The sequence below is a fragment of the Telmatherina bonti genome, assembly GCF_933228915.1.
Source record: "Telmatherina bonti genome assembly, chromosome: 3".
Lineage (NCBI taxonomy): Eukaryota > Metazoa > Chordata > Actinopteri > Atheriniformes > Telmatherinidae > Telmatherina > Telmatherina bonti.
The window spans coordinates 40,140,621-40,203,251 of NC_136621.1; the positions used below are offsets into that span (position 1 = coordinate 40,140,621).

General features: G+C 43.6%; 2 protein-coding genes across 3 annotated transcripts in view; both read right to left on the minus strand.

Moving 5' to 3' along the window:
* The window catches only part of ttbk1a (tau tubulin kinase 1a), a gene marked incomplete at its 3' end in the record, with an annotated part of 54,636 nt that extends 41,451 nt beyond the window's left edge, over window positions 1–13,185 (minus strand). Inside the window, exons 1-5 of the mRNA XM_079261369.1 lie at window positions 13,063–13,185; window positions 11,273–11,420; window positions 7,890–7,963; window positions 6,273–6,413; window positions 3,412–3,516 (exon numbers count right to left, since the gene is read on the minus strand). Of these exons, the coding sequence (XP_079117495.1) occupies window positions 3,412–3,516; window positions 6,273–6,413; window positions 7,890–7,963; window positions 11,273–11,420; window positions 13,063–13,170 (576 nt within the window). The 5' untranslated portion in view covers window positions 13,171–13,185. The remainder of the gene's footprint in view (window positions 1–3,411; window positions 3,517–6,272; window positions 6,414–7,889; window positions 7,964–11,272; window positions 11,421–13,062) is intronic.
* A 17,246-nt stretch (window positions 13,186–30,431) lies between these two features.
* On the minus strand, window positions 30,432–58,239 carry tpcn3 (two pore segment channel 3). Of its 2 annotated transcripts, XM_079264538.1 has the most exons (19): window positions 57,975–58,239; window positions 57,053–57,135; window positions 56,835–56,949; window positions 54,435–54,563; window positions 53,235–53,351; window positions 52,113–52,231; window positions 46,572–46,673; window positions 43,851–43,977; window positions 43,552–43,759; window positions 40,469–40,613; window positions 40,202–40,387; window positions 37,684–37,748; window positions 37,416–37,503; window positions 36,400–36,469; window positions 34,311–34,521; window positions 33,061–33,151; window positions 32,354–32,467; window positions 30,976–31,091; window positions 30,432–30,816 (listed from the first exon to the last, which is right to left on the minus strand). In XM_079264538.1, the coding sequence occupies exons 1-19, from the start codon at window positions 58,176–58,178 to the stop codon at window positions 30,683–30,685; spliced, it is 2,424 nt and encodes an 807-aa protein (XP_079120664.1). In that variant the 5' UTR covers window positions 58,179–58,239; the 3' UTR covers window positions 30,432–30,682. The 2 variants fall into 2 exon arrangements, with proteins under 2 accessions (XP_079120664.1, XP_079120665.1); XM_079264539.1 differs by lacking the exons at window positions 56,835–56,949; window positions 57,053–57,135.
* Window positions 58,240–62,631: the final 4,392 nt, after the last annotated feature.

Consider the following 62,631-nt stretch of genomic DNA (forward strand, 5'->3'; position numbering starts at 1 on the left):
CTGGAATCTGGTCTGGACCCTGGTCTGGAATCTGGTCTGGACCCTGGTCTGGAATCTGGTTTGGAATCTGGTCTGGACCCTGGTCTGGAATCTGGTCTGGACCCTGGTCTGGAATCTGGTCTGGACCCTGGTCTGGACCCTGGTCTGGAATCTGGTCTGGACCCTGGTATGGACCCTGGTCTGGAATCTGGTCTGGACCCTGGTCTGGAATCTGGTCTGGACCCTGGTATGGAATCTGGTCTGGACCCTGGTATGGAATCTGGTCTGGACCCTGGTATGGACCCTGGTCTGGAATCTGGTCTGGACCCTGGTCTGGAATCTGGTCTGGACCCTGGTATGGACCCTGGTCTGGAATCTGGTCTGGACCCTGGTCTGGAATCTGGTCTGGACCCTGGTATGGACCCTGGTCTGGAATCTGGTCTGGACCCTGGTCTGGAATCTGGTCTGGACCCTGGTATGGACCCTGGTCTGGAATCTGGTCTGGACCCTGGTCTGGAATCTGGTCTGGACCCTGGTCTGGAATCTGGTCTGGACCCTGGTATGGACCCTGGTCTGGTTTCTGGTCCGAACCTTGGTCTGGACTCTGGTCTGGACTAGCTGGCTGTGTCCTGCCAGGTCCAGATCCACATGGCCGATGTGGAACACCATGAGGACGTGACCAGCGGCGTCCTAAACGCGTCTCTAAGCAGCGTTTGAGCTGGTCCTTGTTGCCGCGGCGATCAGCTGGTAGAACGCTGCAGACGTTCCACATGAAGCTCGGAGGAGAACCCGTTTGATCCGAGCCGATGTGTGAGAGACGATGGAGGGATGAGAGAGGAGGAGGGGCGGAACCAGAGGAAGACAACGCTGACAGATGATTGGGCCAAAGCTGACTCAGCCGTCCAGGACGAGGAGGGGGAGACGGCGCCATGAGGCATGCTGGGAGGAGGGGAGTGAGAGAGAGCAGGAGCGGTAGGTCTCTCGCCCAGTGACGCATGCTAAAGCATCAAATATTCATCTCACTGCTACAACAGAAGCAACACTGCAGGAGGAGAGGAGGGGGAGGGGAGGACCACGATGAGAATGCAGAGAGGAGGAAACACAATGAAGAGGAGGGTAAAGTAAATGGAAGCAGCTCACGTCCTGACTCATCTAAAAATAGCTCCGAGTTGAGTCTGACGGAGGAACGCGAGGCTGAATGTACGGCGTCCAGCAGACCTCACAGCAGGTTTAAACCTTTTCTGTCCGTCTCTGCAACGAGGCATCCATCCGGCCCCATCGATCCCCGAGACGCGTCTGGGATCGACACGGGATGCGAGGCGTCCAACAGAACACATCACCATGATGCGATGATGTGCTGCAGTGCAGCAAACATCCTCCTGAACCCTTACGCAGCTTGAAGCAGGAAAACAACGGAGGAAAAGTTTTTTAAAAAGCGTGTCGGAAAAATCAGTAAAATATAAAAATGGATCACTGGAAGAGCCGTCGTGATCCATGGCTCTTTGATCGAATTGCTTTTCTGTCGGAATCTGGTCTGAACTTTCTGGTTTGGTCTCATTTCCTGTTTTATTTTGTAGAGTTTAATCCCTTGTACATCCTGTTTGTTTTACTTCTGCTCCCAGACATTAGTCCTCGACCACAGACTGTATATAAAAGATGGGCGGAGCCTCCGTGACGTCACCCGTAGATTTCTGAAGAGCTGAATTGAAGCTTGGTGGGCGGTTCCTACCATCACCATCTTGGCAGGGGCATGCGTGTCGACTCTCCCGGAAAATACAAATATGGGCAAAGAGGTGGAGCTGAGAGGGGGGCTGTGAGAGTCATGGTGGATGATTGACATCGAGCGAACTCTGTAGCTAAGATCGACAGACGGATCGGTGCTGCGTCTGCAGTAATGCGGACTCTGCGCCGGTCTGTCGTGGTGAAGAAGGAGCTGAGCCAGAAGGCGAAGCTCTCGATTTATCAGTCGATCTACGTTCCTACCCTCACCTATGGTCATGAGCTGTGGGTCGTGACCGAAAGAAGGAGATCTCGTATACAGGCGGCTGAAATGAGTTTCCTCCGCAGGGTGGCCGGGCTCTCCCTTAGAGATAGGGTGAGGAGCTCGGTCATCCGGGAGGAGATCAGAGTAGAGCCGCTGCTCCTCCGCATCGAGAGGAACCAGTTGAGGTGGCTCGGGCATCTGGTCAGGATGCCTCCTGGACCTCCCTGGTGAGGTGTTCCAGGCACGTCCCTCTGGGAGGAGACCCCGGGGAAGACCCAGGACACGCTGGAGGGATTATATCTCTCGGCTGGTCTGGGAACGCCTCGGGATCCCCCCCGCAGAGTTGGCAAATGTGGCTGGGGAGAGGGAAGTCTGGGCTTCCCTGCTTAGGCTGCTGCCCCTGCAACCCGACCCCGGATAACAAGATGAATGGATGGATGGATAGTTTGTTTGTTTTCAGGGGGAAAAATGGTGGAACGCAAAGCTTGCCAGACTTAGAAACAGTAACCATGGGGGGCGGGGCTTAGCTGTGTGTAAACTGTCAGACCTGATTCTTGTTTGTGATTGGTCCCTCTGTATTTAGTGTCTCATTTATCCTTATTTATCAGCCGTTCTCATGCGCAGATTTACCATTTTGTGCTTAAATGGAAGACGAGCCGTTTCCTCCTGAGGATCTCGAGGCACAACGAGGAAGCAGCATTATTCTAACACGTGTCACAGTATCCAGAAAATATGTAAACAGACTTTTAGCTGAATTTGATTTAGAATACGTAAAAACATCTCAGACATACACGTTAGAAGTAACCATCATTGATCTGATGTTTTAAAATAATAATTCAAACTGCTGTGAGGTCATCAGACGATCAGCTGATGACATGTAAAGAGATCTTGTTATGTTTCCGTGGTGATCTGAGGTTTGTGTTGTGAAGTTATATGAACTATCGCGGTGAAACTCCATGTGGTTTTGGACCTGAGACAAGTTGGACGTCTCCTGTCCATCACTGAGCTGCTTTACACCATCCGTGCTGGATGCATCTTTTCCCAAAACAAAACACATTTAATCCTCTTGAACAACTTAAAGTCCGATCAAATGAGGTCAATTCACTGTTCCATCTTTCATGAAAAAAGGTTTGCTGTTAATCCATTTTAATATTGTAATAAAAATGAGCATCTCCTTCCTGTTAATGAATAAATAAAAAGCTGATGAAGTATTCAGACAAATCTTACAGATGGTGTGATCACACCTTTTAGGCTGAGGACTTCATTTAATTTATAATAACCTTCCCGACGTTAAATGTGCTACGTCTGGTTACTGGAAGGGATGTTTTTGTCGGTCTTGTGGTCATTTTGCCGGCATGGTGTGATGTTTCCAGTGAGGCAGATTCATTCCCGGTGTTGTTTTTCAGCCTGCGGTCTGGTTCAGAGTAACGACTTGATAGCTGTCTTACCGGTCGGACCTCTCCAGTGGTGTTGGTGTACTGACGTGCCAGGCCGAAATCCAGCATGTAGCACTTCCTGTAGGTGGAGGGAAGCCGACCCATCGCAAAGTTTGACTGGAGAAACAAAACACAAGTCATCAGGTCGCTGCTCAAAGGGAATTTTCCTGCGTCTTTTTCCCTTTTAACTCAACTTCACTGCATTTTACAATGAAATACATTTTTTCTGAGTTTCCCAGTATGATACTGGGAAACTCAGCGAGGAGCTTCGGTCTTTGAAATCAGACCAGAAGCATTCCAGAGCCACACTTTGTCCCAAACATGAGATTAAAATATAATTATCAATGGAATCTAGCGGTATGTAACGCCTCTTTTCCATCAGTACCAGCTCATCTCAACTCGCCTCGACTCGTCTCAGCTTGGTCCGGTTTCTTTTCCATCACAGTTTAGTACCAGGTCTAAAAGGGGCGGGGTTTGTGTGACATCACAGTGTTATAACGACGAGCTCTATAAGAACACAGGACCTAGAGCCAATCTGCTACTTGGTCTGCGGCTCACCGGTCGCCGACCATAAATCGTCTCCGTCTGTTGGAACCACTTCCAGTCTGTTTGATCCACTACAACCATCGTGGTCCTTGACCTGCCGATAGTCACTTTGGAGCTTTTTCAGCTTCTCTCGACGCTGCTGGAAACTCCGTTGCTAGCCGTAGACATTGAGTCAGAAAGCTCCTGATAAATTTTTTCATTTCGCGTGTTGGACCACGGAACAGACTTTTGTTGCACCATTGCTTGTTGTAATGTAAACAACTTGGAGTCGCTCTTCCAGTGATGTCACTCCCTGGTCTCTGATTGGCCGCGCCCCTGACCAATAGCGGCATGCAGTCTGGCGACGTCACACACAACCCGACTCGGCTCACTTATAATGCAGAGTGAAAAACCCTCCAAACCGAGCCGAGGCGAGTTAAGTCCAGACAAGCTGGTACTGATGGAAAAGGGCCGTTAGAGTCCATCAGGCACAAGTTGCGCTACTGTCCCAAACGTTTAGAAAATAATAAAACATAGTGTCAAAACTTCTGTAACTTAATAACAACAATATTGTTTTTTTTGCAACATAAATAATAAATATAGACTGAAAAAAGTCGAATTAAAATGATGTATTAATCTTTCTAGCATGACTTCAGAACTTGAGTTCCTACTTCATTCTTTCAGCACTTTAACAAGCGGCGCTCCTGATCCAGCCAGAGAGCCTGATGATAAACACACCTCGCGTAGGCAGACAATCTGCTGGCTTTTCATTTCCAATCTGACCTTCCTGGCCCTCCACACTAATCAGCGTCTGCCTTCCAGCTTTTGTTCCTGCTCCTCTCGTTATCATGCAAATGTATTCAGCACAATCCTCTAAAATCTACTTTTTATGTTCTTCTGTTCTCTCTGCTATCAGCTCATTTCGCTGTTTATGACAGCGCAAAAAGCAGAAACTTTATTGGAGACTTTGCTGCAATGCAACGTTTGTGGAAACAGGATGAGTACAGTTCCCACAGCTTAACGTCAGGTTTCTTTCCAGCTTAAAGTTAACAAGAAAATGAGCACACAGAAGAAATTCCTTATTTTAATGAAATGAAATGAATGAAATGAAAAATACTTTATTAATCCCCAAAGGGAAATTATAATAATACCACCTTAATAATATAAGGTAATATAATACCACCTTAAAGCTACAGCGTAAAACTAATCTAGCTTCTTATCAGCAAAAATCAAGTATTGCTTTCATATTTACGTATTTTACCAAAGTCTAATCACATTGCATCCTGATGAAAGTGTCTCGTATCTCAGAATGAGTTCTTCATGACCACATAGGTGGCGGCGCACCCAGCAGGAGGCGGCCATGTTGCATCGCCATCTCTGAATACGGTTTTGTCTCTGAAACATGTTAGCCTTATGCGTTTTAGCCATGAATCCCTGCGTGTTGTTGGATGAAGAGGAACAAGCAAAGACGACCGTGGATTTCTCAACCCGCCGTTTTCTATTGAAGTGGAGGATCATCCAGACTCTTCGCTCCGCGAGACGGAGGAAAATTAGCCAAGAAATGAAAAAGAAATAATAACAGGAAGAAGAGGAGGGTATAGATCAGGGCTGCTCAATTAGATCTTGGTGGGCCAGATTTTCAAATATAAAAATGCTCAGAGCCAGTAAATAAAGTAAGGGAAAATACATCCGTAAAAATAAACTAATAAATAAATAAATAATACATTTAGATTTTAAAATATAAGTAGTTTATTAATTTTTCTACTTTAAATTCTGCACCACATGACAAGGGGAAAATTCCGGTCAGAGCCTATTTTTCTCCTAACTTCTAACATAAAAATGTCATATCAAACTAAACTTCTCCATGTGGCGCCTCCTCACGTTATAATCGTTACACACCGCCACTCATTGCATATGTACCTCATCACCTGACGGGACACTCTAACTTGTGCAAGATGTTGACATTTTCACATTTTTGACTCTGCAGCTTCGGTAGTGGTTAAACGGCGAGGCGCCAGAGAGCACTACTCGATGTTTGCAGTCAATTCAGTTAGCGACCTGTTAGATGGGAGGAATTCTCACACACTGGAGCTTTAATGTCGAAGAAGAAATTTTACAGCCACCAGTCATGAACAACTTTAGCATTGCCCTGCCTGAAAGGTGTGGCAAGTACTTTTACCTCAAAGGTAATGGAAACTTATTTGTTATCTAAATATTATTAATCAGATAAAAAGCTTTTAAAGTGGCAACGTCACCTCAGATCGGGTGCAAATGAGATCCTTCAACAACACTTTCCATTTAGAAACAACAAACTGCAAAGGAAAACAACTTTTTCTTTTTTATCGTACCGGTTTTATGTCGCGATGCAGGAAACCCACTGAGTGGATGGCTTCGATGGACTCCAGGATCTGCTTGCCGAGTCTCAGAGTGGTGCTCATGGTGAAGGTTCCTCTGGGCTGACTCCGCCGCAGGTCCGCCAGGTTACGACCCTGGGACAACACAGACATCACGACATGTTGGAAAGATCGGACTGACAGAAAAAACACAGGTGCAAAAACACGTGTGACATCTGAAGAAATGGTTTTGCGCATGTGACCAAATTAAAATAGAGACATTAAAATAACACATGATGTAACTGGAACAAAGGGGGAACCTGCTTTCCACATGGGAAAAGTGATTTTGCAATAAGTCCATGATAACAGCATGTGAAACGTGGAACCCGTTTACAATTCCTTATGAAACAGAAGGATGCAGGAATCAGACTGCATATAAAAGATGCAGTCATGACGTCACCCAGAGGTTTCTGAAGAACTGAAGTGAAGCTCACTGGGTGGGTCCTATGTCGCCGGCTTGGCAGCAACACAGAAAATACAAAAATGTGCAAAGAGGTGGAGCTGAGAGGGGGCTGTGAGCGTGGGGGTAGATGATTGACATCTAGTGAGCTCTGGCCTGTCTGTAGCTAAGAGCTAACCAAGCTAACCCAAAGCTAACAAGAGCTAACCAGCTAACGGAGGTAAGCGGGCTAAAACAGTCATGTTGTTGTTCTACACTTCTCCTTCTCACAGAAGGATGTCAGGTACCTGTCAATCAAAAGGACACGCCCCTAAATACGCTGAATTTAGAGATCAAATTACTGCCGGAAGTTGCCGCTTGTACAGAACCCATGAAATCACACATATTACTATGTCAATCACATGTTTCTAGGTCATGACGTGTTACAGATGCACTGATATGAAAATTTTGCCTGATATTTGCCGATTTTAATGTTGTTGTTATGACCGATAACCAATATTTATCAAGATATATTTCTTCTAAAGCTGTTGATGATACAAACCGGATGATCAAAATTCTGTTCAAAATTAAACTTAGCTTTAGCAGCGTTAGCTGCGTTGGCAGCATTAGCACTAGTAGCGTTAGCAGTGTTAGCTTCCTACCTCTGTTTGTGAACTTCTTGATGGTGATTTTTCGGATGACCTGAAATTGTTGGTGTTAAATGATTTGAAGCAGCATCCTCCTTGTATTACTACAACTTTCCTAAGTACTGCATTCTGCTTTCCGAGTAGCTTCTTTTGCCACCGTGAAAGAAAACCACACACTGCTTCTTCAGTTAAACTCTCCACAATGCTGTGCTGCATTACTATCATGTCACATGTCCAAACACCGCATGGCCCTCCACCTCCTGACACGCATTCACACACAGCTGGAAGAAAATCCAAATTAAATATCGGTTGTTAATTTTGTCCCAGTTGAGGCACTTTACAGTCCTGATATACGAGACCTGCTCTGGGTTATCTCAGTGCTAATGACTGGTCTGCCCAGGCAAGGCTGGGTAGAAATGTCTGAAGACAAGCAGGCTGCATTGGTACTGGGACGTAAATCTCAAGAAGAGCCAGAAAGCCCCATGATAACAACCGCTCAGCAGACAAGTGTCTTTTACCACACAAAGTCTTTCCTCGGTGACTCACCTGAAGCTGCATGACGACGTAGTTGAACTTGTCATTTCTCCCACAGCCTATGAACTTGCAGACATGGTTTTTACCTTAAAGAAAAAGAAAACAGTGGTTATGTCTTATCTGATGAATATGTTCTGGTTTACCTGAGCACTTCCACATGTAATGATAACAGCGTCAGTCATCCGTCTAGCACAGGGGTGTCCAAAGTCGGTCCTCGAGGGCCGCTGTCCTGCAGGTTTCCCATGTATTCCTGTTCCAACACATCTAGCTTCCACTAAATGGATCAAACAGCCAATGACGTGCACAACTGATTAAGCTCTACTACTAATTAATTTGAATCAGGTGTGTCTGAGCAGGGATACATAGAAAACCTGCAGGATTCTGGCCCTCGAGGACCGGAGCTGGACACCTCTGGTCTAGCAGCAAGAAGCATATGACGATAACGGCACACGAAGCAGCTAAAGAGTAACGTTCATTACGATGACTTCAGATAAATACGTACGTCCATGTTTTAAACAGTTTCTGCTGTACAGTCAGGTTGTGTCTGGTTTTATATTTTATCACCACCTCGATCAGATGTTTAGTAGGGGTGGGAAAATCAATTCGAAAAATAAAAAAAATCGGATATTTAGATTTTTTGCTTCACTATTTTAAAATCACTTTTTGTAAAAAAATGTATTTATTTTTTTCAAATAAATTAAAACAATCCATTATAAATGTTTTGGTGATTTTCATTATTTTTATTGATCTTTTTACTTGTCTTCTTGGGCGATATGGCAGCAGAATGACGGTCTGGCAACTGGGGTGTTTTTCCTCAATGAAATCAACAAAAATGACGAAAAAAAAAAAGTTGTATACATTTTTTTTGTTTTTAATCTATAAAAATCAGCAATATTGGAGAATTTTGAGAATCGCAATTTAAATAGAATCAGCAAACAAAAAAATGGAATCAAACTGAATCGGGACAAAAGCATGTGGTCACAGCTCAACTGTTTAGTATCAACTATTTGTTCGACTTCACATCAGTAAAAATGTAGAAATGACAACTTTGTCTTGAAACATCCCTCCCTCGTTATATGTGCAGATACTGTCCATTAAAATAGAAGAGGTACTGTATCTTTCGGGCCAAAAGGTGGACTGGATTATAAGGCGTAATATCACTGATCTTTTAATATCACATCTATTGTGATACTTAAAAAGCACCAGGCGCATCATGGTCAGTGGTAATTATAATTAGCGATGCATCGATCCACTTTTTGGGCATTCCGATCCGATACTGATATCTGAAATGTGAATATCTGCCGATACCAGACCTGTTTATGTGAACATTATTGTGACTATGGTTATTACTGCTGTTATAACTGTATAAGATTTCATCAGGTTGTAATAAATGACCCATCCTTTCTGAAGTTACCTCACCAATACAAATATAATAACATTACAGATTGAACAATTTCAACAAGTTTTATTCTGATCTAACACATTTTACCTAAATACAACTATAAATGTTGGTTATGAAACAAAGATCTCACTTTTAGTGGAACAAAAAATGTCACATTTTCACATGCAAGGCATTTATTTCTTTTAAAACACGTCCGAAGCGTGTCATCGAACACATCTGCGCTGGCTTGACTAGTGTGGTATCAGTTGTAGTATCGGTACATTTTTATTAATACCAAGTAGGAGGACACACACTTGGTATTGAGCCGATCTGCATCTGTATCGGTGCATCCCTAATTATAATGCCAGTTGCTGTGCATTGTTTTTGTAATGCACGCACACGTAGTTCGGCAAATTAAACCACCTTTATATCACTCGGTTGCAGGCGTCACCATAGCAACAGGTTAATCAGCTGGTTCAGATCAGCTGGCTTTTGACAGGTGAAAAAGGAGGCGCACTGTAGCTTGACAACGGTTGTTTAGCATAAAACCTACGTCGAGACCAACAGACAATAGTTCCTATACTTCAGCATATTTAGTAAAAAAGAAAGAAACAAGCTATAAAATGTCTACTGTGGCACCATGGTGGTCCAAGCGGGTTAAACAACTCGACCCGTGCATTAAATATATGCATTAACACTGCTCCACGTTGTGGTGGTCTGTACTCTAAATGCATTAAAACCCAGCCGGTAAAGCACGGGTCCAAGTTTTAAATGCACTGATTCTATAGTCCCACACAGTAAACTGTTATGTTGAAGCCGAAGCACAGCACGTATTACTCCGCGAGGCTGCTGACAGCTGTAATGCCCCGAAGTGGTGCGGCTTCGTAGCTTACCAGAGTCGTACTAAAACATTTTACAGCTTTTTGAGCGCCATGCTCCACATTAAATCAGTTTGAGGTCAATAAGCACGACCAGAATGAATTAATACTGTTAATTTTTGAGAGAATTTAAGTGCACCTTACGGTCCGGGAGAAACCGTATATCTCTATTTTGACATATATCATCTGGTTTTCTTCATTGTTTTTGGTTTCATTTAACATATCCTTGTTAAAACCAAAGTTCAGCAGTTTTATGTTTGTTCCCTTACTGGACCATCAAAGTACCGAATTATCCCCTTAAAAACACGGTACGAACCGGATCGTGACTTTGGTGTACCGTAACATTCCTAACAATCACTGGCAAAAAAATAAAAAGCCAATCTGTATGTGAAGATAACATACAGCCGAGCTTCCATGGCTGAAAACATAAAGATGCTTCCTCATCCTAACCAGCCGGGTGGTAATTCCTAACCCTAACCACGTTGTTCTTTAAATGTCCCCTAAAATCTGAAAACAAGGTAAAGGTGAAGCACTGCAGTATGAAAGTCTGGTTAATGAGATCAATATGACAGTTTTATAATCGTTTCACAAAAAGTATTGATCTCTGCAACTCTTTATTTTACAAACATGGAAAAATTGTAATATTAACTATATTAAAGTTCATGACAGCTTCATTATTTCTGTAAGACTGTGTTATTGTGACTTGTGCTGTTTTATCAGGGTACAACTAGCAGAATGGGATTTATTGGATCAATCAAAATGATCAGATTCAGAGACATTTTGCTGGTTATTCATCTGAAAGCTGCATTCTCCACCGACATCAACAACAAAGGCTGATGGAGCGCTGCACTCGCTAAAATAAAAACCATGTTTAGTCACTAGACTTTAAATGATTCATGCAGAGGTTATTATCTGGAAGCTTCAGGAGGTTCGGCGTCTCCATCAGTCGGTCGTTAGTTAGCCGGAAGTTAAAGCTACTCCAAACATCAGCAGACCAACCAGCCGTGTCGTCCTGACGTACGGTACAAGCATGTGACGCCGCCACTGCTTCGCTCAGCGGTGACATAATGCTGTTACGCAATCATCATCGCTACTCATCTAAGCTTTGAATGTAAGCGAACGAGTCCAGCTCTCACCCTGCAGCTTCTTCAGCACTGCCACCTCCATCTTTAGCACTTGCTTGGGCTGCTGGGCCGACTCCACCTTCAGCGCCACGTTCTCCCGCGTCAGCAGGTCCAAGGCCTCGTAGATCTCCCCGAACCCGCCACCACCAATCTTCTTCAGCTGGAGCACAGAACAAGAGTAGAGAGAACCGTTTCTGTTTGTTACGAGACAGCAAAGCTCGAGAAGTCGGTTTCCATCCACATTCCTCCTGAAAGCAACCGTTTGTTGTAAAACCAAGAGAGGTTGAGCCGTTTAATCAACTCATTTTGGCCATTTTTATTCATTTATCTCCTTTCGTTCATTGAATCACTCTTCTATCCTTTATTCTGTTTCCTCCACTCAGCTCATTTCATCATTCTTTTCTGTTTTCAGTTTGCGTCAGATTTCACCGGTTCAGTAGAGACACGAGCATGATCGATGACATTCACACGCCTGCAAGCGACACACTGCAACCTGACGGGCTGAGACAGGAGCTGCATTATGTAAGCAAACAGAATTATAACAACAGCAGAGGGGTTTATGTTTTAGCTCTTTAACTCCAGAGCACATCTTCAGGAAGGACTCAAAAGCTGATGCTCATCCTTGTGTCTTTAGACATCATAAATATCAGAGAATTTTCTCCTCTACCAGAAAGAAAGTTTAGATTTTTCCTCTAACAGCATGTCATCTGTGAAAACTTACAAATACACACACACGTGTATAGTTCTAAACTGGTCAATTATGCAAATCCATGAATACTAAATACAAATAAATACCTTGAAGAAAGCAGAAAGTTTATGGGGGGTGTAACTATTTAATCAATGCATTGTGATGTAACGCGCCGATTCAATCACGAATAATAAATGTTCAAAAATGATTCTTGTTTTATAACACTTAAATGACAGAAACACAGCTGTAAATGCAGCAGGAAGCTAAAAGTCACACTGCTGGAGACGGACCGGTCCGTCCCGAAGAGTCCAGTAAACAGTAAACAGCAGAGCTAGCAGGAAGCTAGCAGCTAGCCTCGCAGCTACTGAGCGTGAGATTTCCTCGTCGGCTCTGAAAGCAGCGTTTGGAAACATTCTGGGTTTCATGGACATGACAACAGACGAGACTTCCTGCATATGGAAGCTGTTTAACACCAAAATAAAATCTGATAGTAAAACTACAAACATGTGACAGCGGCTCCGTTCAGACCAGTTAGAGGAGATTCTGGTTTCAAACTGGTGCTGAAACATTTTTCCTGAAGAGTCATGGAAAACATGTTTGATATGTGTCAATTTTTTTTTTTTTTTTTTATAGTTCCACATAATGAAAGATGGTGGAGATAAATTTGACCCCTCTTCTCCCCCAGTGATTGCTGGAATAGACTCCAGCTTCCCCCTAACCTGAACTGGACTAAATGGTTTAGGGGATGGATGGATGGATGAGTAAATGGATGGATGGATAAGTGAGTGGATGGATGGATGGATGGATGATGGATGTGGATGGATGGATGGATGGATGGATGGATGGATGGATGGATGATGGATGGATGGATGGATGGGTGGATGGATGGATGGATGGATGGATGGATGGGTGGATGGATGATGGATGGATGGATGGATGGATGGGTGGATGGATGAGTAAATGGATGGATGGATGAGTGAGTGGATGGATGGATGGATGGGTGGATGGATGGATGGATGGATGGATAAATAGATGGATGGATGATTTCACACCTTTAACAGTCAACATGAACAAAGTGCAGGGTGAAGCGAGGTGGGGAGGGATTCTGACTCACCACTTTCCATCGGTCCTTGACCATGCAGTTTGGCGGCAGGATGTCGGCCTGCTCGGACGTCCCGTTCATGTTGGCGTTGTCCTGGAGGCCGGGGACTAGGCACTGCATCTGCCAGCCAGACAGAACACGAGCAGCTCCCAGCTTAAAAGAGCCATTTATCTGTGTGTGTGTGTGGGGGGGGATCAGGTGAGGAGGGGATGTGAGAACAAGGAAGGACGGAGAAGCGAGACGGATCAGTTCATGGCATTGGTACTGGGAGTCTAACCACAGCTAGTCGCCGCAGTCTGGTAAAACAGGCATTAAATACGGCTGACTGCCAGTAGAAGCCATTCTTCAGCTAGATCAGGCTACAGGCTGGTAAGGAGGGTTGCAGTTGCTGTTAAGGTGTGGGGGGGGGGGAGGGCATGTGATGGTATTTGCAGTAACTGGAGCAAATATCATGTCTGCAGAGGAAGCAGCTGGACGCTCTGCCATCATCCTGCAGGCCGAATGCTGCAACAGCGCGGCAGCCATCAAGTCGAGCGGATCATTGGAGATCAGAACAGCACATGGTCACATCCCAACATGGTCCTGGGGAGGGATTTAACATTTAACTAAGGCAAATGCAGTTCTGTACTTCTTAGCTTTCTGGCTGAGAGTCAGTCTCATCTCTAGCCGGTAAGCATAGCTTAGCATCATAGCTTAGCATAAAGACTGGAAACAGGGGGGGGCGGGGGGTACAGGAAGGGTGGATCTGTGCAAAAACACTCTTTGTGAAGAACACAAACATGTTAAATCAAATAAAAAGTAGAACATTTAGTGGCTCATGAGGAAAAGTTGTCAGAAAGGAAATAAACAAACTAATTATTCGACTTAAAACATGTATTTTCTTCCTTATAGCATCACTGTTTCCAGTCTTTATTCTACTCCTCTTCAAAAAGATGCATTTCAGCAGAATTCATGTAAGTAGGGAAAAACTAACACTGATAAGGACTAAATAATAAACCTAATAGAGTGTCGCGTACCAGACTGTAAAACACGGTAAGCTATGATCACGTTTCTGCCTGTTTATTTGTTGTTTGTTTGGAAACAGATTTAGGAAAAGAAATCCATCATGCAGTAACAAATAACTGTTTGTTATTTGGGTCCAGGGGCTTTGTTTAGGCAAAGAAACGAACCGTGAAGTTGAGTTCAGGCGCTGGATTTAGCTCGGTGGGTGCAGAAGTGTGCACACTCCCGACAGCCTCCATTAGCAAGCGCTTGGATGGTTCGTTTGCAGTTGGAGTTGGAGGTTAGAGAGACTTTCCTGAGAGCAGGAGGAGACTGTTGGGAGCAAGCTGTGCCTGACAAGACAACTTCAGGGCAAACAAAGCCCTGGAGAAGGTACATGTGTGGTGAATAACCATGTTGTACTTGTTCCAAACTTGACAACGCCACTCAGAAATGATGGAAACTGTTAAAAACGTTGATCCTAAACATAACAATTCCCGCTAACACCAGCTGACCTGAAACAAAGGAGGCACGAAGACCAGCTGGTCTGCATCACTTTTAGGAAAACCTGCAGGTTTTTCTCTCATTCAACACATCGGCCATGAATGGTTATTAGAATTCAGTGAATTTGTGGAGGGGGAGGGTCTTAAATTTCAAAGTGATGCATGTCAGTCCCCAAACCATGCTTGTTCTGCATGCAATGCCACGGGCTGTCATCCGTACATGCAGAGCTCAGGCGGACTGCACACAATCATGGAGTTTCCACTGTTTCTCCAGTCAGACCAGCTCTGACGGAGGACTGGACGGACTGCGGAGTAAGGCAGGAGGCCTCTCTGCATCTTCAGTGGTACAGCTCGGTTCCACAGCGGCACCGTCATCATCATCAGATATGCAGAGAGCAGCACCCTGGAGTCACTGTAACACTGGAGATGTAGCGATACCTGCAGCAGACCTCGACGCGCTGCTGAGACTCCGATCACTGCAGACGGCGGGACCAGTCAGAGGAAGTGCTGTTGTTCTTCGGTACATCGTATCTCATGTATTATTATTGTATGTATTGTATTGTTATTATTGTCCATTCCATTAAGCTTTTCAGGAAAGGGTGGCATGAATGTATATATTTATTAGAGGTGGGAAAATCGAATCGAAAAATCAAAAATCTGGATTTTTTTTCTTCACAATTTTAAAATCAATATTTTGTTTAAAAAAATCTATTTTTTTCAAATAAATAAAAATAATCCCTCATAACTTTTTTTTGTCATTTTTATTGTTTTCATTGATCTTTTTACTTGTCTTCTTGGGTATTGTAGCAGCAGAATGATGGTCTGGCTACTGGGTTTTTTCCTCATTGAAATAAAAAAAAATGATGTGGAAAAAAAAAAAGTTTTATACATTTTTTTGTTTTTAATCTACAAAAATCAGCATTATCGATGAATTGTGAGAATCCCAATTTAAATCAAATCGGGACAAACGCATATTGTCACAGTCCTAATTTTTATAGACCATTCTCAGCATGTTGGGAGGCTAAAAGCTAGCTGCTGTTATGGAGTATTGTTGTTTCTCATACAGCATGGTGCTAGCAAACATCACACTCCAAACCAGTTCAATTATTATGTCTTCAGGTCAGACTACGATTATTTTAAATGTGCTTGTTGGTGCTTAAGACCTCCAAAATCCTGGTTTTCAAACCACCAAAACTGCCACCTGACGGTATCTCGCTAGCAGATATAGCTTCCCAGCACATTTACAATGAGCTGCCGAACTAAAAGCTTCTGGTTGGAGATTTATTAAAGTCTGCTGGCAGGATTGGAATGAGGGACGTCTCCATTTTATTTAGTGATTAACGTTACTGTGAGGAAATGTTGATATTTTACAACGTTTATTGACAGCATGGAGGAAAAAAAGTCTGTAACTTTTCATTTACTCTGAAACTCTCGTCTCCATATCTGCATTTCCAACACAGTGAAGTTTGTATCCGACCATCTTATTGCTTATTGCTGCATAACAGCAACCAAGTACTGCTAACACAGCTGAGAAGTTTCCAGGTATCAGCTCTGATGCAGCAACACATTTATCCCATCGTTCAGGGTCAGCAACTGGTCTGGAACATGAAATCCAGCACCGGGAACCGACTGGTACATCCAGAGACACAGGAGAAGCTAGCTAGATGCTAGCTAGTTATAGCAGCCAAGCAGCTAGCAGCTAGCCAGCTGTAGTAGCCGAGCTGCTAGCAGCTAGCTAGCTGTAGCAGCCAAGCAGCTAGCCAGTTGTAGCAGCCAAGCCTCTAGCAGCTATCCACTTGTAGCAGCCAAGCTTCTAGCAGCTAGCCAGTTGTAGCAGCCAGGTCGCAAGCAGCTCACTAGTTGTAGAAACCTAGTTGCTAGCAGCTCGCTAGTTGTAGCAGCCAAGCCACTAGCAGCTAGCTAGTGGTAGCAGCCAAGTCGCTAGCAGCTCACTAGTTGTAACAGCCAAGTCGCTAGCAGGTAGCGAGTTGTAGCAGCCAAGCTGCTAGCAGGTCGCTAGTTGTAGCAGCCGAGCCACTATCAGCTCGTTAGTTGTAGCAGCCAAGCCACTAGTAGCTAGCCAGTTGTAGCAGCCAAGCTGCTAGCAGCTCGCTAGTTATAGCAGCCGAGCAGCTACCAGCTAACCAGTTGTAGCAGCAAAGCTTCTAGCAGCTAGCCAGTTGTAGCAGCCAAGCTTCTGGCAGCTAGCCAGTTGTAGCAGCCAAATCACTCGCAGCTCACTAGTTGTAGCAGCCTAATCGCTTGCAGCTCGCTAGTTGTAGCAGCCAAGCCACTAGCAGCTAGCCAGTTGTAGCAGCCAAGTCGCTAGAAGCTCACTAGTTGTAGCAGCCAAGTCACTAGCAGCTTGCTAGTTGTAGCAGCCAAGCTTCTAGCAGCCTGCTAGTTGTAGCAGCCGAGCCACTATCAGCTGGCTAGTTGTAGCAGCAAAGTCGCTACCAGCTCACTAGTTGTAACAGCCAAGTCGCTAGCAGCTAGCCAGTTGTAGCAGCCAAGCAGCTAGCAGCTCGCTAGTTGTAGCAGCCGAGCCACTATCAGCTCACTAGTTGTAGCAGCCAAGCCACTAGTAGCTAGCCAGTTGTAGCAACCAAGCTGCTAGCAGCTAGCCAGCTGTAGTAGCCGAGCTGCTAGCAGCTAGCTAGCTGTAGCAGCCAAGCAGCTAGCCAGTTGTAGCAGCCAAGCCTCTAGCAGCTATCCACTTGTAGCAGCCAAGCTTCTAGCAGCTAGCCAGTTGTAGCAGCCAGGTCGCAAGCAGCTCACTAGTTGTAGAAACCTAGTTGCTAGCAGCTCGCTAGTTGTAGCAGCCAAGCCACTAGCAGCTAGCTAGTGGTAGCAGCCAAGTCGCTAGCAGCTCACTAGTTGTAACAGCCAAGTCGCTAGCAGGTCGCGAGTTGTAGCAGCCAAGCTGCTAGCAGGTCGCTAGTTGTAGCAGCCGAGCCACTATCAGCTCGTTAGTTGTAGCAGCCAAGCCCTTAGTAGCTAGCCAGTTGTAGCAGCCAAGCTGCTAGCAGCTCGCTAGTTATAGCAGCCGAGCAGCTACCAGCTAACCAGTTGTAGCAGCAAAGCTTCTAGCAGCTAGCCAGTTGTAGCAGCAAAGCTTCTGGCAGCTAGCCAGTTGTAGCAGCCAAATCACTAGCAGCTCACTAGTTGTAGCAGCCTAGTCGCTTGCAGCTCGCTAGTTGTAGCAGCCAAGCCACTAGCAGCTAGCCAGTTGTAGCAGCCAAGTCGCTAGAAGCTCACTAGTTGTAGCAGCCGAGTCACTAGCAGCTTGCTAGTTGTAGCAGCCAAGCTTCTAGCAGCCTGCTAGTTGTAGCAGCCGAGCCACTATCAGCTCGCTAGTTGTAGCAGCAAAGTCGCTACCAGCTCACTAGTTGTAACAGCCAAGTCGCTAGCAGCTAGCCAGTTGTAGCAGCCAAGCAGCTAGCAGCTCGCTAGTTGTAGCAGCCGAGCCACTATCAGCTCACTAGTTGTAGCAGCCAAGCCACTAGTAGCTAGCCAGTTGTAGCAACCAAGCTGCTAGCAGCTCACTAGTTGTAGCAGCCAAGCCACTAGCAGCTAGCCAGTTGTAGCAACCAAGCTGCTATTAGCTCGCTAGCTGTAGTAGCCAAGCCACTAGTAGCTAGCCAGTTGTAGCAGCCAAACTGCTAGCAGCTAGCCAGTTGTAGCAGCCAAGCCACTAGTAGCTAGCCAGTTGTAGCAGCCAAACTGCTAGCAGCTAGCCAGTTGTAGCAGCCAAGCTGCTAGCAGGAGCCTGTTTTCCAGTGATGAAAGCTGAGAATGGTCTCTATGGAAGCATTGTTTCTACGTCGCTACAGTTTATACTGATGTGTAGTGTTTAGCGATGCTCCTTGTACTTTGCGCTGCGTCGTTTTCCGTCTAATCGCATCATCACTGCAAACCGTCTGCAGTATCACATCCCTGCAGAGTTTACCCACTTCTGTTTATCTCAAGTGTTACATGCTTCAACGCGCCTGGCTGAAGTAAAAAACCTGCTGGTTTGAATCAGCTGTGTTGGAGCAGGGAAACCTCTATGATGTTTAATGTGAGGGGTGAAAGATGCGGGGGGCTCTGTGGTCCCGCAGAAGAGCGTCGTGGTTTGTGAGCGGGTCTCAGCAGCAGCAGATCAGAGTGAAACATCCTGACACACCTGTGCTACCATCAACACTCAGCCTCACCTTCGTCTTCGCTTCTTCATCTATAAATCTGCTAATCTATCACCAGGTGGGGGGAGGGGAGAGGGGTGCTCTGCCAGTAGCTGGGTTTGCATCATTCCGGTTGTTTTATCTGACGAAGTCAGTCAGAGCTCACCATAGTTCTGAGCTCCTGGAAAACCTGACGGCTTACAACAAATCCTGAGCGGGACAAAACCCTTCCTGTTCCTGTGTTAGCCTACAAGCCAGAACAGAGGGCACAGTTAACCAACAGCAGAGCAGAGGAGGAGGAGGAGGAGGTGGAAGACAGCGGTGACGGAGCACCGCAGTCGTCTGTCCTGACAGAGGACATGAAGGGACAAGACTTCATACACCATGTTTATGGAGCTCACAGCAAAAACAGCCAACAGTAAAGATGTTAGAATAACCTTTGGGTTAACATTTCCATGTGACGCCAGATTCACCAAAACACTCAGACGTGACCTTCGCAGAACTAACGCTCACATATGGATCCATGATCTATGATAGATCTGCATCGTTCCAAAGGAGACATCTTCATCCTGAGTCTTCTTTTTTTAGGCAAGCCTGAAACCTTTTTCATTGTGCTGAGCTTCATTTTCATTTATTCCTCCCCATGTTTATTTGTTCCTCTCCATGTTTATTTATTCCTCCCCATGTTTATTTGTTCCTCCCCATGTTTATTTGTTCCTCTCCATGTTTATTTGTTCCTCCCCATGTTTACATCACGTTTCCTTTACTATGACTGCATAAGTATTCACATAGACGCTGTGCTAGCAGAGATATATCCTGGATTAACCCTTTCATAGTGGCGCTGTAGTGGACACGTATTTACAAGCTTTTTTCTTGTATAAATATGAATGAAGACGATATTTCTGTAAATAAACCACGTCAGTGTTAGTGAGTCATCCAATATGTTTCCACTCACTAGAGAATAAATAAATATATGACATAATTGAACATAATGCAATTAGATTAGCTTGCCTTTGTGATAAATAGAAAAAAGAAAATGATACAGTGATATTTTATAGAAGATTTGCATAATTATGATTATATATTATTTTATGAATATTTTATAGAATACATTAAAATAAGCAATAAATTATGATAAACTCTACATATAACTAATAAACAAAAAAGTATCATTGCATAAATCTGTAGAGGTAAAATACTGTATTTAAAAAAAAACGTTGCCTTGTTTTTTATTCATTTATGCATGAAAAGGTTAAATAATGATAAGCAAGGCCTCTACGTGTCTCTTCTACATCCATCTGAGAAAACGTGTGAACTGAGTGGAACAGATCTAAACTACCGGTTATCTTCCAAATATCCCAACTATTGTTTCCACCACTCTGAAACCGCGGAAAACACTAATATTGTCATAAAAACATATCAGATAATAAGTCTCTACGCTCTCATGAGGAGCTTCTCCAGATGTTTTCATGTGGAGGTACGTCGCATTTTCTGCATTTACACGTCACCAGACCCGACGTAGGGGGTCACGTGACCAGCTCATTTAGGTACAGATGCCAGTGTGTGTGTGTGTGTGTGTGTCTGTGTGTGTAGACAGAGGAGAGGGAGAGAAAAATATAACCTCCTTTTTTAACACAAATAACAGCAACATGCAGAGTTTTACAAGCACTAGAAACAGAAATGAAGAGGGGAAAATGTCAAAATAAAAAAAAACAAAAAGAAAATCTGGATTTTTTGATTCACAATTTTAAAAAAAATCAAATAAAAAAAATTCATTATGAAATTTTTATCGTTTTTCTTGATCTTTTTGTCTTCTTGGGCGTTATAGCAGCAGAATGATGGTCTGGCTGCTGAGTTTTTTCCTCGTGGAAAACAAGGAAAATGATGAGAAAAAAAAGTTTTTTTACTGTTTTTATTATTATTTTTTTTTTAATCTAAAAAAAATCAGCAATATTGAAGAATTGTGAGAATCGCAATACAATCGAATCGGGACAAAAGTCCTAGAAATGAAGAAGAAGGGTTGGGAAAGCCGTGGAAATCCTCCCCGTCCTGCAGAGGAGACGCCAAACACATCACAAAAAATATCTTGCTGAAATTTTAGAGCTTTTATTTGGTGAAAACCTGGGATGGAGACGCAGCTACTGGGATGTACCATCATATACATACCAGTACATTTGCTCCGTGTAAAACCAGTGTGAGACCAGAGTCACCCTCTGATGAGGTCTGATTCACCGATGGAAGCTGAACGTCGTACGACTTCCCTGCAACATGAATTTGCTTCTAACCGCACATTTCAGAGCTTCTGGTGAGCATGGAGGACAACAGGAGGCTTCCTGCTGGCGAAGTTCCTGAGGAGACGATCTTCCACCTTTATTCCCTGCAGGACTTTTCTCCCAGCGTCGGCCTCCGTCCAGGATGGAAGCAGACGCTTCACAAGCTGGAGAACATTTTGCCGCTCTCACCTCCTGCTTTCAGCTAAACTCACACAGATGTGGTGAATCTGGCATCACATGGAGAGTTTTGTGACGTGTTTCCCTGAACAAACGCTGCTGCTGAACATGAGCGTGACACTCCAGGAGGGTGAAAATATGACACGTTTAACGTCACATCACAGAGCACACATCCTCATCTTTCCTTCTGAAGAAGCTTTTTATATGTTGATATGTTTTTTTCTCTCAGTGTTATTAAGCAAGAAATGATTGTTTTATTATCAACCCAAAACACATGTAATGTGATTTTTCTCCCAAACTGACCGGCTACATCCACAAATACACTTTAAATATGGAAAAATCTTTAAAACCCTACCTTTAATAACCAGAATTATTGACTAAAATTGGCACCAGTTGCCTCATAATGACTTATTGTCTGTAATTGTGCAAAAAATGTCCACTAAAAATCTGAGTTTATCACATAACAATATGGTTCAGTTGATGACATTAGATTTTATTTTAATTGTTATTATTTTATTCTCCACATAGCTGAGTTGATAAAATAAAAAAATGTTAATATCTTTATTGATTCGGGGTTAAAAGCAACAAATGTGACAACAGATGCAAGTTTAATCAGTTCAAAAAAGAAAGCGGATTAATTCTTCTTTTCTGACATCTGATAGTAAAGCAGAGTGCGAATTATTATTATTATTTTTTTGATAACTCAGACACAAGTTAATGTGCAATATAAGAAACATGGCTGTACTTTTACTATTGTAACATATGAAATAAAGGGAAGAATTGTGAATAATTCGAGCAATACATCAAAAAAATAAATAAATGAAAAGTGCAGAAATGAGGCAAAACATTTCTTCAGTCTGAGACAACGCAGTCTAAAGGAATATCGTGTAAATAGGATTGTTTGAGCTTTAGGATTTTTCATACAATTCAAAGACTTTACATATAATTTGTGTTTAAGATCAAATTATGGGAGCATTTCTGAACTTTACATTTGTGAATAAAAAATTAGGCTAAACATAAAAGAGGTTTCTACAGAGTTCTTCTTTCTTGTATTTAATCAGCAAACTAAATATGATTCCATGTCTATTTATAGATATTAGAGACAATGGAAAAATACCATTTAACCAGTTTTGTCATTTGGACCAGAAGGATTGTTCTACAGCACAAAAGAAAAAAAGACGATCAGTACTTTTAATATCTTTTTCACTAAATGAACAGAGATTTTCTTGAATTTTAAATAGTAACAGTAGTAGTTTCTTTGGACGGATAAATAAAGTTGATTATTTTCTGGACAGATATTATATATCGTTTATTTTCTAATGTGTCTCCTTTACTTTAGGAGCGACAGGAAAAGACAGGTACGTTGTTCTAAGCTTTCTTATCTCCTTTTTGTCAGATTTATGAATAATATTATTTTATTTCCAAGCCAGGGAACAATTAGCAGGTAAAACATTTTCTGATATTTTCTGTCTGTAATTGAAGCTCCTTGTATTGATGCGGCAATAAAAAGTTTTTAGAGATAAAAATGAAGCAGAGTTCAGATTATATAAACCTAACATGCACTTCCTGTCTCGTGCACCCCCCACCCCCCATCCTCTGCATCACTCTTATTGAATCTTTCCTCTCTGCAGTGCACAGTCATGGGTTCTCTGCGCGCATGCGCAGAATCGCATCCCGCTAATCAATAAATCTGGCCCGGATTGACCCACGTTATGAATCAAGGATCATTACGCTGTCCACCTAATAAAACCTCCAAAAACACGTCCACGGCACGCGCTGCTGCAGGACACACACACACACACACACACACACACCCACTAAATGGTCTCTTTAACCCGAGACAGAGCTGGTCCGGATCAGGCCTACCTGGCGCACCGTCCGCTCCTTTTCCGCCTTTTGGGAATCTTCATCTGGGACTTTACTGGGGCACAAAACGTTCTGGTCCAGAAAACCCACCGTTCCTCTGGAGGGGGGCCGGGGTTTGGGCCGCAGACTCCCGCAGGTCTAAACCACCATTTATCCGTCCTCTTCGGTCCCAGGTGGGCTCCCGATCCGGTCCGGTCGCTCCTCACACGGACAGGTCCGCGCGAAGCAGACCCGCTGCAAGACCCGGTCCAGAAGGGGAAGGAAGACCAAGTTGAGAGGTGCTCATCGCAACCTGTCCTGGTCCAGGTCCTCCTCCAGGTCTCCGATGCTGCAGCGGAGGAGGAGGAGGAGGGAGGGAGGGAGGGATGCGGACTGGTCCACCCTCCCTCCTGCTGGACCGGATTCCTGAATGAGACGCAGGACTTGGATGCAGAGACGGTGGAGGAGACCCGGCTGTCAGCAGCGGTGTGTGGGAGTCGGAACCTCCGGCCCAGCCTGTTTGTCCGCACTGCAGCTCTGCCTCCCCCAGCGTCAAGCACCGTCAGCATCCACAGCCTACATCCGGCCAGCTTTCAAATTAAAAGTCAGGTTCTGCGCTTTACAGCCAACATCCGGCCAGCTTTCAAATTAAAAGTCAGGTTCTGCGCTTTACAGCCAACATCCGGCCAGCTTTCAAATTAAAAGTCAGGTTCTGCGCTTTACAGCCAACATCCGGCCAGCTTTCAAATTAAAAGTCAGGTTCTGCGCTTTACAGCCAACATCCGGCCAGCTTTCAAATTAAAAGTCAGGTTCTGCGCTTTACAGCCAACATCCGGCCAGCTTTCAAATTAAAAGTCAGGTTCTGCGCTTTACAGCCAACATCCGGCCAGCTCTTTCAAATTAAAAGTCAGGTTCTGCGCTTTACAGCCACACATCCGGCCCGCTTTCAAATTAAAAGTCAGGTTCTGACTCGCTTTACAGCCAACATCCAGCCTGCTCTTTCAAATTAAAAGTCAGGTTCTGACTTGTTTTACAGCCAACATCCGGCCTGCTCTTTCAAATTAAAAGTCAGGTTCTGACTCGTTTTACAGCTGCACATCCGGCCTGCTCTTTCAAACTAAAAGTCAGGTTCTGCGCTTTACAGCCAACATCCGGCCCCGCTTTCAAATTAAAAGTCAGGTTCTGCGCTTTACAGCCAACATCCGGCCAGCTTTCAAATTAAAAGTCAGGTTCTGCGCTTTACAGCCAACATCCGGCCAGCTTTCAAATTAAAAGTCAGGTTCTGCGCTTTACAGCCACACATCCGGCCCGCTTTCAAATTAAAAGTCAGGTTCTGACTCGCTTTACAGCCAACATCCAGCCTGCTCTTTCAAATTAAAAGTCAGGTTCTGACTTGTTTTACAGCCAACATCCGGCCTGCTCTTTCAAATTAAAAGTCAGGTTCTGACTCGTTTTACAGCTGCTCATCCGGCCTGCTCTTTCAAACTAAAAGTCAGGTTCTGCGCTTTACAGCCATCATCCGGCCCCGCTTTCAAATTAAAAGTCAGGTTCTGACTCGCTTTACAGCCACACATCCAGCCCTCTCTTTCAAATTAAAGGTCAGGTTCTGACTCGTTTTACAGCTGCACATCCGGCCTGCTCTTTCAAATTAAAAGTCAGGTTCTGCGCTTTACAGCCAACATCCGGCCCCGCTTTCAAATTAAAAGTCAGGTTCTGACTCGCTTTACAGCCACACATCCAGCCCTCTCTTTCAAATTAAAGGTCAGGTTCTGACTCGTTTTACAGCCAACATCCGGCCTGCTCTTTCAAATTAAAAGTCAGGATCTCACTCGTTTCACAGCCGCACATCCGGCCCGCTCTTTCAAATTAAAAGTCAGGTTGCCACTTCTGACTCGTTTTACAGCCGCCTACTAATGCAGGACCAACAAAACTTGAAACACTGACATGACAAATCAGGTAGCTAAAGCCATAACATGTTTTAATAAAGCTAACAGCTAAACTAGAAGAGAGTTAAGAAGGAATCCATTTTACTCGTATAGACTGTATATAAAAGATGGGTGGAGGCTCAGTGTTTCCGAAGAGCTACATAGAAGCTTATTGGGCGATTCCTACCATCACCATCTTTGCAGCGCAATGCCTGTCACCAGAAAATACAAAACTGGGCAAAGAGGTGGAGCTGAGAGGGGGGCTGTGGGCATCATGGTGGATGATGGCAAGCGAGCTGCCTGTAGCTAAGAGCTAACCAGCTAACTCGAAGCTAACAGCAGCTAACAAAGGTAAGTTGACTAAAGCTAAGTCACGTTGTTAACCAGTTAAAAACTGTGGTTGTTCTACGTTTGTCTCACTTGAAGTGGGATACCAGGTACCTGTCAATCAAAAGGACACGGCAGGTAGTTCCAGCCGCTGCATCAACTCAGAGAAAAGTTGTGAGCATCGATAATACCGCCGTCTGAAACTAAAGAATCCCAACCAGCTGTAGAAATGTTCACGTGATGTGAGCTGATACGGGTAGTAATGTTTAAAATAAACTACACATTCTGAACTACTCACAAGTTTTCATGGAGAAATGTTCTGCCCTATAAACCACAATATAGTTTCAATTTTAAAAAAAAAAAGTATCATTTATCGGACTGTTTATTCAATCCACTGTTTCTTCACAAGCACAGATGAAGCGTTATCTGATCCGCTCTCGTGTTCATTGATCACAGCTTGCAGCTTCGCTTTCAGACAGCAGACTTGTGTTTCCTTCCAGTAAACAAATTCCAGACGTCCAACCTATTATACTGATTTCCAGGTCATACCTGCGCCTCCTCTTCCTCCCTCTGATGCTCAGTCAGACAACAGCAACACCAGACACTTTCTCATCACACAGACTGTATAATGTTGTACTTTGATCAGTAACTACGCCACAACACCAGTCAGACAGCAAGAAAACATCACTTCATCAGAAAATGTGGTGGCGAGACAGATTCCTGCGTATAAGGAAACTCTGATGTGGTTTGCAGGACCGAAGTTACACATTTTATACGAAAATACTCTACAAAATGCACATTGGGTACTTTGCCTTATACAAAAATACAAAATGATGAAATGTACGTCGGCAGGCGGCTAAATATGCAGATGAAGGGAAACACAGGAAGGAAAAGCAGGCGCTGCTAAAGGAAATCATAAATGAAGCTCCTTTATTTAGCGTTTAGAGAATTTGACCAGCTGACAGTAAATAATTCGGGGTAATTTCTGTCAATAACAAAGGTTCCATATGGAATATCAAATATCCAAAGGGATAAATATTTTACACATCTGTAGTAAGAAAGTCCCCCTCGTCTAACAGTGGAGGCTTCAGCACGGGATAAAGACTAGATTTACTTATATGTTGCACTTGGATAAAAAGGTAGTTAGACATATCTCTTCAGTTTTAGTACATTTTTACACTTTAGACTAATTTTAGACATTTTGAGAAAATTCAAAGCTCTTCAGCTGAATGACAGAAACACAATTAATTTAATTAAAAAGCTCGTCTCCACGACAACAGAAGAGACGGTCAAACTTTATTTCATGTTACTGAGTCTTTTTTTTGTTTTGTATTTTTACACGCTGACACTGGCTACGGTTACATGATGCTTTTTAATTCGGAATTAACATATTCTACGAGTTTAGTTGCTTCCTGATGTGTCAATCCAATATGCGTGCGTGATAAAGCGAAGCATTTAGTAAATAAAATGTATTACAGTAGTGTAAAATGTTCCAGTTACAACATCAGGTGTGTTGTTTATCTTCTACTGGAAATAAAAATCTGAGTTATTTACAACCTACCAACTATTTTACAATTATGTACATTTTACGGAATGTTTTCATTTTTATTTGGACACTTTACAGATAATAAATATTCCACGACTGAGGACACAATTATTACTGATCAAACTCAAAAGATCCTCTTATGCTTTATTTATTTATAAATGACCAACATCGTCTTGGTTAGTAGGTGAGTGAGGTACTGGAAGCTGTTAAATCCCACCCTTTCAGCAGCCCTGAACGCCTCATCACTACCTGGACTCACCGTGAGGCCTGTTGTTTCGTTACTCTGTTTCTCACCTCGACAAATGAGCATTTTCCATACAAGAATCTGATTTAGGATAAAAAAACAAACAAACAAACAAACAAACAAATAAAATATTAAACTGGATATTCTTTAGATATTAGGGACCCAACATGAAGCCTTTGGCCTCACACACACACACACACACATACAAACACGCGCAAACCTTTTCACTCCTCAGCATCGCGTCGCTTTGGCTCGTTACTCTGCATCTCATGCGACTGATTATTGGTCTGTTTGTCTTACCTGGACGTTGTTTTCCGTCCGAACGACATGGAACCGAGCAGGTTCATCTCCCTGTGCTCCATCTCCACAGCATCAGCACCACACGCACACGCACTAACACGCGGTTATTTGGCGTCTCAGTGCTGACAGCTGCTCTACAGCGACCCCTGCTGGATAGGGGTTCAACTACACTCCACATGTACAAGCTTAAGATTTCTTATTACTACAAGATTAGAAATAAAAACATCTTTTAAATATGTATTAATAATCATTTACTAACCATTAACGACATAATATATATATATATATATATATATATATATATATATATATATATATATATATATATATATATATATATATATATATATATATATATATATATATATATATAAAAGTGCTACACAGTGTACAAAATACACTGTATAACTTACTTTTATGATAAAACATTAACTGTCATGCAGGTGTGGCATTAAACACAAGAACAGGACATTTATAGTGGGAAACTATAAATCTGGCAATAATTATATTGCCAGGTTATAATATAATTAATATTTACAATAATTATTTTATTATATTATATAATATAGTGTTATTATTATTATCATTATTATTATTATTGTTAATATTATAATTATTTAATAATAACTATAATTCTGGCAATCATTTTAGAAAAGTTATAATAAAGTTTAAAAAGAATAGTCGTTATAAGAAATAGCTGTTCAATTTACACCATAATTATATATGCAGGGGCGCCACCAGGACATTTGGGCCCTATGAAAGACAATGGCATCGACCCCACCACTTGATGGCAAATTTCAGATTTTTGTTTTTGCTTGAATTACTTTGAGCTGATAAAAATATAACTTTTTATGGGAATAATAAAGATCTAGGGCTGTGTTTAACCCTTTATGGGCCAAGTGACCACTTTTTAGCACTTTTTTTTCTATCATATTCAGTATGAAACTTTTTTTTGTTTGTTTGTTAATGTAACAACAGAATGGAAGTCTTGGTTCATACCAGGACAGTTTTAGGTTAAAATGTCTCATTTCAAGGTATTTCTTTGAGTGCCCTATAAAGTGTTGAATCACAGTCCATACATCTAACAATTTATTTTAATATTAATGGTTTATCAATTTACATTACTGCTATATTACTACTATATATTTTCTTTTTGGGCCCCTATCAAGTCGTGGGGCTCTTTAGAATCTTCCTAACTCCCCCCCCCCCCGTATGGCGCCTCTGTATATGTAATATTCACAAAGAAACTAAAGGTTTCTGTATTAGTTGTGGTTAGTCTGGAAAGAATTTACATTACTTTTACAGCACTAATGCAGTCTGCTGTTTTTACATACCACATTGCTAAGTAAAGTTTGTATTAAATTAACATCCACAGATTATATCTGTTGGAATTAATCTGACAGGCCTCTTCAACTCCTGTTTTCATGTCTTTGTTTCCTTAAACTTCAGAAATGTGTCAAATTTGTTTTGGCAAACTGTAATAGGCCCAACTTGTTTTTAAAATTTGCCAGTGATTGACATGTAAGTGACTAGCATTATTTAACAGTAGCATGATAAGCATGTAGTAGTGTGACATGTTTAGCATGTAACACTGGGAAGCTATTAGCATGTAACAGTGTGAAGTGATTGATTAGCATATAAAGTGGTTAGCATAGATGTAGCAATATTGAAGTGGCTAGCATGCAAATTGTTATGTAACAGTGAAGTGAATGGTTAGCATCTAGTAAGATGGTTAGCATGTAGCACTGTAAAGTCATAAGCATGACACTGCAAAGTGGCTAGCATGATGAATTGTAAAATGGTTAGTATGCAGCAATGTGTACTGTTAGCATGTAGCAGTGAAATGTAATTATTCATTCATTTTCTAAACCGCTTAATCCAATTCAGGGTCGTGGGGAAGCTGGAGCCTATCCCAGCTGGCTTTGGGCGACAGGCAGGGTACACCCTGGACAGCTCGCCAGTCCATTGCAGGGCCACACACAGAGAGATGAACAACCACTCACACTCACACTCATTCCTAGGCAATTTAGAGTAACCAATTAACCTAACATGCATGTCTTTGGATGGTGGGAGGAAGCCGGGGTACCCGGAGAGAACCCATGCATACACGAGGAGAACATGCAAACTCCACACAGAAAGGCCACTGACCAAACCCCTCCCCACCCAAGGACCGAACCAGTGACCTTCTTGCTGTGAGGCCACAGTGCTAACCACTGTTCCACTGTGCAGCCCAAAATGTGATTAGCATCTAGTAAATCGGTTAGCATGTAGCACTGTAAAGTCATAAAGTGGATAGCATGATGAATTGTAAAATGTAGTAAAATGGTTAGCATGTAGCACTGTAAAGTCATAAGCATGACACAGCAAAGTGGGTTAATTTGTAGTAATTTTAGGATCTCATGCCACCAGTTTTTCCCTGCAGCCGTCAGCCTGCTGAACAGCGTCCCATCTCCAAGTTACCAGACCTGTCTGAGGTCATCTGAGATGTAAACATACAAACCAAACTTCCACAGAAAAACTGAAACCACAAACATTTCAGGAACTAAAGTCAATGTAACATGGTTAGCAGGTAGCTTTTTATACTTTGCATCTGTTTTGATTGTGGTTGTTAATGTTCCCACAAAAGTGTTTCTGATGAGTTTAAGCTTCTAACTATATTTAATAGTTTAGTTATAGAAAAAAAAAAATGTAAATGGCTAGTTTCCCTTTCACAGAATTCTCTAGCATTACACTAGCATCTTGTAAACTACCTACTATCAAATGTTTTTCCCCCTCCAAACATGTTGCCCTTGCAAATAAAAATTAAAATAAATTTAAGCTAAAGGTGTACGATTGTCAAAGCAAACAGGTGAAATGACCGTTAGTCATGCTGCCCTAAGCTTTACCTCCGACTCGGGCTCAGGTGCAGATACTTTGTTATAATATACCAGAATTTTTTTTTTTTCTTGATTGATTTTTCACATTTAATAAAGCTCTTTACATGTATCTACTTTTATATTCAACTTGCTGTCATTATTGTCAATAACTGGTTTTACCATCCAGAATTTGACGTTCCATTTAAAACATGTTATTCTTCAGTGACTTCACAACCTTACACACATTAAACATCAGTGAAAATATTCTTTATGTGAAAATATTGATTTCATTTTTGTGTCTACAGAGAGCTGCACAACAAATATAAAAACATAATACTGCATATAACTCTTGGATCATTTCCCCATCAAACAGTTGACTTGACGCACTGGATAAACATCTGATTACTATAACTGAGGCACAATGTGTGTAAAACTTTATATAAATGATAGAATCTATTTCCCTTTATAATGTATATATAAATTTACACATGAATGTTCATGCAGAGCTGAATGTTGGGTTTGCAAAGTTTCCAGAGCTCTGAGCTTCAGCGTCGTCGTTCTCAGCAAAGTCTTCAGGGTTGAGATCCGCCTCAAACATTCGCTGCAACAAGGCGTCCACTGTCCGGTATCCTGACAGAAAAACACAAACATTCATTAAATCGATCAATACAGTGCAAATTCTACAGAAACTTGTGTGTTACTCAGTAAATTATGTTGAAACATAAAAAGACTTAAAATTAAAATTAAAAATTAAAATAATCTGCTCACTAATTTAACACATTTACTGACTTTTTGAAGCAATTTTAAACATCAGAGTTGGTAAATTTGGTTTTGCTGTCTGGTTGTTTCCCAAGTCGTTGTCAATGGTTTCCATGGCGTTCACCAGGTTGTCCTCCATCTTCTCCCTGGTTAACAAGGAAATGGATGATCATCAATAACATTTGGCTGAAGGGAAAATAGAAATCTGTCCATCTTGGATTCATCAGAGTCTGTGGACCATTCATGACAAAAATAAAAACTAATTTCAAACGCAAATTGGAAAAAAAAAAAATTAAATGTTTGGAGAAAAACAGAAAAAGCCAAAAGAAATTGCAAATAAAAAAGATGCAAAAAGGAACCTTAAAAAAAAAAAAAAGAAAACAAAATGAAGCAAAATAATAACAAAAACCACAAAGTTGGACAGGACACCTACAGAAACAACTTCATAGCAAATATGAGGAGAAATCAGGACAAAATGACAAAAAAAAAAAACCACACGATGATGCAACATGACTACAGAAACAAACAAAACACAAACAAAATGGGGAAAATAAGTCAGTTCTAACATTATTATGACCTATAATATAATAATATAATGTAATATAATGTTAATAAAAATCTTTACTTCATTCATTGGAAAATTTACATTTACGACAGAGCACAAGGCTGCCACGTCTTAGAGAGCAGTTTGGGGAGGTGTTATGGGTCCATTCCCGCTCCCTTATGTACGTAAATGTGGACATCCATTTCAAACGTTGTCAGGTGTTGCTGTCATACGTCCCTGCATCTTTTTACGTTGCCATGGTTGCAGAGTCAGTTCATCCACTAGGGGCAGTGCTGAGTTTAGAGTTTATTTCCATGTTCTGACAGTGATTGGTAGCAGTAATGCACCATGATAAACCCGTTTACAACCGTCCAAAAAAAAACACAAGACGACCACCGGAATCCCCCGTGGTTTCTGGTGGTATTGATCAGTTTTTGTGCATCAAGTTAGGGATACTTAACAGACTAAATTACACATTAACTGACACAGGAGGCGGACAAAACTGATATCGGATACCTGTCAATCGAAAGGACATGCACCTAATTATATATAATTTCAAGCTTAAATAACATCTAAATGAGTTATAAAAAATCCACTTGTCATGAAGGTAAACCTGACCTAGTAAACATGTTTATTTCTGCTGTGAAGTTGGTCTTTTTAACATGGGAGTCTATGGGGATTCGCTCTGTTTTGGAGCCCCTAGTGGATGAAGGGGGAACTGCAGGTTTTGGTACTCCGTGGAGGCTTCATGTAACTGCCAGATGTTATCTCTTGGTAGCAGCGTGAGATAGTTCACATGAAGCAAAGTGAATTGATTAGCATGTAGCAGTGTGAAATGGTTAGCATGTTGTCATGGTAACATACTGTTCCACAGCGAGCTCCAGTTCCTCGATCTTCTTCTCTAGAGAGGTCTGCAGGTCACTTTTATCCACAGAATACTCCACAAAGAACGCCTCGAGGACAAACGCCACAAAGATGCTAAAAGACAGCAGGAAGTGACACGATATGAGGGCGGAGTCACAAAGGAGGCATTCATTACTTCCAGAAAGGAAATAAAAACTGTAATAAAAATATACCAAAAGGATAGGCGCTGGTCTGTGAACAAAAATAAAATGGCTTCAGATTTAAATGTAAACCACAGTATTCACAAATGTCGTCTTATTTATAAAGTATTTTCTGTGCAAAAAGTAGCAGAACTGCTTTATTAACTCAGTTTGGGGACAAATAAAAGGTCACAGCCAGAAGACCTCAGGGACCTGAAAGCATGTCAGATACATAAAAAGGCCCAAAGACAGTCAGAGGTTTTAAAACTACTAAAAAGAACCTTAAAATAAATCTGGAAATGCACATAAAGCCAATACAGTGATTTCAAAACAGATGTCAGACAAAGAGACCATAAATTTCGCTGAAAGTTTGCCAACGCTTCCTAATTACTGTGCTGACAAAATGACAAAAAAAAGGTCACTGTGATTCATTTTTATCTCAGAAAGGAGAAAAAAAAAAGTATTTTTTTCCCCTGATTGACAATGATGTTAACTGAAGATGGAGTGTGGTGATATAATTAAGCTTACTTGATGATGATGATGACGACAGCAATGTGGAAGAGAACGAAGAAGATCCTGGCTGAAACGTGGGTGACGGTGACAAAACCACTGCTGAGGAGTGGACTGGAGTTAAGGAGGTGACAGAAAGACCAACAAAAATGATAATAATGGGATTAAAACCATCATTTAATAGAAGTTCTGATCAGGGACGTGAAAATGATTTGATGGGGGAAAAAAAAAATGAAAGAGTGCAGACTACCAATAAAATCCCAGTTGTATCATCACCAGTTCTCAAGCTTTTTCATCCACGACCATCAAGATAACATACATCAATGTTTACGACTTCCCCACCCGATGACAGTGATGAACGGTGGGATATATCAGATGTTTAAAGGCCCATTTCTGCTTACTTACATATGTAAATGTGGACGTCCATTTAAATGTTGTCATAAGTCGCCAGCCTCATACTTCCACGTGTCATATTTTAATTGTATGTTATTTATTATTTTTTATGTAACCTCCCACAATGTGACACTTTGGTCAACATTGTTGTTTTGAAGTGCGTTATAAATAAAGTTGTATTGTATCATATTGCCATCCACTGGGGGGCAGTTTAGAGTTTGTTTCAACGTTTTGCCAGCGTTTGTTAACGGTAACCGCTAAGAAGTAGTTTACAAATGTCCAAAAACACCAGAAGAAGAAGAAAACCACAATGTTTTTTTGCCTTTCTCCCCAAATTCTTCTGCAAATTCTTTGGGTATTTTTAATGGCCGGTGGTGGTCTTCTTCCTGTTCCTCCTCTTCTTCTTCTTCTTCTCTGGTTTTTGCTCAGTGTTATAAATTATACTGCTCAACACTGCCCCCGTGGTTTCCAGTGGTATTGCTCAGTTTTAAACGTCAAGCGAGGGATCGCTAAGTTCTTTGAAAATGGACCAATTTATCAATTACGAGGATTAAGTTATGTTCGGTAGCTTCGGTTCACCGCTGTGACAAAATACCTATATGCCTAAAATCAGTTTCTCAGATGGAGATTGTCAATTCATATTTATAACATGTTTACTAAGTTTGTTGTTTAAGTGTAAAAAAAAAATTAAGCTCCTAATTTGACAGATTTATCTCCATTAATGGTTTAATTTTAAAAGCCCTGTTAAAACACCCAAATTTATTTGATGAATCAAAGTCATCTTTTATAATTATCTGTCGACCGCCTGAAATTAGCTTGTGACCCACATTGGGGGTCCCAACCCCCAGTTTGAGAACCACAAATGTAAAGGATATCATGCCACTGGTTCACCACAGTCAGCTCCACCAGCACGACGAAGGAGGACACCACGTTGTTGAAGTTGTTCTTGCAGTAGTTGAGCTGTGCAAAGGGGGTACCGTTCAGCCGGGGGTCTCCACAGTTCACCGGGCTGCTGGGGTTCTTGTCAAACTTCACTTTGTCCTTAAAGAGCTCCATCCCGACCATGGCAAAGATGTAGTACACAACCTGAGGCGGAGGAAGAGGAGAGTGCAGGATGAGATGTTTCTCCGTTCTGGTTCTCTAATTGTAACTGCTCTGCATGTTTTAGATGTTTCCACTCTTGGGGTTTGGTCCCAACCCTCATCCACCAACCAACCAGACCTCCATCAGGACCATGGGAACCTCCGTCCGTCAGGACCATCCGGGACCCTGTCCATCAGAACCAACCAGAACCTCCGTCCGTCAGGACCATCCGGGACCCTGTCCATCAGAACCAACCAGAACCTCTGTCTGTCAGGACCATCCGGGACCCTGTCCATCAGAACCAACCAGAACCTCTGTCCGTCAGGACCATCCGGGACCCTGTCCATCAGAACCAACCAGAACCTCTGTCTGTCAGGACCATCCGGGACCCTGTCCATCAGAACCAACCAGAACCTCCGTCCGTCAGGACCATCCGGGACCCTGTCCATCAGAACCAACCAGAACCTCCGTCCGTCAGGACCATCCGGGACCCTGTCCATCAGAACCAACCAGAACCTCTGTCTGTCAGGACCAACGGCATCTCCGTCCTTCAGGAACCATGAGACCTCCGTTTGTCAGGACCAACAGGACTTCTGTTCGTCAGGACAAACCGGACCATCATCCATCAGGACCATGGGAAGTCCGTCCGTAAGGACCGTCCGGGTTCTCCGCCTGTAAGGACCAACGAGACCTTTGTTCGTAATGACTATCCAGAACTCCGTCCGTCAGGACCATGGGAACCAACGGGACCTCCGTCCTTCAGGACCAACGGAACCGCCGTCCGTTGGGATCATCAGGACCAATGGGACCTCCGTCCGGTGGGACCTCCGTCCGTCGGGACCAACGGGACCTCCGTCCGTCGGGACCTCTGTCCGTCAGGACCTCTGTCCGTTGGGACCGTCAGGACCATCGGGACCTCTGTCCGTTGGGACCGTCAGGACCATCGGGACCTCCGTCCGTCGGGACCTCTGTCCGTTGGGACCGTCAGGACCAATGGGACCTCCGTCCGGTGGGACCTCCGTCCGTCGGGACCAACGGGACCTCCGTCCGTCGGGACCTCTGTCCGTCAGGACCTCTGTCCGTTGGGACCGTCAGGACCATCGGGACCTCCGTCCGTCGGGACCTCTGTCCGTCAGGACCTCTGTCCGTTGGGACCGTCAGGACCAATGGGACCTCCGTCCGTCGGGACCAACGGGACCTTTGTCCGTTGGGACCATCCAGAACTCCATCCATCAGGGCCGTCGGGACCAACAGGACCACCGTCCGTCGGGACCATTCAGAACTCCGTCCGTCAGGACCATCCAGAATACCATCCTGTTATTCTCCCAGTATACGAACAGCTGCACATCTGGACACCAGTCTGTCAAACTCCTGGAGTCTGCCGAGGACACCACCCTTATTGGGTTCATCTCTGATGGGGACGGGACGGCCCGCAGGACTGAGACGAGCCGTCTGGTGACCTGGCAGCATGGAGACCTGGAGCTCAGCTCTGGTGGAGATGATGGTGGACTTCCAGAAAGATCCAGCCTCTTTCTCTCCACCATCATCTGCAACAGATCCATTCTGCAGAGCGGATCGGCTGCAACCCTCCACTTCTCCAGGAACTAGACACCTCAAGGACCTGGAGACATGCAGCCAGGATGGCAATGGGTACCACTCCATCAGGACCAGGATCTCATGCCACCAGTTTTCCCTGCAGTCGTCAGCCTGCTGAACAGCGTCCCATCTCCAAGTTACCAGACCTGTCTGAGGTCATCTGAGATGTAAACATACAAACCAAACTTCCACAGAAAAACTGAAACTACAAACATTTCAGGAACTAAAGTCAAGCAGAATCATCTGGAGCACATCGCTCTCAGAGCTCCTAGAAAGGCTACTTACGACGAGCAGCTGGCCGAAGGTGAGGATCGCTGGTCCGATTCTGATCAGGGTGTTGATGATGGTGCGAAACCTAACAGAACAAGATTAAAGAGACATTCAGACAGGAAGCGGCACCGTGTGTAAAGGAGACCCCGACAGCAGGGTGGGCGTAAGAAGACGAGCAGAGGCTCCTCATCTGACACACCTGCAGGTAAAAACACCTGGACAGATGTGCAACCATCCTTCACACCAGCTGCGTTTCCATCACAGCTTTTCACTAAATGAAAGTAAGAAAAGTGCAACAGTGATCTGCAGGCGTCACACGGGTGGTGGTGGGGGGGTATCCATCCTGCATTGTTCCAAATCAACGTGAGATTTTTACCAGGCTGTCAAAATGAAACCATTAAAGCAGGTAAATGTGTGAAATTAGCAGCTTTATTTTTACCACGTTGTTGCTTTAAAAACCTGAATTTGGCGTCGTTGGGCACGTCTGATTCTGGGTATGTCGTTGTCTGCTCACCGCGGTGAGACACCTTTATGAGGATTCTGACGCGTACGTGGCTCGACAGTCCTCCCTGCGGAGCTGCAGATGCGAGACGTTGTGGAGCAGACGTGTCGTTTGGTTCTGCTGTGGAGGATTCTCCTCGGCTTTTCCAGCCCGTCTTCCTCGTTTCTCTTCTTATTTCCTGGTAAAACTCTGCGTGTCGCTGCTGTTTGCCAACATGGACGGAGGTTGTATTTTCCTGGTTCGGGAAAGATTTCAGTCTCCTCCTCTGCTGATACACACCGCACCATCTTTACCTGAGATAAACTGGTCACATGACCCTCTACGTCGCCTCTGGTTACGTGTAAAAGTTCCTATTAAACTTTTAAATGGACACGTCTGAAAAAAGCCCCTCGTAAGAGTGTAAAAATTTTCCTTTAGCAGATTTTTAAAGCGATTTTCAGGGTTTATTAGTTCTTGGGGTGATGGAAACACAGCTATAAGCACCTGTAAGACATAATCTGACCATGTGACCATGTAAATTCAGTCGAACCTTTTGATGTTGTCCACGACACGGATCAGCCGGAGGACTCGCAGGATGAAGACGATGTCCAGGACCTGCCGGGTGGTGTATCCTCCTGCTACGTGGGGCAGAAAAGATCGAGTAGTGGGACAGAAAGTTCACCAACAGGATCTGTTTCCACTTTGCAAACAGCAGCTTCTAATCAACTGAATCTTTGTTGTTCTGGCTTTTGGTTTCTGAGATTCAAGTTAAAAAGTCTTTAATTGAAAAGCAGAAAACAGAAAGAAGCAGGACTTACACGATTTCAGGGAGGAATTTACGATCGTGGCAATAAGAGCCGAGATGACGATGATGGTGTCAAACCTGGAAGAGTCAGCACACATCAGCAGGCAAAAACCATAAAATCACTTCATACATAGAGACAGACATCGTTTTTCTTCCTGTCGGAGTGACGCAGCATCACTCCATGTTTAACCACAGACAAACTCTGGATGGATTAACAGAACTGGAACTGGCTAGAAGTTTCACCAGAAAAATGTCCTGCAGTTCAGCTGCAAAGCTATTTATTCCTTCTTTATTGATAGCTTGTGACCAGAATAACATCACATTTAGGTCACGTTAAGTTCAGGTTACAACTTGGTCCTGTTTCCAGTTCAGACAATTCATCCATTAAGCAATAAATAAAGCAATACTGCAATTTTTCAGCAAAACTTCCCACAAAAACTAAGAAAACCCAAAAACATCTGCTGCAAAAAAAAAAAAAAAAAAAAAAAAAAAAAAGTTAAATGAAGTAATGATGCAAACAATGAAGCTAAAGCTGCTTAAAATGCTGCGCACGAGGACGGAATTCACGACTTTCCGACCAACGTTTCAGCAATAATAAATAAAACTATTAAAGCCGCAAGCGGCATCCATCGGGTCGCCTCATGCCGAAGAACCCCCCCTCCCCACATTGTGGACTATGTGAAGGACCAAACACTTTTATATGCCTTTATTTTTGGTGCAGATCCATTGTATTTCTATAGGGATATACAATGCGCTTTAAAGAAAGAAACTGTGCATAAACGCCAAGATGGCGGACACCCCGTTGCTATGGTAACAGGTGCTTAATACACTTTATTGTTTCTCATGGGATGTTACATGTGTGGTGAATTTCATAGCCCTAGGTCAAAGTACCCTCGGGACCCCACCCCCCAAAATGTGCCGCCCCCCCCCACAATACATATTACAATGTGTTAAGGTCCTACCAAATATTAATGATAATAATTTTGCTGCAGATCGCATGTATTTCTGCGATGATACGAGTAAACCGTGTTTTATGGCGAGAAGGCTTTTTTCCATGGGTTGCCACGGTAACACGCTTTCTCCTATCAGAAAGATTTGAATAACTTTTTGTCTCCATCTTGTCATGAAGCTTCCTGGCGAATGTGGAGCCAATCGCATGAATCGTCTCAGACTAGTTTGTTCAGATATCATGCGCCCAAATTGACAAAAACGTTAAAAAAATTGGTCGTAAACGCCAAGATGGCGGACACCCTGTTGCCATGACAACATGTCTTTCATTGACTTTTCCACTTGACGTGGTAGACATGTGTTCTGAATATCATCGTCCTACGTCAAACTAAACTTTTTGACCCCATTCTATGCACCATCGAGAATATCGCTATTGAGGTGTGTGCCAAGTTTCGCAACTTTTCACGTGGGCTAAGGGGGTCGAAATGGAGCGAGTTGTGCTGAGGAGATAAGAATAGGGCCCTGCCATACGAAGTAATAAAAGTGAGTTTATGTAACTTCTGGTTGGAATTACTACGTTATACGAGGACATTAACACACGTTATAAAATTATTTTTGCACTTGAACACACCAGTTTCTCTCACATCGGGTTATCCATGTTTGCTGCAGGAATCATTTGAAGGATTTTTCTCTTTTTCACTGCAGACATTAAACCATAAAACTTTTAATGACGTTATGATGTCGTCTAAATGTGGTGGAACATAAATATAATGATTGACTTTATTGAACCTAAATCTGACTGACAAGATTCTTTTCTACAAGAAGAAAATACAAAGCTACATTATCTGGGATTAACAGTATTTTTCCCTTTTCAGTGTTTTTGTGTCTCAGCAGTGAGATGATGAGACTGCAGGAGCTCCGTCTGGATAAATTAATGATAAATTAATAAATAAAACCAGGGTAAATCCTCTTCTTAGGAACTAATCTCCATGTGGAGAAATGAACAGTGAGAGGAGGATTTAAAACAAATTAAAACCTTTCGGAAAGGTTATTAAATAAACACGTTTGCTCCTTAAAGCGTGAAATTATAAATGATAAATAAAAACTAATGTTTTGGCTTCTTTTGTTTTTTCCTTCTCCAACTTCATCTTTTAAAAAAGGTAAAAAAAAAAAAAAAGAAGGAAAAAACTTTTTAACTAAAACGGTTTCACCTCAACGACAAGCAGGCAGACGGACAACTTGCTTCAAGCAGCAAGGCGCCGATCGCCACGATGCGGGAAGCAGCTGAAGACAGGAACTGAAACGTGTCACGTACCTTGTACTGATAATCTGCGCGGTAGAGAAGCTGCGTGGAATGATTTGGCACTTTTAAATGAGTCAAATCTCACTTTAATGTCCATTCATTAGTTCCTCATCATGACAACATCCTCCAGCGAGGCCAAAGCTGGATTTATTTACTTCTTACCAAACGTGACCCGACTTTCCAGCACGCTCCACCTGCTCAACAATCCAGTGACATTCCTGACATGATTTAAGAGAAGGAACAACTGAAAGGAAGGAAAGTCAGATGGACCCATCCTCACCAGTTCCAGAAGCTGTGTCTGGAGAAGAAAGCCCGGGGCTCAAACACATAAAGCTTCAACAGGATCTCAAGCAGGTAGAGAGCCAGAAAAACCCATTCCGAGTTCGAGATCAGCGGGTTCTCCTCATCCAGGCCGATGAACACGGTGTTCACCAGGATGATCAGGTCATACGCCATCACAAAGCCCCTGCAAGGAGGAGAAAAAGATGCTGCTGCTTGTAACTAACCATCCTGCAGGACACTAATCTCTGAATATGATGCGTCTCACCGGTGCTGGACCACCCTGCAGAGGAAGCGACTGGGAGCCGACTGGTACAGCTCCGGCAGCAGACTTTGGAGAGGATGCGGTCTTGATTTGAGGGTTATCACCTCGATGTTCAGGAGGTCGGCCAGCTGGACGAAAGCCACTTTGCCTGATCAGTCAGAGAAAATAAAACCATAAAACGGCAGTGAGGTCAGACCTGCAGCAGATGTTTCTGGTCCGACATCCATCTGATATGGATCCACCATCAGATTCCAGAATTCAACTTTATTTATATAGCGTCAAATCACGGCAATGCCATCTCAAGACGCTTTACAGACAGAGGGGAAAACATAATGAAGGCCAATTCATAACAGCCTATATAAGGAAACCAACAGATTGAGTTGAGTCCAACTCAATCTCCCATCCTGAGCAAGCACACTGGCGACAGTGGGAAGGAAAAAACTCCCTTTTAACAGGAAGGAAACCTCCGGCAGAACCCGGCTCAGGACAGGCAGCCATCTGCCTCTGCTGTGTGGGGGGAAGAGGACAGAAAGACAACAGACAACAGGAACTGCTACTCCCGGCCAGGGAGACCTGCTGAGACAGGAGACATACAATCCACAGCGTCTGGATACATTGTGGTGTTTGTTGGATGTTTGTTCTCTTGCAGTGATGAAAAGGGTTTCCTGTTCCAGATGGTGGTATCCAGATCCGGATAAGTCCCACAAAGACCCGCGTCATGAAGATCCTCCCACCCCTCCACAACACTGTGGACAAACTGAGGAGCAGCAACAGAGTCCTGCAGCCCCGTTACAGGAAGTCCTTCCTACCATCAGACTTTATAACTCATCCTTTCTGTCAGAGCTGCGCTCACATCACTGCATTAATGCTTCATCTCAGACGCCGCAAACATATTCAGTTATATTAACTGTTATATTTTTTCATTTTAATCTTATTTCTATGCTCTGTAAATATACTTGCTGCTATGCGTGTGTGTTTATGAGACTTATAGTAATACTGTATTTATATTTTTAATGTATTTGCTGCTATAATTCAATTCCTGTATGGGGAAAAATAAAGTAAATCTTAAAGTTGCGAACAAACAGACAAATACAACCTCAGCAGAGGTAATAAAAATATGTAAAATACAAAAACCAAAGTAGAAATCCTCAGCTTGAATCACTTTGCTGTGTTTCCACGTGCGACCACTGGGGGCAGCATAACTGGAAATAAGTCGGGATCTGGTTGGAAGGCAGTAAATACTTTACTTTTTTTTTTTTTTTTTTTTTTTAAATTTAAAGTGAATAAATAAAGAGAGACGACTCATGTGAAAGCAGATAATTTCCATGTTAATTGTTTTGCTAATTTCCTGTGTTTAAATATTCAAAAGCTAAAAATGCAGATAATCTACTTCTGTGTTCTCAGACGGGCCGCGATGACTGCAGCAGTAAATGTGTTGCTCCGACTTCCACACATGCATGTTAAAGCTGCCGTGTGCCGTTCAGATGTTTCTGAATGTTGCACAAGTCTGGTGTATAAGTGGATGATGAAGCAGTTTGACTTCCTCCATGCGAGTGATGAGTGTGAAGACGGTCAGCGAGTTTCTGAACGAAACCTCCTCAGAGGATAAAAACAGAGCCAAGACGTTTTCATACAACCAGTAAACAAACAGCACAGATGCAGCTGATGGCTTCATATCCAGGTAAAAACCTGAAAACTAGCACTGGCTGTGTAGAAAAGATGGGCGGAGCCTCCGTGACATCACCTGAGGTGGGCGGTTCACATCACCGCCATCATGGCGTCGTCACTCCGAGAATCCTGCATGGAGGTGGATGATAGCTAAGAGGTAGCCTGGAGCTAACGGGAGCTAAGTCACGTTGTCAACCTGCTACAACCAGGACTTTCCCCGATATGTAAAGATATCTGACTGATCTGCTGCAGAATGCCCAAAATCTTGACGTGACGCTGGTGAAGAAATGAAAGCATAAAGACACACAGCTGATCCATTCTGCCAATAAGTCTGGTAACGTCATCACTTTGATAAATAAGTGTGTATTCCCACCGTCTCTGGACCAGCCTGCTGCTGTCCACACAGGAAACGCTCAGGTCGGTTTTAGTTTTCATCATGAGTCCGAAACGGCAAAACTGTTGGCGAGCGCTGACCAAGCGCCAACCTCCAGCATTTAAAAGTTAAGAAGTCTATGTGGAAATGACAAAATCTGCAGTTCCCCATTCATCCACTAGGGGCTCCAAAACAGTAAACCCCCATTGACTCCAATGTTAAAAAGACCAAGTTCACAGCAGAAATAAACGTGTTCACAGCCTGGTACAAAAATTATTTTAGGTTTAATAAGTCAGGTTTACCTTCATGACAAATGCAGGGGGACGACATAATTTCATCTTAAAATTTGGCATATTTAGGAGAGTGTCCATTTGATGGACAGGTAACTGAAGGAGGAACGTAGAACAACCGCGGTTTTTAGTCAGTTAACAGCGTGACTTAGTTTTAGCCTGTATTTAGCTGGTTAGCTCCTGTTAGCTTTAAGTTAGCTCTGTTAGCTTTTAGCTACAGGCAGGTTTGGAGTTTGCTAGATGTTTTCGGTTTATTAGGTGAGGTTTACCTTCATGACAACTGTGGGGGGAGTGAATTTTTTTGTAACTCGCCCGTTTAAAAATAATTTAATCTCGAAGTTCAGCATATTGAGAGGCGTGTCCTTTAGATTGACAGGTACCCAATCTCTCGCTTCAGGTAAGATGAACGTAGAACAACCGCGGTATTTAGTTTCTTAACAACGTGACTTAGCTTTAGCCCGCTTACCTCCGTTAGCTGGTTAGCTCCTGTTATCTCCGGGTTAGCTCAGTTAGCTCTTAGCTACAGAAAGCTCGGAGTTCGCTCGATGTCAATCATCCACCATGACGCTCACAGCCCCCCTTTCAGCTCCACCTCTTTGCCCATATTTGTATTTTCCGGGCAAGACGACACACATGCCCCTGCCAAGATGGTGATGGTAGGAACCGCCCACCGAGTTTCAATTCAGCTCTTCAGAAACCTACGGGTGACGTCACAGAGGCTCTGCCCATCTTTTATTTGTGATCTATTGACCCACCGATAAATCCTTGATTCTTGTCGTCCGAGACGCTCCACAGCAGCTGCCTGTGAGCGTTGGTCATATTAGGCTGGACCAGTTGAACCAGTTGGTTCCAGTTGGCCTGGGTCACCACAGGCTGGCCGCCCTCTTCCCCGAGCTCCTGCAAAACGGCGAACGCTCGCACCATCTTGTGCCGTTTGGCCCTCACCAGCTGCCGTACCTCCTCCTACATTGGAGGCAGAGACAGGATGTTTGTTGAGCGGTTCTTCATCGCTGTCTGTGAAACGGGGGATGAGCAGTCAGCCCGACAGCCGTACCTTCAGGTATTTCTTATAGTTGTTGTAAACGACAGCCAGGAAGACGGACATGAAGATGTACGTGTTGACGACAATGTAAATGATGAAGAAGAGGATGAAAAAGAAGCTGGCGTTGTACGCAGGCATCCTGCCAACAGAAGCAGAGTGTAAACACAACGATTAACTTCTCCATGCAGCTCAGAAGCTTCCTCATCAGCCTGAGGAAGGCCAAGAAGGACTGAGGTTTGAGGTTTTATCTAGATTACGATAAAACCATGTTTAACCTAAAACTCACACAAAAATATTCACTGAAAACGGTGAAGATTTTAGGTTCAGTAACTGCATCTGGGTAAGTTTACAGGGAAAAACAGATGTTTGCTTCTGTATAAAAGAGTAAATTATCTTCATCTTAATAGACTTCCTGTTTATCTGGAAGCTGACACAAATAAACAATAAGAAGAAATTCTTATCTAATATTTCTCAATGTCACAATTTAAAGTTTTTTCAGCACTGAGCAGCTCGACAGTTTTCGTAGAGCTTCAACATAAAACATTAAAAACATCAACAGTCTGCAGCTCTGAGGTTCTCCTGCGGCATGTTCCACAGGAACGAGGCCTCGCCGTAGCATCTAGTCCTGACGTCAGGAACAACTACAGAGCCACTTCCAGAGGACCTCGGGTCCACGAGGCTCATCGTTTAAAACCAGGTCGGAAAAAAAAAAATTCTCCAGAACCATTAGAACATTTATAAAGGACTAAAAGAAACGGAAAATAGGAGAAATATGTCCCTGTCAGAACTTTGCTGCTGATTTCACGACGCTTATGCATTTTTCTGTGTTCTTCTCTACAGTTTTTTTTCCTGTGGTTTAAATACTAAATATTTTACTCGATCTCTTATACATAAGATCACATTTCTTGTACTTTTCCATCTATCGATCCTGCTTTGCTTCTCCTGCGATGAGTTTAAAAACTTTCTCTGGGTTTCGACTAAACGCCTGAAAACCAAAGAATTTCTAATGTGCTGAAAAAACATAGAAATGACATAAATATCTTTAAATTTTATGAACAGTCCAGTCTGCATAAGAATAACAGCAGCTGACCCTTTACTAAGCCCCGCCCCCAAACAGCCATTGACTAACTACACGTTAGCAACGGTAACTAACGGAGAAGGTCTGGCAAGCTTTCTCTTCCTGCAGAAAGCAGTGAGGTGCAGCCGGACAGACTCCACATATGGATCTAACAGTGTGGAAGACGTCGTTCATGGCTGAATCCATCCAAGATAACAAACACCTATGTTTGATTCAAGCTAGGATGCTAACGCCGGCTAGTACACAGCTGTTAGCTAGCTACTTGTAGAATATTAACTGAAGGTAACAAGCAGAGAGTAAGTTAGTTGTTTACCGCTTGAGGTGAAACAAACATATCAGATAAACACTTTTATACCACGGTCTGGGTGAATACTTGATTCTGATTGGCTGCAGGGTGTCCGTTAAAAAGTGATGATGGACAACAGTTAAAAAAAAAAGTTACGTCATATACTCGAATGATTCTAAATCATTGCGCTGGCTCAAACGCCAGTTGGTAACGATGGCAACAGAAATGTTCGCGACAAACGTGCAAAACAAAAAGCAGAAAGAATATCTGGAAGAACTTTGTCAAACAGCGGCCCATGATTACTGATCAATGTTTCTTATCTGCAAGTTTTTAGATTATTTTATCTTTTCAGGTTAATTTATACCATCGGTTGAACAATAACTAGAGTTGAAAAAAGGGAAACTACTGTATTATACTGATGTTCAACTGAGATCGTTAGTTGAAATCAGTCACTGCAGATACAATATCCATATTGTTTCAACCGTATTAAATAATATTTAATCAGTTAGTTTGTGATGAAGCTCCAGATTTCTCAAAGGGGGACATAGTGACTCTGACATCACCCTGCAGCCGTGCAGAGGACTGTCTCTGCATTAATGCTCCAGTGGTTACGCCAATTTCACAGCAATCTTAAAAAAATTCTGTGCTGTTCGCATTTAGATTTAGAAACCAACCATCGCATGTCCTCCCTGATAGCCTTCATATTGTGAATAAATATGCATTTTCAGAAAAATCATCATATTTTCATTAGAATCTGTTAAAAGGAGGGGACGGCAACTCCGTTCAACACTCTTATCTTTCAGGTTCGATCACTTGACAGCACGCCGTGCGCACACACTCACGTTCATACACACTGAGCTTCCTGGACCACACAGTCACACACATCCCACAACACTATCATATTTCACCATCATCGGTGATTTGTTGCAGTAGTATCTGCTGCTGAACGAGCTGCAGGTGCTGCCAACGGCGGTTAATTTGGCAACGCTACAACAAGAGACATTAAATAGTTCCGCTCTGCTGCTTCTTGTTAAAAACCTTTTTTAACTGTAAAAACAACAATAGTAATTGATCTTGTATTATTTCCTTTGTGAGTGACCATGGTATAAGCGGGATAATGCCCTCCAAAGAGTCCATTATCAGAATTAATGGATGACGCCGAGGCGTGAACCTTCCAACGCGAACCTTCCGGCGCAAAGTAACACTGGTTGCAAAACATTGAGCAGCGAGTTAAAACATTAAAGATACAACTATATTGATATAAAAACACTTTCATAAATTTTTGCCATCTTTAAAATCCATGTAAACGTAGATTTCTTAAGGATTTGTTGTTTCTGAACACAGTAAGAAAAATACCCAGTTTCCTTACATGATATCAGGGCTGTTGGCCGTCGTGACCAGGACATAAAGGTCGAAGACGATGTCCAGGTAGTTGTTGAAGTATGGTTGTCCATCTATTGTCTTCAGGTTTCTGCATAGAAATGCCACAAAAACACAACAGAATAAAAGTAACTGTAGTTAAATCAGAAAGTAGTGTGAAAGTCATGAAGTTTGATCTGGACTATGTCTAGTCTCCCTAATTGTTGACAAAATAAGTTTACATGGTTTGATTATCAGGATAAAAAACTATTTAAAAAAAAAAAAAAAAAAAAAGACTAAAAAGATGGGACACTGTGTAAAATGCAGATGAAAACAGACTAATGTTGGAGTTTTAGGGTCGAGCTGGTCGATATCAGACCCGGTATCAGTCTGAATTCCAGCTCACTGATCCACAGAGGGAGCTTTATGGTCCTGTGTTTACAAATTATACGGATTATGTTTATTCAGATGCAGCATTACCTACACGTGCACCAATAAGTGATATATTTCAGGCTGGAAACATAAAAAGTAAGACGGCAACTTGACAAGAAAAGTTTTCCAGGATAAAATGTTCAGGTAAAAGAAGATGAAATAGCTCCGCGGGCGCTTGTTGAAGTCCAGCGGAGCAATAAACATCCAGCAGTTGCTCCGGACAGTCTCTCTTCAACAAGGATTGTTCTGGGAAGATGCTGTAGCCATGGTGTGATCCTGCACGGCATCGCGACCCACATGAAGGTGACGAAAGACCTGGGCATCTCCGGCTTGGCTCATTTTGATGCAGCTTGTTGATCATGATGGGATTTTTATTTAACGTTCATGTAAACAGATCTGATGTCAGAAAGTATCAGAATCAGCAGGAATCGGATCAGGACCCCAGAACGGTGCCAGTGCGTCCCTGTTTTAGGAGTGGAACGTCGTCCCGTTCCGGTCCTGATGCAGGATTCCAGCTGCTTCCATGATGCTTCAGATGTTTGTACTGGTGAAAGGTCTGGACTGCAGCAGACCGGTTCTCCTGTTCCACCATCAGGATGTGGTCCAGCTGGACCAGTTCTCCTGTTCCACCATCAGGATGTGGTCCGGCATGGTCCTGCTGGACCAGTTCTCCTGTTCCACCATCAGGATGTGGTCCGGCGTGGTCCTGCTGGACCAGTTCTCCTGTTCCACCATCAGGATGTGGTCCGGCGTGGTCCTGCTGGACCAGTTCTCCTGTTCCACCATCAGGATGTGGTTCGGCATGGTCCTGCTGGACCAGTTCTCCTGTTGCACCATCAGGATGTGGTCCGGCGTGGTCCTGCTGGACCAGTTCTCCTGTTCCACCATCAGGATGTGGTCCGGCGTGGTCCTGCTGGACCAGTTCTCCTGTTCCACCATCAGGATGTGGTCCGGCGTGGTCCTGCTGGACCAGTTCTCCTGTTCCACCATCAGGATGTGGTCCGGCGTGGTCCTGCTGGACCAGTTCTCCTGTTCCACCATCAGGATGTGGTTCAGCATGGTCCTGCTGGACCAGTTCTCCTGTTGCACCATCAGGATGTGGTCCGGCGTGGTCCTGCTGGACCAGTTCTCCTGTTCCACCATCAGGATGTGGTCCGGCGTGGTCCTGCTGGACCAGTTCTCCTGTTCCACCATCAGGATGTGGTCCGGCGTGGTCCTGCTGGACCAGTTCTCCTGTTCCACCATCAGGATGTGGTCCGGCGTGGTCCTGCTGGACCAGTTCTCCTGTTCCACCATCAGGATGTGGTTCAGCATGGTCCTGCTGGACCAGTTCTCCTGTTGCACCATCAGGATGTGGTCCGGCGTGGTCCTGCTGGACCAGTTCTCCTGTTCCACCATCAGGATGTGGTCCGGCGTGGTCCTGCTGGACCAGTTCTCCTGTTCCACCATCAGGATGTGGTCCGGCGTGGTCCTGCTGGACCAGTTCTCCTGTTCCACCATCAGGATGTGGTCCGGCGTGGTCCTGCTGGACCAGTTCTCCTGTTCCACCATCAGGATGTGGTCCGGCGTGGTCCTGCTGGACCAGTTCTCCTGTTCCACCATCAGGATGTGGTTCAGCTGGACCAGTTCTCCTGTTCCACCATCAGGATGTGGTCCGGCATGGTCCTGCTGGACCAGTTCTCCTGTTCCACCATCAGGATGTGGTTCAGCTGGACCAGTTCTCCTGTTCCACCATCAGGATGTGGTCCGGCATGGTCCTGCTGGACCAGTTCTCCTGTTCCACCATCAGGATGTGGTTCAGCATGGTCCTGCTGGACCAGTTCTCCTGTTGCACCATCAGGATGTGGTCCGGCGTGGTCCTGCGGACCAGTTCTCCTGTTCCACCATCAGGATGTGGTCCGGCGTGGTCCTGCTGGACCAGTTCTCCTGTTCCACCATCAGGATGTGGTTCAGCATGGTCCTGCTGGACCAGTTCTCCTGTTGCACCATCAGGATGTGGTCCGGCGTGGTCCTGCGGACCAGTTCTCCTGTTCCACCATCAGGATGTGGTCCGGCGTGGTCCTGCTGGACCAGTTCTCCTGTTCCACCATCAGGATGTGGTCCGGCGTGGTCCTGCTGGACCAGTTCTCCTGTTCCACCATCAGGATGTGGTCCGGCGTGGTCCTGCTGGACCAGTTCTCCTGTTCCACCATCAGGATGTGGTTCGGCGTGGTCCTGCTGGACCAGTTCTCCTGTTGCACCATCAGGATGTGGTCCGGCGTGGTCCTGCTGGACCAGTTCTCCTGTTGCACCATCAGGATGTGGTTCAGCATGGTCCTGCTGGACCAGTTCTCCTGTTGCACCATCAGGATGTGGTTCAGCATGGTCCTGCTGGACCAGTTCTCCTGTTCCACCATCAGGATGTGGTCCGGCGTGGTCCTGCTGGACCAGTTCTCCTGTTCCACCATCAGGATGTGGTCCGGCGTGGTCCTGCTGGACCAGTTCTCCTGTTCCACCATCAGGATGTGGTCCGGCGTGGTCCTGCTGGACCAGTTCTCCTGTTCCACCATCAGGATGTGGTTCGGCGTGGTCCTGCTGGACCAGTTCTCCTGTTGCACCATCAGGATGTGGTTCGGCGTGGTCCTGCTGGACCAGTTCTCCTGTTGCACCATCAGGATGTGGTTCAGCATGGTCCTGCTGGACCAGTTCTCCTGTTCCACCATCAGGATGTGGTCCGGCGTGGTCCTCCTGGACCAGTTCTCCTGTTGCACCATCAGGATGTGGTCCGGCGTGGTCCTCCTGGACCAGTTCTCCTGTTGCACCATCAGGATGTGGTCCGGCGTGGTCCTCCTGGACCAGTTCTCCTGTTGCACCATCAGGATGTGGTTCAGCGTGGTCCTGCTGGACCAGTTCTCCTGTTCCACCATCAGGATGTGGTCCGGCGTGGTCCTGCTGGACCAGTTCTCCTGTTCCACCATCAGGATGTGGTCCGGCGTGGTCCTGCTGGACCAGTTCTCCTGTTCCACCATCAGGATGTGGTCCGGCGTGGTCCTGCTGGACCAGTTCTCCTGTTCCACCATCAGGATGTGGTCCGGCGTGGTCCTGCTGGACCAGTTCTCCTGTTCCACCATCAGGATGTGGTCCGGCGTGGTCCTGCTGGACCAGTTCTCCTGTTCCACCATCAGGATGTGGTCCGGCGTGGTCCTGCTGGACCAGTTCTCCTGTTCCACCATCAGGATGTGGTCCGGCGTGGTCCTGCTGGACCAGTTCTCCTGTTGCACCATCAGGATGTGGTCCGGCGTGGTCCTGCTGGACCAGTTCTCCTGTTCCACCATCAGGATGTGGTCCGGCGTGGTCCTGCTGGACCAGTTCTCCTGTTCCACCATCAGGATGTGGTCCGGCGTGGTCCTGCTGGACCAGTTCTCCTGTTCCACCATCAGGATGTGGTCCGGCGTGGTCCTGCTGGACCAGTTCTCCTGTTCCACCATCAGGATGTGGTCCGGCGTGGTCCTGCTGGACCAGTTCTCCTGTTCCACCATCAGGATGTGGTTCAGCATGGTCCTGCTGGACCAGTTCTCCTGTTCCACCATCAGGATGTGGTCCGGCGTGGTCCTCCTGGACCAGTTCTCCTGTTCCACCATCAGGATGTGGTCCGGCGTGGTCCTGCTGGACCAGTTCTCCTGTTGCACCATCAGGATGTGGTTCGGCATGGTCCTGCTGGACCAGTTCTCCTGTTCCACCATCAGGATGTGGTCCGGCGTGGTCCTGCTGGACCAGTTCTCCTGTTCCACCATCAGGATGTGGTCCGGCGTGGTCCTGCTGGACCAGTTCTCCTGTTCCACCATCAGGATGTGGTCCGGCGTGGTCCTGCTGGACCAGTTCTCCTGTTCCACCATCAGGATGTGGTCCGGCGTGGTCCTGCTGGACCAGTTCTCCTGTTCCACCATCAGGATGTGGTCCGGCATGGTCCTGCTGGACCAGTTCTCCTGTTCCACCATCAGGATGTGGTCCAGCTGGACCAGTTCTCCTGTTCCACCATCAGGATGTGGTCCGGCGTGGTCCTGCTGGACCAGTTCTCCTGTTCCACCATCAGGATGTGGTCCGGCGTGGTCCTGCTGGACCAGTTCTCCTGTTCCACCATCAGGATGTGGTTCAGCATGGTCCTGCTGGACCAGTTCTCCTGTTCCACCATCAGGATGTGGTCCGGCGTGGTCCTGCTGGACCAGTTCTCCTGTTCCACCATCAGGATGTGGTCCGGCGTGGTCCTGCTGGACCAGTTCTCCTGTTCCACCATCAGGATGTGGTCCGGCGTGGTCCTGCTGGACCAGTTCTCCTGTTCCACCATCAGGATGTGGTCCGGCGTGGTCCTGCTGGACCAGTTCTCCTGTTCCACCATCAGGATGTGGTCCGGCGTGGTCCTGCTGGACCAGTTCTCCTGTTCCACCATCAGGATGTGGTCCGGCGTGGTCCTGCTGGACCAGTTCTCCTGTTCCACCAGGAGCAGATGTTTCAGCATCGATGGAGCTTCTCAAGTGTAGAATATTTTCCATGAAATGATGAAACGTCACATTTATTTATGTTCTAATGGAAAAAGATAAGTTCATGAGACTCGTAAATCCCTACATCCTGTTTTACTGACATTTTACGCGGCTTTCATGTTGTGCAGGCTGCATTTCAGGCCAGTACTGCTGATAAACTACCGATAGTTTTATTGATCAATCACATTTGGGTGCCAAATGAGTCCTAAACCCCGACTGTGATGCTTAAATAAGTGGAAATAACTTAATCCCAGGAATTAGTCAGACTCTGCACGGATTTTTCAGTTAAAAGTCAACATCAGCGGAGCTCAAACGTCACACTAAAACTAATGAAAGCAGGTTATGAAGCAGGTACTGCTGTGACTCTGTCAGATTTAGGCGCCAGCCTCGCCGTTTCCAGTTTCATGCTGTCACACCAACATGAGCGTGTGAAGCTTTGAGCCATCTGAGCATTTACACTCGCAGCAGTAAAAACCAGAGCCGGCATTCCAGCAAGCTTCCTTTGCTGAAAGAGGCAGGATACGTGGCGAGCAGGCGTCCAGTTCCTCCAGACAGACAAACAACTTCAGACTGAGAGGACAGCAGTCAGAGAGGCGGCTCACCGTTTGCCCAGCAGCTTGAGGGCCATGAGGGAGAACATGAGGACGCTGAACATGAAGAGCAGGAAGACGTAGAAGATCTGAGGCAACGCATTCCGGATGCTTCTGAACGCTCTGCGGAGCTGAACACAAACAAACACACACACACACACACACACACACACACACACACACACACACACAGGCTGAGTTTATACTGCGTCCTCTCAGGGGACACACATGATCTGTCCACTTCCACACAGACACAAACTAACGATGCATTCAGGCGCCATCAGACCATAAACTGAAACATTTCAATATTTAGAAGCAGGAAGTTTCATCCAAATACTCCATGAAGGTTTCCAACTGAAGGAAAAAGACGATCACTTAATTATAAATAGAATAAATAAATGAATAAAAACTCTAAATACAAATTTCATCCTAAGTAAAACTTCTGAGGTTAAAACTGTCTCACATGGTGGTCTGAGCAGCGGTTCGTTCCTCCACTAGCATCCCTCCATCATCGATACATAAAATCATTTTCACAAGCAAAATAACAATTTACTGAAATAATGAGAAACAAAACAAAAATATTTGAGAAAATACAGTGTGAATAAAATATTTTCAGTAATAAAATAATTTCCTGAAAGTTAAAATAAAAACCTGTTAAAATAATTTTACAAATAATATGTAAAATGAAATGTAAACAGTCAAATAAAATGTGTCAGATAATCTCTGTTTCGCTTTTAGTCCTGCATCACAACAATCTGGACCATTTCTGTCAGTGAATTTATCACTTTTATTCATTTCAGATTTTAGGAATTTGCATCTTTCTTTAGACGTGGATGGAAAATGAAGATCAGATCCTGGCTATTAAATACAGAAATATGAAACCTGGCAGAGGACGAATCCCTCCGTTACGCCACACTGAGTTCTTTCATGAGAACCTCCACGTCTTTCTGCTTCATTTGCTTTAAAAAATATTTTGGAATATTTCAGATCAGAACTGATAAAGACAGAAAACCTTCAGTTTCTGCTGAAGTTTCTCATTTCTTGTCCACCATCACCGACTTTCTTCATTCAGGACATAAAGCAGGTCGCAACGCTGTCCCGATGAGGGACTGACGTGGTCCAACGGGTCCTTACCTGCCGTCCCTCCGTGACGTTGACCAGCAGCAGCGGCCGCAGGACTCTGGACCAGCGGACACTGTAGCAGTCTGCAGCTTTCAGCGCTCCGTAGACGATCATATCCATCAGCGTCAGCTGGACGACACACAGAGGAACAAAGTCACACAGATCAATATTTAAATTCACCAGCAGAGACGGGAGGCGGCGTCAGCAGGATCTGGTCCGGCTGGAGGAGCTGCTGCTACTGGACCGGTTCAGCAGATCCTTGGAAGGCTGCGCAGACCTCCATGTCCCGGCCAGAGGTACCGGGAGGAGATCCTCAGAGTTAAACGTCCCCCCTGTCGAAGGGCGTGTCATGGGGGGCATCAGCAGAGATGTTGGGGGGGACGTCAGCGGAGGGCATAAGGGGGGGGGGGGGGGGGGGGGGGGGGGGGGGCGTCGAAGGGCGTGTCATGGGCGTGTCAGGGGGACACGGTGGGAATCCGGATCACCATGTCCCCATTTCAGCACAACTAGAACATCCAGTGACATGTCAGTCAATCCAACAGCAGCAGAAAAAGGGATTTTTGTTCGTTTTATCAGATCGGCTCTTCTTCCTTCAACATGACGCCGGCTGTGACTCAAGTCGTTAACAAGCAAACAGCTGATGGAAGTTAACAGGACTAGTTAATGGTGAACTAGTGGAGGAACATTTGAAAAGCAAGGGTGCGCTCAGACCAAGTTGTAAAAGGGAGAATAAATGTAAATGTGAGGAAGGATAGCGGGAACAAAAGGAAAAGTGTGAATAAAGAGAACCAGCAGCGTGAAAGCAGGAAGCTGCTCTGCTTTCAAGGCGCTGACTCGGCGATTTCTCCTGCTAAAGGTTGCTTCACAGCAACAAGCTGGAAGTTTCTCAGCACATTCTGACTCTGCAGCTCGCCGACAGGAACTCTGCTCAGCTACGATTTCAGCTTTCGCACCAGAAACCAGGAAGTCCTCAGAGCCCAAAGTGCACGACTCGCCAGCTTGCAGCAGGACACCGCATCACGCCAAACTCTGAGCGTGTGAGCCATTTAACGTGGCTGTAAAGAGAAAACCTGGCAATCTCAGTGAAAACTCTAACATGTGATCATATCAGAGACAGCTTCACAGAAACTCTTTAATCCCAGTTTAATCAGGATGAATGTCTGCTGCTGGGAGGGAGGAGCCTGACGCTGTAGACCCGCCCCTCACTCTTACCGTCAGGATGACTATGATGCAGATATTTTTGGGGTCCTTCCAGAACTTGTCTCGAGGAATGACGGAGGCGTAATGAAAGAGCCGAAAGGCGAAGACGAGCAGACAGAGCAGCTCCACCAGCATGGTGGCCTGAAGACAACGAAGACAAAAGCACCGTTACTGCGACCAGACAATAAAATAAAATTCATTTCAATCAATAAAAAATACATCATTACAACAAAGTAAAACGGACTGTCTATGATGGTGATACTGGTTTAAACCATCACCAGGTTAACAGTTATTTTTACGTACACTTCCTCTGAGTAACATCCAGCTACTGTAAATTTATGCTTTCCAAATGCATTCGGTGTGGAAATAGTTTCAGTCTTTCTTCAGTAAAACCATGAACCAACTTTGTGTTTCTGACTTGTTTTAATGGCAAAGTGATGTTTATCATCAACATTCCTGGAGGCGTCACTGTAAATAAAAGATGGGCAGAGTCTCTGTGACGTCACCCGTAGGTTTCTGAAGAGCTGAACTGAAGCGCGGTGGGCGGTTCCTACCATCACCATCTTGGCAGGGGCATGCATGTCGTCTCTCCCAGAAAATACAAATATGGACAAAGAGGTGGAGCTGAGAGGGGGGCTGTGAGCGTCATGGTGGATGATTGACATCGAGGAAACTTCGAGCTTTCTGTAGCTAAGAGCTAACCGAGCTAACCAGCTAACGGAGGTAAGGGGGCTAAAGCTAAGTCACGTTGTTAACCGGCTAAAAACCGCAGTTGTTCTACGTTCCTCTGACTTGAAGCGGGAGATCGGGTACCTGTCAATCTAAAGGACACGCCCCTAAATATGCCGAACTTCGAGATTAAATTATTTTTAAATGGGGGAGTTACAAAAAAATTCACTCCCCCCACAGTTGTCGTGAAGGTAAACCTGACCTATTAAACCTAAAATGGTTTTTGTACCAGGCTGTAAACGTGTTTATTCCTGCTGTAAACATGTTTCTTTCTGCTGTAAACATTTTTATTCCTGCTGTAAACATGTTTCTTTCTGATGTAAACATGTTTTTTCCTGCTGTAAACATGTTTCTTTCTGCTGTAAACATGTTTCTTTCTGATGTAAACATTTTTATTCCTGCTGTAAACGTGTTTATTTCTGCTGTAAACGTGTTTATTCCTGCTGTAAACGTGTTTATTCCTGCTGTAAACGTGTTTATTCCTGCTGTAAACGTGTTTCTTTCTGCTGTAAACGTGTTTATTCCTGCTGTAAACGTGTTTCTTTCTGCTGTAAACATGTTTATTCCTGCTGTAAACATGTTTCTTTCTGCTGTAAACATTTTTATTCCTGCTGTAAACATTTTTATTCCTGATGTAAACATGTTTCTTTCTGATGTAAACATGTTTCTTTCTGCTGTAAACATGTTTCTTTCTGATGTAAACATGTTTATTCCTGATGTAAACATTTTTATTCCTGCTGTAAACATTTTTATTCCTGCTGTAAACATGTTTCTTTCTGATGTAAACATGTTTATTCCTGCTGTAAACATTTTTATTCCTGCTGTAAACATGTTTCTTCCTGCTGTAAACATGTTTCTTTCTGCTGTAAACATGTTTCTTTCTGATGTAAACATGTTTATTCCTGCTGTAAACGTGTTTATTCCTGCTGTAAACATGTTTATTCCTGCTGTAAACATTTTTATTCCTGCTGTAAACATTTTTATTCCTGATGTAAACATGTTTCTTTCTGATGTAAACATGTTTCTTTCTGATGTAAACATGTTTCTTTCTGATGTAAACATGTTTATTCCTGCTGTAAACATGTTTATTCCTGCTGTAAACATGTTTCTTTCTGCTGTAAACATGTTTCTTTCTGCTGTAAACATGTTTCTTTCTGCTGTGAAGTTGGTCTTTTTAACATGGGAGTCTATGGGGATTTGCTGTGCTTTGGAGCCCCTAGTGGATGAAGGGGGAACTGCAGTTTTATGCACTTTGTATAGGCTTCACTTTTAACCACCGCAGGTTGCCGCTTGGTCGCAGCATCCCAACAAAGGAAAACTTTCAATTTGAATATAATTCATTTTAATTTAATTAATTAATTATAAATGTGACAGCTGGGATAGGCTCCAGCTTCCCCGCGACCCTGAATTGGATTAAGCTGTTAGGAAAATGTATGAATTTTAAATATAATGTTTTTAATTTTTTGTTTACTTAAACCAAATGACCTGTTTGACCCTCAATGAGCCGGATTTTCTTCTTTCTTTTCACTCTGCATCTGTTTCAGAGTATCGCCCCCTAGCGAACAGTCGTTGGAACTACACGTCGTTGTTCAGGTGGTTTGATCCGCCTGAGTGAAAGCAAAGCAAACGAAACTGCGAACATTTCTGGAATTTTCTGCTGAACGGGCATTAGAAGCGTCGTACCCATGTTGGCAGAGGAAAGACAGGCGGTTCCTCGAACATGGCCAACGACAGATTGACCAGGATGAAGAAGTAGAGCAGAACCTTCAGGGCCCAGTGGTTGTAGAGCAGATACAACCTGAACGCAGACACAAGCACATCTAGTTAACTAGTTAACCGACCACATGATTAGTTAGTGATCCCTAACTGGCTGTTAAAGCCTGTTTCCAGCTGTTTCTCACCTGACGGACTGGGGGGACGTGTCGAAGTAGATGTTTCTGTTGTACTGGGCGTCGGACACGTAGATGGCAGCAAGATCAAAATCCTGAAACATACAGCTTCTTATTCATCTGCAAGCTTCCATTAAAAACAAATTTTGTTTCTTTTCTTATCATTTCCTTCCAGCAGACATGCATCTGCAGCAGTTCCTCCATAAACCTGCTTCACACGGTCTGCTTCCAGCATCAGGCTGGGAGGAAGAACTGGAGGAAGGACTCTGAAGGGGATCCAGTTTGCTGGAAAGTGTGTCTGATATCTGTCGTTCAGCTGCCTTCCTCTTCACCTCCTCCAGATCCACTTCTGTCCTGCGATTTGATCATTCTGGGAAAAGTTTCTGAGCCCACCTTCCTTCAGAGTAAGAATGGTTTCATGCTGGAGACTGTTCAGCAGATGTTTCCTCACTAATCCATCAATGAAGAGGTTAATACTTATAAATCTAATGCAGCAGCTAAAAACCACTCCGAGTCCCAGAGATGAACTATAAAAACTAAGAGTCCCCACTCTGATGCATTATTTTACAGATTTAATGTTTAAGTTTAATCCTAAAACGTAAATTAAATATTTAATAGAAAAAAGAACGTTTCGACATGAGCCAAATAATTCCAAATAAACCAAAACTAAAGCTTAGAGCATGAAAAGAACAGGTTGCAGTGTCAGAAACATGTTTTTCAGATTTCCACCTCATGGATGAAGTTTTTCCTGACAAACTGACCTGGAAACGTTTCTGCAGCTTCTCGTTTCGCTGCTTTATGAGGCTGGAGGGACAAGAGTCCGGCAGTTTACTGCTGTCAGGAAGGAAAAGCTGAGCAGACAGGTCTGTAGGCAGACAGCCTGGAAAAGCCTGGAAAAGCCTGGAAAAGCTAGGCTTTTGCAGGATTAGCTCACCTCTTTGCTTTTGGCAGCATTCCCTCCGTTTGGAATTCCTTTTCCTGCAGACTCGTCAGGAATGCTTTCGATCTTCTCTGCCTCCTCCGACATCTCAGCTCCCCAAACTTTCCCCTGAACTTTGTGGATCTTCTGGTAAAGTGTGCAAACTTTCAGCGGCAGCCTGGGAATTGTCACGCGACGTCCATCGTCCAGGATCCGCATCAGATGGTCCCCCTTTCCCTGCAGACAGACCAGGTCCGGACCACATCCATCCCAGCTGAACGGAGCCTCTGAACTGGTCCAAGCTGCTGGGAGGACTGCTCTAATAAACTTGTTCTTCTGCTACCTTCAGGGACTGCAGGACAAACCAGACTCACGTGACGTGGAATTCTTCTTCTTTAATAATAATAATAATAATAATAATAATAATTTTTTTAAAAAAAACTTGCTTTGCAGGGAAAATAAATTCATTTTATGTCCCAACAAACTGTTTGTAATGTGATAAACACACATGGAGATGGAGGAGTGAAACAGGAGGGATCCATCGCTTTGTTATGGTAAATCTCTTTTCCTGAAATGATCCAGAGACAGTGAAGGCAGCACGAGGTATCATGTGACTCAGCAGGACAACGGAAACAGTTTAGTAACAAATTATTCACATTTTTTACCTTAAAATTAAAGAATAAACCTGTCGTTTATTGTTGTGTTTGCTTTGTTTTATTAAAAGTTATGCCAAAATGGCTTCTAATGTGGAAATAATCAAGTTTATTTCAGTTTAATAAAGTTTATTTAATAAAGTATATGCAAAAAGGAAATTAGTTGTAATAATCCTTCTTGGCTATAAATAAACACACATTTAGATTTATGTATAAACATGTAAACTACAGATGGATGAAAAATGATTTTTAAGTCATTTTAAATCTACAGAGTTTATTCACATGAAAATGTTTGTGATGTTAAATATGACATAAGTGTAGCAGTGAGGTACTGGGAGAAGCTGCAGACCAACTGCAGACAGAAGATGAAAATAAGGACTAAATGGCAGCAGGTGTGTCCTTTATTTCTTCTTACGACTACTTTACTTTGTTTTTTATTATTTTGAATCTCCCCTCTGGGATGAATAAAGTATCTTTGATTTTACTTGATTTGATTTTTAAGACTACTAACTCGTTCCTGTGACTACTTTACTTGTTCCCAGGATTACTTTACATGTTCCCAGGACTACTTTACTTGTTCCCAGGATTACTTTACTTGTTCCCAGGATTACTTTACATGTTCCCAGGTTTACTTTACATGTTCCCAGGATTACTTTACTTGTTCCCAGGAATACTTTACTTGTTCCCAGGATTACTTTACATGTTCCCAGGATTACTTTACTTGTTCCTAGGACTACTTTACTTGTTCCCAGGATTACTTTACTTGTTCCCAGGATTACTTTACATGTTCCCAGGATTACTTTACATGTTCCCAGGATTACTTTACTTGTTCCTAGGACTACTTTACTTGTTCCCAGGATTACTTTACTTGTTTTTAAAACTACTTTACTTCTTCCCAGGATTACTTCACCTATTTCCAGGATTACTTTACTTGTTCCCAGGACTACTTTACTTGTTCCCAGGATCACTTTACATGTTCCGAGGATTACTTTACTTGTTCCCAGGACTACTTTACTTGTTCCCAGGATTACTTTACATGTTCCCAGGACTATTTTACTTGTTCCCAGGACTACTTTACTTTTTTCCCAGGATTATTTTACATGTTCCCAGGACTACTTTACTTGTTCCCAGGATTATTTTACATGTTCCCAGGTTTACTTTATTTGTTCCCAGGATTACTTTACATGTTCCCAGGATTACTTTACTTGTTCCCAGGATTACTTTACTTGTTCCCAGGATTACTTTACATGTTCCCAGGATTACTTTACTTGTTCCTAGGACTACTTTACTTGTTCCCAGAATTACTTTACTTGTTTTTAAAACTACTTTTTTTCTTCCCAGGATTACTTCACTTGTTGCCAGGATTACTTTACTTGTTCCCAGGACTACTTTACTTGTTCCCAGGATTACTTTACATGTTCCCAGGATTACTTTACTTGTTCCCAGGACTACTTTACTTGTTCCCAGGACTACTTTACTTTTTTCCCAGGATTATTTTACATGTTCCCAGGACTACTTTACTTGTTCCCAGGATTACTTTACATGTTCCCAGGGCTATTTTACTTGTTCCCAGGACTACTTTACTTTTTTCCCAGGATTATTTTACATGTTCCCAGGACTACTTTACTTTTTTCCCAGGATTATTTTACATGTTCCCAGGTTTACTTTACTTGTTCCCAGGACTACTTTACTTGTTTTTAAAACTACTTTACTTTTTTTCCAGGATTACTTTACTGATCCCAGATAAATTCGGCAGCAATACTCTGGTTTCCAGTGTTGGTAATGGGGGATTTTCTTTCAGAAGAAGATAAACATTCACATGTTCTTTGTGTTCCAGATGACTTTACTCTGACACGTCTGTAATAATCTGACATGTCATCTTTCAGTAGAGCCTGGACTCTACATTCAGCGTTTGTAGATGTGGAAGTATAAATATTTTATGTCGGACAAGAGGCAGGAGAACATGAACACTAGATCAGTGGAACAGGAATGAATCTTCTCCCTGCAGCAGCGGAGTCCACAGCTGCTGCCAGCAGGCAGCAAACAGGTCCAGCTGGAACTAACCCATCCTTCCTCATCCTTCCTCATCCTCAGCACCCTGAGCCGTGCAGTGCGGGTCAGGACAAGTCAGCAGCGCCACCCGTTGGCTGGCAGAAGGGATACGGTTTCTCCCTCCTGCTGCTTCCTGCAAACTGAAGCTACAATCTGTAAACACTTCAATTGGAAATAAAAGTAAAACTCTAAATGGCTTCATAGTGAAGTTTAAAATAAATCTCAAATTCATTCTAGAAATGATTAAAAAAAAAAAAAAATTGACCTATTTTATTCATAAAAATAATGCAGGATTCATGATAGATTCTTTTGCAAAAATAATGTAAATGAAATATTAAACAAAATGAAAATAAATATGAAATATTAATTTATATATAATAAAAATATTTACCCATGTGACAAAATAAAATTAATAAAAAACATAAAATGTATAAAATTCTAAGGTTAATCAAATGTGCAAGATTTATTTTATCATTTATATTTATACATAAAACCTGTAAAGTAAAAATCTTAATGTAAATTAATCAATATGGATTAAATAATCATGTAACATACAATAAAAAATATTTTTTCTATAAGATATATTTGACATATATAACATTTAAATAAAATATGCTAATAAATAAAATATCTAAAGGATGTAAATGTAAACAGATGCAGTATCTTCAAGGTTTTTATCATTTTCTCTAAAATATATTTTAATTACATAATCATCCTGATATGGTTACTTACGTTTGTCTTTGCACTAAAAAACGGAAAAATGGTAATTGTCAATATTTATTGTTTCCTATGCTATTTTACTATTTATCTTATTTGCTTGGTTCAGCCCAGTTTAGTTTAAATTGGAGTGACGTCGGATGTTGCTGCATGATGCAGACATGTTACATCATGATGTTGCGACGTGAGGCTGCAGGATGCTGTGTGTTTCTACATGATGCTGCATCATGCAGGACCACCCAGCGTTGTGCAGCAACATGCATGTCTGCACGATGCTAAACAACGCTGCACGTTGCTGCACGTGATGCTCATGGAGCCGTGAGTCTCCAGTCGGCCTCCTCAGCCCACACTCACATCCTGCCTCCAGCATTCGACTCCCATCCAACTGACTGAATCATCAAACTGAACAGAATTAATTACACAGCAACAGATGTAAATCTTTCATTAGTTTTCCCAGATTGATCAGCAGCTGATCATCTTCCATCCCAAATCATTTATATTTTATCTCCAGCTTGTTCCAGGATGACGCCAACCACAGACTCTACAGCTTTTGGCTTCGTGTGGTTCAGCATTGTCCGTCTCCGTTGCTGAGCAGCATCCAGCTGGTTTTCCTGCTTAACAAAGTTTCCAACAACAAAGTCAAACCAAGTGATTTATTGTGTTGAGTGTCGAAAAGTCTCACAGAGCAAACAATTCAGTTTCAGCTGGATTATCTGACAAAGATCAGAGTTTCTGCAGCACAATGATTGAATTTATTTCATCCAGATACTTTTATATCTACGTTTCCGCCCCAAGTTCTGAACTCTGCCTGCTGCAGGTCTTTGACTGAAACATTCTGTAAAATAATAAAACCAACGACGGCAGAGCTCTAAAAGCCCCGTCAGCTATGTTCCACTGTGTCCAGGCTATATGCAGGGCTCACGTTTCCACTTTCTACAAAGTGATTTCTGCAGAGAGGAAGAAAAGGCATCCAGAGACGGCAGCATCAAACTTCCAGCTGGTTTCCACACAAAGCAGAAATACTTTCTACTCCAAACTTTTTCTGTTTTCACTGAATCAGAGGAAAAAAGTGGATTTTTCTCAACTTGGAAAACAACTTTAATATTTTTCATATTAATAGATATTCTTATTAATCATTCTGAATAATCTGTAATAAATTATTTATAACAAATATAGAAAGTAAATATAAATGTTTTCTTGCTAAATGATGTAATAAAGTGCAGATTAAAGATATACCAGTCCTGGTATCA

Coding starts and splice junctions, on each gene's coding strand:
- tpcn3 (XM_079264538.1), bottom strand. CDS start 58,178: ATGCGGATCCTGGACGATGGACGTCGCGTGACAATTCCCAGGCTGCCG. Junction 57,136..57,974: donor ATGCTGCCAAAAGCAAAGAG/GTGAGCTAATCC, acceptor TGTATGTTTCAG/GATTTTGATCTTGCTGCCAT. Junction 52,232..53,234: donor ACGTCACGGAGGGACGGCAG/GTAAGGACCCGT, acceptor GTTTGTGTTCAG/CTCCGCAGAGCGTTCAGAAG.